Source organism: Parasteatoda tepidariorum, chromosome 8, assembly GCF_982258835.1.
Source record: "Parasteatoda tepidariorum strain Cologne lab strain chromosome 8, Ptep-v5.0, whole genome shotgun sequence".
NCBI lineage: Eukaryota > Metazoa > Arthropoda > Arachnida > Araneae > Theridiidae > Parasteatoda > Parasteatoda tepidariorum.
Genome location: NC_141762.1, coordinates 19,565,089 through 19,628,897, shown reverse-complemented (window position 1 = coordinate 19,628,897; position 63,809 = coordinate 19,565,089). Strand labels below are relative to the sequence as shown.

At 30.2% G+C, this 63,809-nt stretch overlaps 1 protein-coding gene and 1 long non-coding RNA gene across 4 annotated transcripts; one reads left to right on the top strand and one right to left on the bottom strand.

The window, feature by feature from the left end:
- Positions 1–9,762: 9,762 nt before the first annotated feature.
- LOC122271650 (uncharacterized) lies at positions 9,763–36,162 on the bottom strand. The gene is made up of 3 exons (XR_015428654.1): positions 35,959–36,162; positions 29,218–29,291; positions 9,763–10,026 (listed from the first exon to the last, which is right to left on the bottom strand). It is a non-coding gene; the product is annotated as an uncharacterized LOC122271650 (long non-coding RNA).
- Positions 18,465–55,256, top strand: LOC107457215 (uncharacterized). Of its 3 annotated transcripts, XM_087149935.1 has the most exons (5): positions 18,465–18,682; positions 21,028–21,077; positions 21,429–21,487; positions 23,959–24,062; positions 28,694–32,373. In XM_087149935.1, the coding sequence occupies exons 1-5, from the start codon at positions 18,623–18,625 to the stop codon at positions 28,739–28,741; spliced, it is 321 nt and encodes a 106-aa protein (XP_087006061.1). In that variant the 5' UTR covers positions 18,465–18,622; the 3' UTR covers positions 28,742–32,373. The 3 variants fall into 3 exon arrangements, with proteins under 3 accessions (XP_087006061.1, XP_087006060.1, XP_087006059.1); XM_087149934.1 differs by lacking the exons at positions 21,028–21,077; positions 21,429–21,487; positions 23,959–24,062; positions 28,694–32,373 and adding exons at positions 38,623–38,734; positions 53,120–53,220; positions 54,924–55,256 and having other exon boundaries at positions 18,471–18,682; XM_087149933.1 differs by lacking the exons at positions 18,465–18,682; positions 21,028–21,077; positions 21,429–21,487; positions 23,959–24,062; positions 28,694–32,373 and adding exons at positions 36,299–36,497; positions 38,623–38,734; positions 53,120–53,220; positions 54,924–55,256.
- The last annotated feature ends 8,553 nt before the right edge of the window (positions 55,257–63,809 follow it).

The following is a 63,809-nucleotide window of genomic DNA, read 5'->3' as shown; positions in this document are numbered from 1 at the left end:
TTTGTAGTGGTAGATACGCTACACTCAATGCTGCAAAACATGTCACCTTATAACCAACTTCTTATTAAGGACTCAGAATGTTAATTTAATTGCTAAATTTAACGCGATTTAAATCAAGAATACAAATTTACCAAGACGGTTAACCAAACTAAATAAGTCAATTAAGGGGTTATTACTATGGCAAATGTAATGCAATGGTTTTCCTGAGATTGTTACTTCCAATTTTCTACTAAAATGTTGGAAATAGTGTAAACTTAATCTATTAGAGAGTTGACGAGCCTATGACAAGCTACTAGAGGATATATAACTGGTATTTTCATGGCATACAGAAAGTTCAAATTAAATTACTTTAAATCACTTACGTTGAATAAAAATAATCGTAACATAATTAATAGTGGAAAAATCATTATAGTTGTTTCAAAAGTATTCTCTCGTTTCTATTAACGATAACTTAAAAAATAAATAAATGCATGGTGCGGAATAAAATGCACAAATGCATCAGAAGCTTAAAACTTCTTTTAATTACTTATGATCAGAAATGGAAGAGTTATAAAAATCATGCCTTTAACCCTACAAAAGATAATGTTTAAAATAAAAATCCAAAATTGTGAGTAAAATGCATAACACATGAAAAAATTAGCCATTTTTTTCATTACGAATGATCACTAATGGAGGAATTAAAATAAGCATGATTTCAAAATTACATAATATGATATTTAAAATTAAAAAAATCACGTGATGCAAAATGGAATGAATAAGGCATCAAAAGCATGAGACACTCTATTAATTACGTATGACCAGTATTGGAAAAATTAAAATTTGCCCAATTTACATTTCATGAAAAATAACTACTTTAATTTATTAGATAAGATCAGTAATAAAAGAACTAAAATAAGCATGATTTCAAATCTGCAAATGCATAATGAATCAGAAGCGAGAGAAATTACATTTATTAGATATGATCAGTAATGAAGGAATTAAAATAAGCATGATTTCAAATCTGTAAATGCATAATGAAGAATGGAATGAATCAGAAGCATGAGACATTTTATTTATTACATATGATCAGTAATGAAAGAATTAAAATAAGCATGATTTCAAACCTGTAAATGCATAATGAAGAATGGAATGAATCAGAAGAATGAGACATTTTATTTATTAGATATGATCAGTAATGAAAGAACTAAAATAAGCAAGATTTCACATCTGTAAATGCATAATGAAGAATGGAATGAATCAGAAGCGAGAGAAATTTCATTTATTAGATATGATCAGTAATGAAAGAATTAAAATTAGCATGATTTTGAATATGAAAATGCATGATGAAGAATAGAATGAATCGGAAGCGTGAAAAAATTTATTTATTAAATATGATCAGTTATGAAAGAATTAAAATAAGCACGATTTCAAATTTATTAGAAGTAATTTTTTAAATAAAAATTTCCATGACGGAAAGTGAAATGCTTAAGGAAATTGAAGCATGAGACACTGAATTTACGGTCCTTTATTACTTATGGTCATTACTGGACTTATTACAGTTTTCAAAAATTAAGCAGACCATCCAGAATAACTTTTGATATAATTATAGGATCTTCACGTTCTAGGACTCAATATAAATGGTTCGTGGAGGTCATAATAAGAGCTAATTTTTTTTATTAAAATTAAAAGTTGAGAAATAAAAGCTGAAACCAGATTTTGATTTTTATATCTTTAACTTTTTAACTAATTTCGATTAAACTTGAGAATTTGATCCTTAAAGCATTTTTTGTCCTTGAAAATTAATTTATTTTTATCATAAAAAACGTTACATTACAACATGTGTATTTGTGTTAAACATGTTTATTTTTAGTTCTATGCAAAAATGCTTTTGATATGCAAAATTAATTTTCGAAACATGGCAAAAACGAGAAAAATATGTCTTAAGGGATTCGACTATTATATAGGTATCTGCCTAAAATATATATTCGTCATTTTTTACAATTCGTCAAGTGCATAATTTGTTGCAAGCACAGTTAATTGTAGCGACAATTCGTCGGTAGCACAGATTTTTGCAGTTGCTATGAAATACATCTAATTACGTAAACTTGCATTGTCTGCAAGAGCTAAAGAAAAAAAAAACTTTGAAGCAGGGGAATATGCTTCAAATATTTGCTACTAATTTAATTCGGTTTTTGAAAATATGTTAATCATTTACACTAATCCTCTTAACTACACTTTAATCATCATAATTATAATTTCGAAGAATAATTTAATAGCAAGAGTAAATAATTTCTAAAAATAAACTACTAACTTTCTATGTTATACTTCATTTGAAAGCTATTTTCTTATAATTTCAGAATGTTTTGTATAATTTTATTGATTTTAAAGCAGATTTTATAAATTTTTGCTTTTATTCAAAACTATCCAATAGAATTCAATTCAATTAAATTTATAGTGAGATTTAGTAGCAAACATTATGTATAGCATTAAATTTAAAACAAATATCAAAAAAATATCTCTGGTTTTACACATTTTTAGAATTTTTTTTTTCAAACTCTTAATATTGTCTTAGAATTTCAGAACTATATTTGTCATGCTCTAAATTATAACTTTATAATTTGATTTCAAATTTCTTTTTAATAGTACACTCAATCTTTCATGACGCTTACACTGAAAGATAAATACTAAATAAAAAATTAATTTCAAAGTTAATTAATTAACGTAATCAGAAAACAAGTAAAAAATAATTATTATTTTTACATCATTTTGGTAATTAGTAAAAATTTAGTAATTGAAATACATAGGAAAAGGCAATAAGGACTTGTCAAAAAGATTCTGAATGCAATATAAAGACAGAATGTTGCAGCTTCACTCTGGACCCGCGCGAGGGTTACTGCATACTTAAGCTACAACTTGGTAAACTCATTTCTTTTTCATTTAATTACTTATTACATTTGTGTGTGTATTATTATAAAGCAATCGGGCATTACTTGATTAAAAACTTCCTTCGCTCTAAAAATATAATAACTGAAAATAACAATCGACATGTCTTCAGTGCATAAAAACAGGCGCTCATTTTCAGGACTTGTCAGACGTGAATAAAAAGGAATTATCAAAGCTATTAGGGCAGAAATAGTCTGTTAGTAGGGCGTTATACCCATATCCAAGAAGTAGTAAGTTCTATCTCAGTCGGCCGAGGAAGTGTAGTAAAAGGTGACTGGTGAACGTTAAATCTATAGGGTCCCAAAGTCCTCTAAGTTCCGATAACAAATCAATGCTGAATTGGGAATGATCGTTCTCTGGTTCAGGTCAAATCATGATTGAAGAGTTAACTTAAATTGTGTTATTATGAAGAATACTTCTTAAAGTAAAAAAAAAAAAAAAAAAAAAAAAAAAAAACAGTTGAAAATGAAAATTTTAAATTTGCTGATGATGCTACTGCAGATTTTTAATTGTGCTAAAATTTACCATGTGCACAAATGCGTATTTTTTATAATTCATTTTACTTTTATGTATTGTTTAAATTACAAATTTGATTTTTTTTTCATTTTAATTGTACTTCCACCATAGGGAAGATTTTGCAAATAGATAATTTTTAAAATTTCTGGTTTGTAACTAAACATTTTCGGCGAGGGGGGATGTAACATAAAAAGCTTTTATTAATCTTTTTATGTTAGTTTCTTTGCTATAAAACAACTCCTACTTTATTCCTTCCTTCCTCCCTCACTGGCTCGACAGCCCAGGATGGGCCTTGGCCTTCTCCAGTAGTTTTTTCCAAGCTGTCCTTCTTTTGGCAATGGACTTCCAATTCTTTATTTTTAATATAGATAAATCTTTCTCCAGGGTATCTAGCCATCTGAGATTTGGCCTGCCCCTTCTACGTGTTCCTGTCGGCCGGGCATCAAAAATCTTTTTCACAATACGGTCTTCTTCCATTCTTACTAAGTGGCCTGCCCATTTTATCTTTTGGACCTTAATGAATCTTATGATGTCTGGTTCATTATATGATCGATAGAGTTCTAAATTTGATCTTCTTAACCCTCCTACTTTATTACTAATTAATTATTCAAATCGAAATACTGTCTCTCACTTTTAAAAGCTACATCCTGTTTCTAAATCTATTTTTGGCCCAACTATGCATGAATTTAAATAAAGATCTTTTTTCCCTTTTAAGCCGTGGGAATCACTCTAGCAAGTTCATTAACCAATAGTAATTTCTGAGATTTCCCTCTTTTCCCTAAATAGAGACATTTTAGGATTTTTTGCAAGATTTTCCCTACCAGTTGCATGGATCTGCAACAACGAGCCTCGTCAAATTATTCCCAAACCGTTTATTATCCGTAACTTCTTTAAAACAATTATCACAAATTTGATACTATATAAGTCAAGAAATTATTATCATTATTTAATGAAAATCTAATTTGAATAATTATGTTTGAGTAGGGGAGGTCTGTTTAACAAGAGGCTATTTAAATCCTACTTTTCTTGACCGGACGTGTCCTTGCATCGACGAGTTGGAATGTCGGGATCCAACGCCATCTGATACATCTGAGGTAAGGTTTTATGAATTTAAAACGTTTTCCGGTGATTTTATTGTCTTGGCTTATATGTTAGTTAGATACAATATATGTAATTGATGTAAGAATGGCGTAGAAATGAAGAAAACAAACTTTTTCTTGAAAAAGAAGAGCTTCAAAATTCTTTACACTATATTTTTTTTGAAATTACTCCCGAAATTCAAAATTAAAAGGAGAAATTAGGTAGACTTATAGATATACAGTGCGCAAAAAAATGGACCAACCTGAATAACTTTTGATCTAATGATCGGATCTTCACGTTCTAGAACTCAATCTTAATGGCTCAAATATGCTAAATAATAAGCGCAGACGATATTTTCAGTTACGAAACCAGTCACAAAAACGTACGTTCTTTTCTTACATGTCTTTTTTTAGACGGATTCGGATTTCTGATCCCCCAAAGTAATCTTGAAACTATGGTCCTCATGGCTTGGTCGGGAGAGCGGTTCAAAGTTTGGACCCCTTATTGCTAATTTTGCATTTTACATATTTCGTTATGTTACGAGAACATTTTGAGCGAATTGAAAAACTTTTGCACATATTTATAAAATTTGGTTGTACAACGAACATTCCATGCAAAAAATAACTTTTAGTAAATCTTTATTAGTTTTATTATTATTTTATTTATCGTGGGTCGGAAAAATTTTGAATTTTAAGGAATATAATTTTTTGCATCATTTTAAGGAATATAATTTTGCTTAGCAAAATACAAAATCTGAGAAAAAAAGGTTGATCAGTTTAAGGAAATTGAATTTCAAAAATATTAGATGTTCAAAATTTATTTTTCCAGAAACTATTCGACCGAAGACTCAAAATTTGTATTTTGCCAAGTAAACTTATAATCTTTAAAGTAATGCAAAAAATGGTATACTTCATAATTCAAAATATTTTCATTTGAATAAGTAATTAATAAGTAAAATTAAATGTAATAAATTAAATATATAATGTATAAAATATATTAAATTAAATATATAATGTATAAAATATTTTAAATTAAATATAAATAAAATATATTAAATTAAATATAAATAAAATATTTATTTTTATTTTATACATTATATATTTAATCTTTATATATATATTTCGTCTGTTCGTGTGTATGTCACTGAACTCCTCCTAAACGGCTGGACTGATTTAAATGAAATTTTCTGTGTACCTTCAGAAGGATTCGAGAATGGTTTAGATTCACAATAGAACATTCTGCCACAAACGGTTCCAGCGGTATCAGCGAAAATCGAAATGGAATTTTCTGATTGGTTAAAAGTTAGCCATTGTTTTAAATTTTGCTGTACACGAATCAGTTTTCAAATATCTTGAAGATAACAACAGTGTTATTTTCTATCTTATAGCTCTATTCTTTTAGAAAAGTAAATTACATATACTTTAATATTTAATCATAATTCGGTTCTTTATTTCAGGTGAGCACAAGCACGTAAAATCAACGAGAATAAGTTTCGTTATTATTTGTCGTATCACGGATTTAGTATTGTGAAAACTGTTTAATAAAAATCAAGGCAAAAGCAAATTTTATTCATCTTGCACGCTTTTAATAATTATTTATATTTAGTATGCAATTTTTCATTGCTGACAGTTGTCATTTGAAAACTATTAGATTGTTTATTATTACAAAGTTTGCGAATTCACATTCATTTTAATTATTTCATTTAAAAAATAGGAGTAGACTATATTTGAGGGTCCCCCTTGATTCTCACCAAGTTGTGATAGCGGTTGATCTCCAAGCTGGCCGATGTTGAATCCCAATCGTGATTCTGATTCGTTTAAATTTCAGCGTTATTTTTAAATGTTCAACGGTATATGTAATTTCAGAAGTCCGTTAGTTCTATGTTGGATACCGGCTGGTTAGGTTACTTTTGCTTCTGATCAATAGGATCGAAGGTATGTGGGCAGTCATAAAAAAAGGACTTTAGAAAAAAATGTCACCGCCATTCCGATACCACAGACGCCGTTTTCAATTCGTATTTCGCCGAATTTACGTGGCGATGGGGGAACACAGATTCTATTCATGATAAATTTAGACAGTATCTAACTGCTATTAGAGAATTCAGTGCACCTAAAACTGAGGAAATTCAAGCTTAATGAATAAGTGAGATGTTTTTTTTCTCCTTTTCTTTCTGTGCTTACTCCATTAATTTTTATTTCGATTCAAAATGCATTTTATTGGGCTTATTAATTTTGCTTACATTGGGTTCATTGCAATTTTATAAAGTTTTGGCCGATGTCTTGCTGGAATTTTCCAATGTATTATTAAAATATCATTATGTTTTGGCAGCCATTCCTGTTACCGCGGTGTTCCGCGCAAACAGCAATGGTGATAAACATAAGTTACTAATTTCGTCAAGGGGCACCCACAAGTATTTTTTTACCAAAAATAAATTTTTGTTTTAAATTTTATCATTATTATATTTCTTATTTAATTTATTTCATTTTTATTGTTTTTTTATTATTTAAAATAAATACGTGAATTTTCGAATTAGCAAATTTGCGACCACTGTCAACTTCTACATTTCTTTTTGTTTGAAAGAGAATATTTGCAAAAATATGCCGCCTAAACGAATCGCTCTTAGTCGATCAACATCTCAAGCACGCAAGAAGAGAACTAACCGTGTTTCAGAAAAATCGGAGCAACGGGAAGAAAGACTTGAAACTAATCGAGAACACAATGCTTTAGCCCGTTCCTTAGAAACGTCTGAGAAACAGGAAAGAAGACTGTTAACAAATCAACTACGCACTACTCAAGCCCGTTCGTCGGAAACATCAGAGCAACGGGATGCAAGAATAAAAATCAATCAAGAACGCACTTCGCTATTCAGACGCTGCCAATACTCTGATTCGAATCTCAGTGCATTTCACTATGATCCGACAACCAACTACAGTCTTTCACCCAAGCGTCATCATCGGAAAAATGGATCAATTATGTATGTTTTGTAGTGCTCTCAAATTTAAGAATGAAACAGCTGGAATTTGCTGTTCTGGAGGCAAAGTGTAACTACCAGATTTAACGTCGCCAGCCGAGCCATTATCAACGTTGTTATCGGGTCAAGCAAATCAATAGAAACTTTTCTTGGCGAATATAGGTCAGTACATTCGTGTTTCCAAATGACTTCATTAGGTGCTGCTACAAGTATCGGTGCGCATATGGACAGCTAGAGTTATTTATTACATTCACATGCAATCCTGCTTGAGCTAAAATTAAAGAGCTTTAGTAACTTAGGCAAACATCATCGGATCTTCATGATGCATTATCACACGTGAGTTAAAACAAATATTAAGCTCTAAACTTGGTTTTATTGCGAAAAGTCATGTTTTTAGAGAGACACGGTGTTTGATGCATTCTATTGAACGGCAGAAAAAGAGAATTGCCACATGATTTGGCTTATTGAAAAACTCACACCAGGACAAATTGGTCAGCTCATATCAGCAGAAATATTCATGACGCCATTAATTCAGAATTATTTCAGATCATCATCCAAAATATGTTTCATGGTCGGTGTGCATCACCATACATGTCTGTTTGAAAATGCACTAACGATATCCTAGAGAATTAACTGTTGAGACTATCACTGGTTTTTTCAGTATTAAATAAAATTCTCTATTCAAATCATAATCACAAATCTCATTTACACACTTAAATAAAAAATTTAAATTCAAACTGAAAGCTTTGCAACGCACGCAGGGTACAGCTAGTATAATATATTTAATGAATGTCATTTTTGCATGGAATTATTTTTGGATAATCAAATTTTATATTTGTGTGAAATTTATTTTCAATGCGCTTAGAAAGCTCTCGAGATATAATGAAATATGCAAACAGTAAAATTAGCATTAAAGGGTTCGAACGTAGGAGCTCTCTTCTGACTAACCTATTGGAACCATATTTCCCATATTGTGGCTTCTCCCTATATTTTGGGGGTCAGAAAAATGTCCATTTTTGAGGGTCCATTTTAAATAAGGTATGTTTATTCAGGGAAAGTACGTTGTTGTGACTTGAAATATCTACCTGCCCTTATTAATAGCAAATTTGAGATCACCCTTTCGAGCCATTAGGATTGAGTCCTAGAACGTGAAGATCCGGTCATTAGATCAATAATTATTCTGGGTAGTCCGTTTTTTTGCATCTTACATTGATTATTAAGTAGAGTATTTTATTATTTTTCGTTCAAAACAAAACTATACTGCTCGTTCAATTCAAAATTGCTGGTTGACATTTACACAAATAAATTTACGATATTTTAAAGTATTTTAAAGCAATAATTAAATTTCTATGGATCTCAACGCTGATCACTTACAAACATATTAATAGAAATCGGCAAGTTCCCCTGTGTTCTATTTTATTTATGTGTTATTATTTTTAAATAATTTCCAACCGTTGCGGATGTGAAAAAGAAAGAAAATGCATTTTCATTGCACTGTTGAGCATTTTTCAGTAGAAGTGGTTAAATAGTGGTTCAATTTATTTCATTGCTATTTCTCCATATTCTATAAGAACAGTCAAATAACCATAATAAAGATAATATTCAATCTGAGAAAGACATTTTTTCATTGTTTTTTTCCTTCTTAATACGGTTAAACTGCAAGAATTCTATATGCGTCAATTTGGCTTACCTCATAAAACTGTTTTTTTTCCGAGTGCATATAGTACTTGTCAATCTCATGAGCGGATGAACAGGGATTTGAATCGCAGCTGTGATACTACAATATTTATTCGATTCATTAAATACATGAAGAGTCTCCTGTGTTCTGCACTGTCCAATCGGTGATTTTGGAATATTAGACTTCCGTGTAATTTTTTTTTATGGTTTAGAAACTATGTTACTTGTAAATGGTTGCAAAACCGTAATTGTATTCAAGGTTTCTTAACCTTTCTAGCTGTAAATGGTGTCAAAAGCATAAAGGTAAAAAAAATGTTCCTAACCATAATCTTTATGGTAAATCGGATGAACAGAATGCTGTCGGTCATTTTACGGTATTTTCAGAATGGAAAACTCTAACAGTGTAGAGTAAAAGTCTGTGAATTATGAAAACCGTGTTAATTGTGTTTTTATGTTTGACAATACTGCTTAACGAAGTATTATATGAAAAATTAAATTACCTACTTAATTGTAGCTTATGTAGAAAATATTTAAATTTTCCGTTGCTGTTGTGAATTGTATGACCAATGGAATAATGACGCACATAAATATTTACGAAGCAGATTTTTTAATTAACTAATTAATGAATTATACAGTATTAATATCAAAGGGTAATAATATTAATTTTCTTTTAATTTTATTAATATTCTCTTATTTATTTTCCGTTGCTGCATTCCGTTTCCTTTTAAACTGATGTTCGCTTATAAGTTTCTTTTTTTGATTTGTCTCTTCTCCCCCTTTTTGTAGCTATTCTGCATGTTTTATGGGTTTTCTTTACTCTTTATTTGTGGAATTCGTAACTCTTCTGTGCTATTACTTTCCTGAAAAAGAAATGAATGTATAAATTGTAGAAACCTAGCATTGAAAGTCCAAATAAACATATTTAACAATACATTCATTTTGTGCTAACTTTAGTGACTAACTTAAGTAGCTAACTTTTGCGCTAACTTACGTAATAATATCAATCTTTTTTTTCTTTTCAAATTCCTTTTTTTTACTCATTTTAATTAAAAAGGGAAAAGTTATCTGCTCTTAATCTTACATTTGTTTTAAAAAACTTGAAAATACCATAAAATAACAAAATTACACATTTTTAATAAACATGTTATACATTATGTTATTAAAAGTAAATTTAGCATGATAATTGCGGATGTGACTTTTATAAATATCCCATCTGCGTGTAAACTATTATTTTAACCAATGCCTAATTTTTAAAAGATTCCTTACTGAGATACTATTTTACTTTATAGTTTACAAATTTAAAGGATAAATAAGTCAGTAATTTTTTCAGAAAAACTGGTCGTTTTTATCAGAATTGTAGTGAAGCTCACTGGACAAAATGACATGAAAAAGTTAGCTTAAAATATAATATTTAGCATCGGTTTCATAACATTAATTGCTTTTTTTAGTATATCTCTATTTACTTATTATGCGTATTTTAATTCGAATTATTCTTTTTGTTTACTTTATTTTCAGGAAAAACTTTCTCTATTTCCACTTCGTCTCCCAAAGAAGAAACCTTAATACATAAATTGCAAATGAATCTGTTGTTGACTATTCTTTTGTCAAGATGTAATAAATTTGTAACGATGTTAGCTTATAAGTAGGAAAAAAAATCATCACTTCTTGCATTTTTAAGTGAAAAATATTACTTAAAGTTATTCATGTCCGGGAAAATTGCATAATTGTTATTTCGATTATGTTTTTAAAAGTTGTTCTTTATTGCTTGATGAAAGAAACTTAGTTGTAAATGTTAAACAAAATAGCATTTGATTTTATCTAGTAATGTAAAATCTAAATGATAATAAATAATGTGCTGCTCTAATAAAACGTGGATATATTATATAAAAATCAGAATGGCGTTAATACAGCTTTATTTTTAAAATTGAAACCTTCAATCACCAAATAAATAAATAAATAAGCCACACTGTGCTTCTAAGCTTGCCTGCATGTCTAATGATGAGGAAACAAACTTTTCACAACTCCGGAAATGGAGCAGAAGTAACTTAGAAACTAAAACTGGGAAGGCTTGGCTTGGTTCAATGTAATGTTTATTTACTGTTCCATAAACGTTATCCGTAAAGCGTAACTGCAAACTGTATATTAACTGAATAATCCCAAAAAACTGTAACTGTAAGATATTACTTGATTAAAAACTGACAAATATATTTGATATTACTAATAGATATTACTTGATTATTACTTTCGCATCAAAACCATACAAATGAAAAAGGTTTGTTTCTACCTTTTATTTTACAATTTTACATTAGCAACTTCACGTTTTATAGATTTTAAATCATTTCTGTTTCTTCTCATCCATGTTTGGGAAATCTTGAAAATAGGCATCTGTTTTTGAGCGCTTGAAAGCGCTCTAAACAGATGAATGTTTTTGAATGCTTGTTATTTCCCATTTGTACAAACTGTATAATTTATTAGACGCACGTGGCGAAAGATGGATAACCACTTACTGTGCGAAACAGTGTGTTCCTCATTTCGATAAATATGTTTCCGGAAACCTTTATTCTCACTCATGGTTTTTGTTTGTTTTTTTGAAACATCTGGCTGACCTTGTTTTATTAAATTCTAGAGGAATATCAGTTCTTTGAGTGCTGAACAACACTACGAAATCCTGTACGAAACAGATATCAACACATTAAAGCTAAAATAATTTCATTATTTTTTTTAGATTTTATAATTATATTTTACGTATTTTTACGTTATTAGATTAACAAACCATGTTTTATGTATCTTTTTTCACTAAAATTAAGATTAATTGTATTCAGAACCATTTGTCATGATGCTGTTGCTCGAGGTCATCTGATGATAGTCAAATTTTATCTCAATAACGTGATTTAAATCGGTGCTTATCTCTTCACACTATGGTAAAATATATTTTTTCATAGTACCTGTATTAAAGCCTTCCATTATTGATACATTTTTAATATATATCAAATATAGCTGATATACCTATATTTGAACAGTTGGTACGTGTTGAAACTGCACCTATTATCATCTTACTAGGAGTGACTAGAACTAAATTTAATTAAGCATCAATAATAATATGGTAGTTTTCTTCAGTATTTTTCGTTCAGCCGTGCAAGGAAATTTAATTATTTTTAATTTTTTAACATTTTATCTATTATTATATTTTATTTTAATTTTAAGCATTAAAAAATAAATAACATTTTTAAAAAAAATCAAAAGTTGGTACGTTTTTGGTTGGTTGGTTGTATTTTTTATTTTTCCTAAACGAGTAAATGCTACTTTAATATTGTTTTGCTGTTTAGTTCTTAGAATACGTAGCTTATTTCTGTTTTAATTTCAGTTCGTAGGTGTAATAATAGAAGTTCGAGGTAGTAGTAATAAATGTTAAAGATTATTAACATAATTGAAAGTTAAAAAATAAAAGGTAAAACTTTGATTTAAATATTTCATTTCTAGAGAACTTTAATCATACTTAAGAATTTGCCATTAAAGCATATCATGGTCTTGAAAGTAAAATTATTTTAATCAAAACAAAAGTTAATTTAGAACTTGAAATTATATTTGGGTTACAAAAGTTTTTTTTTTAATTTAGCGAAAGAACGCTTTTGATACGCAAAAGTAATTTTCAAAAACAGCGAAAACGAGAAAAGTTAACATTAAGGAATCTAATTTTCTTCCAGGTTACTGCTTAAAATATAAATTCGTTGCAGGCACATTTCGTCGTGTACACAATTCCTCGCAATCACAGCTAGTCGTAGGTATGTTTACTCAGAGAAGGAATGTATTTTTGTGCCTGATTTCGTCTTCACTAATTAATTAGCATATTTGAGGTCATCCCTTCAAACCTTTATGATTGAGATCTAGAACGTGAGGATTTGATCATTAGATCAAAAGCTATTCAGGGTGGTCCGTTTCGTATTTTGCTCACTGTACTTATCATTTTTTTGTCATACATCTATCAGTTATTTATAGACATAACATAAAACATGACACCGTCAAAACCGCTATTGATTAATTAGCATTATTTATTAATATTTTTATTACAATTATTCTTTTACCTGTTTCCTATGGTTTGTATTTAAAAAATGCAGAGGTATTTTTAAAAAAAAAACATCTTCATTGAAGCAATTTAAAAAAGTTATCAAAATATAAAGTTAAAGTTATGGAATAAAAATTATTAAATTAAAGTTATCAATGTTAGTAATATATTAACCATCAGCTATTTAAATTAGTAACTTTGAGCAACTTATTTTCAGTTAACAATAAATTTATTTTTATTATATTCAAAATGTTTTTTTATTCATATTTTAACTTTTAATGAGAGAATTCTTTAAGAGAATTTTTTAAATTTTTTTTTGTCAAAGGATTGTAATTAGAAATTTAATCATAAAGAAGAAGGGGTTAGCGCGAAATCAAAAAATAAACACTTTGAATAATTTTTTATTAAGTGATCGGATTTTCACGTACTAGGACTTAAGCTTATTGGATTTTAAGCTTATTTTAATTTTGCTAATTAGTTTTAAGTATGTAATAAATTACGAAATCAGACACAAAAAAGTATTTTCTATGAATCAACAAACCTGACCCTCAAAATATAGATGCAAGCCGCAATACTGAAAATATTGTAGTAATAGTTTAGCCTAAAAATTGGACCCCTTAATGTTAATTTCACTTTTGTGAGCAGTTCACTTAATCTCGAGAAATTTTTAAACGAATCAAAATATTTTTTATCGGCAAATATAAAATTCATTATTCCTCTAAGATAAATCCATTCAAATTCCACTATATTTTATTTTATTTAATAATAATCGAAACTTTTTTAAATTGTGTAGTGTACACGAATTTTTGAACCATTTTAGAGTACCGTAAACCGGGGCGAGTCAACCCATTTTTTCAGCTTGTCAACTTTCAAGTGGTCAAACTTTTGTAAATATTAAAGTAAAAAGGCTTTTAATAGGTGTTTCGGAATCGCTATTTATCCCTCTTTAAAGCTGTGAAATCGATTTTAGAAAATATTAACAGTTACGCTGTTACTGTATATTTTTATAGAACTGCTGACAAATCTCGTATGGGGCGAGTCTACCCATTCTACTAAAATGAATGTTAACATTGTAAATAATCAAATTTTACTATTAAATTGTTATTTTAGTTACTATATAGGATATTTATGAAGTAAAATTCATAACTTTATTATATATTCCATTTTTTTATTCATAAAATAGCACAAATTGAGTATTTGATCGATTATCACATTTTGATCACAGTTTTGCTTTTATAATCATTAACATTATAAAATAACATTTTTTTCTGATTATTGTTGATAAAAATAAATTAAAATTAATATAAATTTACAATTAAATAATTAATAAATAATAATAATTAAAGATTATTAACAAAATCGAAATTCAAACATTGGGAATCATAAAAAATCCTTTTCCCATTCTTTTGGGAGGTAAAAATAATTTATAAATAATAATTTATTTAACTTGCATTAAATAAAAAAAGTTAATTTTGTAATATAAAAATTGAAAAAATAGTTAAAATAAACATATTTTATATTTACATTTATATTTAACCTATAAATTTTCTTATTAATTATAAATTTGTCAATGCAGAATTAAAATAATATACTCAAATTCATTTAAAATGACTTAATTTTAATATAAACGAAGTTCTAAATTATATTATTATGCTTTATTAAAACTAAATTCGAATGGGTAGACTCGCCCCGCGAATTCTGGCTTTTTGTTTACAACAGCAAAACTTACGTTCTGTTTTTTTTCTTCATATAAAATTAATGTAATCTTAGTCTTAGATAAGTTTATCACTTAACCAAAGTGAAAATAGTAATAATAATAATATACTTACGGAGCACCAACTAAAAGTTTTCTGATTTTCAATACAAATCTCTCAAAAGACGTTTGAACAGGTCGGTTAAAAAGACACCAAATAAATAAAAACGGATCACACTATTACAGCGCCATCTTCCTTAGAGTCTGAACTAAGTCCTCTGTCGGTAAAATTTTTTTTATTTGCAATTTAAAATAGTGAAAATTAATAAAACTAAAATGGGTAGACTCGCCCTTGGATGGGTAGACTCGCCCCGGTTTATGGTACGCAATTTAAAATTACAAAATACAAAATTTGAACGAAATCGGCCTAATAGTTTCTGAGTTAACAAATTTTAAAAAGTCGTATATTGGGAACTTAATTTCTTTAGAACTATTCCACCAATTTCGTTAAAATTTTGCATTTTGCCATTTGAAATTACATACTTTAAAATGTACTACCTTAAAATACAAATTATCTTTGACTATTATTAGATAAAATAGTAAACAATAATAATCATTATTTTACATGGAAATATACCCGTTTAAATGAATTTTATAATTGAGTGTGAAATTTCTTTTTACTTGTTAATAAAGTTCTCGAAATATAGCGAAATACGCAAAAAGTGAAATTAGCACGTAGGGGTACAAACTGTCAGACGCTTTTCAATTTAAAGTATTGGGACCATATTTTCCAGATTGCAGCAATCCTCCCCCCCCCCGTCACCCCCCATATTTCCAGGTTAAAAATTCTTAATCTGTCGGGGGGGGGGGAAATATATGCTTATTATGAGAAATTACTTTTTGTGCCTAATTTTATAACTTAAAATATCATAAAACTTAATTGATTAGCATTTTAAGGTTAAGTCTACGAAATATTAAGATTAATTACGTGAAATTCCGATCATTAAGTCAGATCAAAAGTAATTTTAGTTATTTACTTTTTATTTTGCACATCGTATATGGCCACTCTAGCTCATAAGATATTCATTTCTTTAAAATAAAATTAAACTCAAATTACATTATGAAATATTTTGACTTTTCACCTTAATTTCGAAAGTATAAATTGCTTGCATTGGAAAGTACAAGTAATTTGCATTTAAAGTACTCTATTTAGAATAAAATACTCAATTAATTAAAGTGACTTACGCTATGATGATTAAGAGTCCCATAATATTATAACAACATTTTCAATAATCTATAAATAGGAAGGGGAATACCCTTAAGAAAAATGAATTATTGCATTAGCTGCAATGTCTACAAAGAATCTATGAATTCCTATTTCAAGCCATTATTGATAAATATGAATCCTTTTAAAATCATACTCGATCAGGAATTTAAGAAAAATAAAAAAAATTAAAAAAATAAAAATACGCACACGCACCAAGTCAAGTCACACTCAGAAATGTATTTAAGTTCTAAATCTCAAATCTTCAAATGTTCGCCGATGATGTGTAGGTTTTCATTATGTAATTAGCTTAAAAAAATATAGAGGAGACTCATTTTATAAGCCCTCCCACTTTTCGGTAACAAAAGCCACCACCAAGAAAACTGTTAAAAATTTCTCTGAAAAAATGGTTAAATAACAAATTATTTAATTGTTATTTTACCACATTCAAACAAAACAGTCAGATAACCATAAATAAGATGATATTCAAACTGTTAATTATGAGAAAAACCATTTATTAACAGCTTTCACCCAATACGGTTAAGCAACCATAATTTTATCATACCAACTAGCTTCATCGAATGAAGTCATATTTCCTTCAATCCGGGTACTTATTATGGCAGAGAGGGCTAACCTGTCAATCTCATGATCGGCAGAACAGGGGTTCGAGTCCCAACGTTGTCACTGCATCCTCCATTTATTCCTCAACACAGGAAAGGTTACAAGTGTTCTGCGCTCCCCAATTTGTGACCTTGGACTATTAGAATACGATACTCTTATTTACACATCGATGACAGCACCATGTCCGGTTAAATTTCTTTTTTACAGGTTTGAAACCCTGCTAGTCGTAAATGGTTAAAAAAACGTATAGTTTGGAATTCATGGTTTTTTAATCATACTAGTTGTAAAACAGTTTCAAAATCGTTCAGATAAAAATGTTCTTTACTGTAAATTTTACAGTTTGTTGGAAGGACAGACTGGCGCCGAATTGAAAATTCTAGCAGTAAAGGGCCATTTTAAAAGTTTCAAGTTTAGGGGAGCAATGAGTGGTCCCCAAGATGTCTCAGAGATGAAAATGATGCTTTGATACGTCAGTGTCTTAAATCAAGTTATTACAATTGTTTATATAAAGCTTCTGATCTAGTTTTGTATTTGAGAACTCAGCTATCCAACGATATTTCTTATATACTATTGACAAGGTTGGTGGTCCCTTAAGAAAAAGCATTGGTCATTACGTGATGGAATAAAAACAATGCAAAACTTTCTTTCGTTTTTTTTGCCAGGTGCAAAAATAAATCAATAGCAATTTAGTTTGGACCAGCGGTTCTCGATTTTTTTTTTGTCTACGGATTCCTAAACGGCCGAGCTTCTTTTCTTAATTTTTTTATTTTTTATTTTTTGACGGAATCTCGACTGTTTGAATCGGATTTTTTTTGAGGGAAAAAAAGTAGATTAGCAGCTGCGTATATGCTAGAAAAAAAGAAAAAATAATAATTGGGAAATATTTATAGTGAGGTTTGAAATTTATTAATTGCTTCATCAATACAGTCTTAAAATTAAGTTTGATATTAGGCAGTTGAATTCATAGGTTTGCAGCGGTTCTTCGTCCAGTAGATTTTGGCGCATGTGCAACCCAAATAGAATAAAATAAGCAGAATTATGGTTCTTAAAAAAGATTTCTTTTTAACTGTATGAATAGTTATCGGGGAAAAAATAATTCCTTATTCTTGTATTTGGCTATTTTATTGTGAACTTTAACTTTCGATGAGAAATACTTTTACATGAATAAGATGAGAAATAATTAGGGAACTTTTTATTTTAAATTTTGTCATTTCTTTCTTCATAAAATAATTTCATAAAAGTAAGCAAAATGTTAAGCAAATTGGTTTGGTCTATTTGGTCTATTAAAGGTTTCAAAAATAATTGTTGGTTAAAATATTTTAAAAAAAAGCCGAATTCACCAAACCCTCGGGTTCGGAGGAACATCTTTCAGGGATCGCTGGTTTAGACCACGATCTTGAGTAAGAGTTTATAAAAAATGAAAGTGTGTCACGAAGTTTTTTTCCCAGGAATCATTTCTTTCTATAAAAATGTCCCACAACAAATTGTGTTCGATGAATTTGCGCAATACCGTATTTTAGATAGGTTACGAATCTTTTATTAAATCTACAATATCGTGAGCTTTGCATAATCTACGATATCGTGAGACTAGAAGATTGCTCTGCCAGGTGAACATACAAACTTCGCCAGAAAGAAAAGTATTTGTCAAAACCTGAAGGAAATAATATGATGATTTAATTGAAGCGATGAAAACAGAAAGAATACTAGCTGTGCAAAAATGAATTTTTAAAGTAAGCAACTTTCTGATTGAGAGAATATAAATATAAAATTCGGCTCATGATCTATAGGACCTAGATTTAACTTAAATCTTCAATTATGAACAAGTGTGCTTTTCTTTTGTTTCTGATTTTTGCAACCTTGGTGACAAGTGTATCGGTAAGTACTTTGTAACGATTTTGCACTATTTTTTTACGTTCACTTGGAGAACCCAACGATATTATATAACAAAAGAAAATTCATAATAGTCATAAACTTCATTGATAAGTAACATCCACATGTAACTTACACATAATTTTAACCGTACAAATTTAAAATTCTACCTTAGAAAGCTTAACAGCCTCAGTTTGAAGTTGTTCGGACGGCAGACAATTAGATTGCAATCTATGGTAAGTTTCGATTTTACGACTTTAAAGGTAAGTTGCTCTTCTTTTTATCTAAACCGTTATCATTTTTTCGTCACGAATTCTAATTTCATCACCAGAATCACTGATCACTGCAAACAGACTGTTGTTAAAAAAAGTAAACGTAAACCATTCGATGTCTGGTTCTACTTTGTTAGCTTTATCTTTTGTAATATCGATTGGATGCTTCTTCAGATGTTTTTACCCTTTAATTATAGAATCACTATTATTGTCGATTACCTTATACTTGTAAATACTTGCTATTCAAAACTTTTGAAATTATTTAGATGTTGTAAAAATTTCAAATATCTAAATTAAGAAGCGCTTTGGCAATCATCAATTTACTAAAAGAACGACATTTTTAAATAACTTTCATCAAACAGCTAATTTAGTTACTAAATTGAACGCAATTTGAATCAAGAATACAAGTCTACCAAATTGGAAAACCCAGCTAAATCCATCAATCAAGAGGTTACTACAATGGTAAGGGTAATGCAATGGTTTTTTTAGTCATGTTATTCCTAATTTTCTCCAAATTTATTCCTTATTTCTAATCTAGATGGCATACAACTTGTATTTTCATGACAAGCAAAATTAAATTGAAATACTTTAAATCATTAACATTGCATAAAAATAACCGTAATATAATTAATAATAGGAAAATTAAAATAATTTTTCAAAAGTTTTCTCTCGTTTCTATTAACAATAATGATTGAAATAAACAAAAATGCATGATGTAGAATAAAATACACAATGCATCAGAAGCTTAAAACATTCTATTACATACTTATGATCAGTCAAGGAAGAATTAAAACGAGCATGACCTTAACTCTATAAAAAATAATTTTTAAAATAAAAAGAAATTCTAAAGTTAGGAATGAAATGCATAACACCTCAAAAGTATAACATACTATTCGTTACTAATGAGAAATTAAGATAAGAACGATTTCAATTCTACAAAGTATATTATTTTTTTTAAAAAATCTTTTGATGTAGAATGAAATGAATAAGGCATCATAAGCTTAAGATTCTCCATTTATTACTTATGACCAGCATTGGAAAAAATAAAATTTGTAGAATTTTAATTTAATGAAAAGTAACTGTAAATGCACAATGCAAATCAATGAATGATGAAGAATGAAATGAATTAGAAGCATGAGGATGATATGAATCGAAAGAATTAAAATGAGCATGATTTCAAATCTATAGAAAGATAAAATAAAATGTGTAAAATGAAATAGATAAGGCGTTAAAAGCATAAAACTCACTATTTATAACTTATGTATTAAAAAAACTGAAACACAAATTGTTTCAACTCTAAGAAAATTAATTTTCAAAATTAAAAAAAAAAGCATGATGAAGAATGAAATGAATTTGAGAAAATCAGGAGCATGAGACACTATCTCTTATTATCTGTTATGAATTGATTACTTATGGAAGAAATAAGATAATTATTATTTCAACTCCATAAAAAAACAGTTTTTAAAATAAAAAATGTGTCATGTAAAGAATAAAATGCACAAGGTATTAGAAGATTTGTTCTCAAATGGTATGTCGATTTTTCAAAATTTTGCTGTAATTTAAAACTGTCTAATAGAATTTAATTTAAATTGAATTTACAGTCAGATTTGATGGCCAAAATTATTTATTTCATTAAAGTTTTTTTGAGAAAAATTATTTTTAAAAAATGTTACTTGTTTTATAAATTTCTTAAAAATATTTTTTCCAAAACTCCCTAATTCAAAACTGTTCAAACATTTTTTACGCAATTAAATTCAAAAAAAATTTTTTTTAAAAATAATATTACTTCCTTCATACATTTTTTAAAAATATTTTTTTACAAAACTCTCTATATTAAATTTGAATTCGAAAACTATATTTGTTGTAGTCTAAATTAGTTTGAACTTTGTAATTGGATTTAAAAATTTTTTATTCACAAGACACTGGCTTTTCTGTGACTTAACACTGGCCTAAAAAATAAACAATTAAAAAATAACTTAAAAACTAATTAAATGCATAAAAGTGAAAATTAATAAAAATTAATTATTATTTTTACTTTATTTTCGTAATTAGTGAAAATTTAATATTTGATATACATAGGTACAGACATCATCAAGGTTTTGTAAACAACAATCAGATTGTAATATTAACCCCTTGGGGACGGTTGATTCTGAAAAGCATTCGTACAAAATCAGAATCAAGTTGTAATTAAATAAAAAACGGTAACTTAAATGTAGTCGTTTCTTATTTGACAGACTTACTTTGCTTTTACTTTAATTATTGTTAGATTGATCATATATATAATCAATGTTAATTCAAAGTATAACTAAATAGTTTTATTTTGAACAAAGTAATGGTGAATTAAATAAATCAAACAATTATAACTCCGCCCACAAATAAACGGGTAAAGAATTACTTTGATTACCAGTTTTATCTTTTTACCCTGATTGATACAGTTTTATGGTGGCACATATTTGTGACAGTCGGCCCGAAAGGGTTAAGGAGGAATGTTGCGCTTTAAGTAAAAATGGAATTTACTGCCAGAAAAGGCAAAAACTTGGTAAGCTCATTTCATTTTTATTTAATTATATACTACAAGTTTTTCTTTGCACTCATGCTGTGCCACCTAACTCCTATTTAGGTAGCTTTACTATATCGCTAACTTATTCATATACTGATTTACTGTAAGAACCTTCCTTAATATATATAATTAGAATCCTTATAAAAACGAAGACAAATACGCACATTCGGAAATGCAAATAAATATTTAAACGAGCGAAACAAAATCTTGATAATCGCGATCATTGTGGAAGGTGCATGTGCGAAACACCGAAATCTGTTTAAATGCGAGAAGAATAAGAGAGGAGTTGAAAAAAAAAAGATTAAAAAAAATCGAAATTCAAAAAATCGAAAATTGCCAAATCAAAAATCTAATTCCTACAACACTATCTACCAACAAGTATTCAGACACGTGTGATTGAAAAGAAAAACAAACTTTATTCATAATCTATAGTTGGTAGAGCCTCCACTAGAGGCAATTACAGCGTGAACCCTTTGGGGCATACTTTCCACAAGTTCTTGTGTGACTGCTAGTGGTATTTTCTTCCTCTCGGCTTGGAAAAGACATGTAAGTTCCTTTACCGATTTTGGTCGGGTAGTACACCCCTTAATTCGGCAATCCAACTCTTCCCAGAGGTTCTCGATAGGGTTCAGGTCTGGGCTCTGGGCAGGCCAGTCCACTCGATTAACTCCATTGGCACCACACCAAACCTTCGTGACCCTCGCAACATGACAGCTGGCATTGTCGTCTTAGAAGTAACAGGGGTCTGCCCCGTAAAAGTGCCACAACGTAGGAAGGACATTGTCATCCAAAATAGTGCAGTAGGCATCGGCGTTGAGCTTACCATGAAATGTTCCCAATCCATATCAGGAGAAACATCCCCAGGACCATAATTCCACTTCCGCCGAACTTAACTGTTGGCACAATGCTATCTGCCAGGAGACGTTCTCCAGGCATACGCCAGGCCCAGACCCTGCCATCAGAATGGTAGAGGGTGAACCTTGATTCGTCGCTTCAAAGAAACGCTTTCCACTGATCTACGATCCAATTTTGATGTGCTTTGCTCCACATTAACCGAGCAGTGCCATTGGATTTCGTGATCAAAGGCATATGAGCAGCAGTACGACCGTGAAAACCAAGCAGATGTGCTTCCTTACGGATGGTATTAATTGAAACAACACTCCCGGATTCCTGGTGAAACTCCTGGAGTATGGGTGGTCATCAGCTGGGTGCGGTTCTTCAGAATTTCTCTGGACCAGTGGTCGGCAACCTGTGGCTCGTGATAGTAAGCAAAGCAAGCATTTACTACAAAATATATTTTCTCACGTTTAATAAGAAATTTGTTGTTAAATTAGATCTTCGATTTAAATAAAAAAATTTGAGTTAGATAAAGTGATGGGAAAAATATTTTGTATTCCGTTTCAACGAGTCCGGTAGTTGTAATTACATTTATACCTGACAGTAATAGTTTCTTTCAAGACTTTATGACGCTTTGCAGTTATTACATAAATATATTTTTTGAAATAGATTTAATTGTTTGGTTGCAAAATCAACCTTAATTTAGCGTTTCTCAAATTCTTATTACACTGTAAAAAATTTATAGGTCAAAGTGGTTAGATAATAATGTATTTAAATGTTTAAATTATTTAATTATTTTATTTTAGTTAATGTAATAACCATATTCAAGCAAAACATTTAGAATCCATAAATAAGATGGTATTCAAACTGTTAACTGTGAGAAAAACCGTTTATTAACTGCTTTAAACGAATACGGTTAAACAACCAGAATTTTATCGCATCAACTAATCCCATCTAATGAAGCCACTTAGTTCCCTGTAGCATATTAAAGAGGATAGGGCTAATCTGTCAATTTCTTGACCGACAGTACGGAAGTCCCAGCGAGCGTCGACACCGTAATATTTCCTTCATTCCGTGCAACGCAAGAAGTGTTTACAGTATCCCACTCTCCCCAATTTGTGACCATGAACTATTCGAATACAGTACTCTCATTAACACATAGATGGTAGAACCATAAAGCTATTCAAAGTACAGCATTTTCCACTTCAGGTGAAATAACCAAATTAACTAGTTGAACCACATTCCACGTTTCATTTCATAATGAAACAACTCAACCACACCCTGTATCCAATGTCCATTACCTAACAAAAGGTCTAACTCCATTGTCAATTTAAATTCATTTCCTATGATTTTCAAGCTGGTTTAAAATGGTTGAAAACAGCATAGTTTTGTAGTCATGGTTTTTTAACCATATTTGTTATAAACGGTTTAAAAAACTTAAAAGTAGAATATGATCTTAAACGTAGACTGCTTACGGTTCTTTTATATTAATTTAAAAAAGAAAATTCTGACAGTGTCGCTTTAACTTTTTTTTAAAACAATTATCTCAAATTTGTCAATTATATAAATTAAGACAGGATTAGTATTCTTTTATGAATATGTGATTTGTGTAGGAGAATCTTGTACAGAGGACCTATATCCACTTAATGATATAATATATGTGAAAGTATGCCCTTGCATCGATGGATTGGAATGTCCGAAAGGAAATTCATCTATGGTAAGGCATGTTTTATCAATTTAAAACCTTTTAGTGTTATTTTATTTACTTTGATTTGCATTTTAGTCAGATACAATGTGTGTAGTTTGAGCTACAATGTGTGTAGGTAGTCAGATACAACATATTAATTGAGCAGAAAATTAAAAAGGAAACTGTTTCCTTCATCCAAAAGTATACTAATATACTCTCTTAAAATGAACGAGTGAAAATAACTCAACTTGAGTGCTATTTAACTCTTTCATCTAGATAAAACCGGCCTTGAGTTAAAATCACTCAAGTGAAAGAGTTATATGGAAATAGCTCAATTTGAGTGAAAAAAATTTCACTCAAACTTGAGTTATTTTCACTCGAGTTTGAGTGATTTTCAGTATTACCTGAGTGAATCGTTTTCACTCAAACTTGAGTGAATTTAACTCGTGTTTGAGCGATTTTCAGTATTTCAGTTTGTAAATTGCAGTCAAAATTTTTACTGTTAATATTCGAAATTTTTGTATTTAGTGGTGCCATCTATCGTAAGCGATAGAAAATACTATAGTTTTCGTTTCAAAAAAATTCCTTTTGATAGAGAAAGCCTTAGATAGGATTTTTTTTTATCATAACGTTTGATGAATTTAAATATCGAATTAGATAATATAGTACTTGTGAAAGTTTTCGCTGTGAGCATATCGACACTGTGTATCCTGGGATTCGAACCGGCTTCCCGTCTGTCGTGAGATTGACCGATTAACCATCTCGGCTACAGTCCTGTGTCAAGACGGCTACAAAGAACTAATTAGTTTCATGAGCTGGGTCTTGTTGGCGAGGATAAAGTTTTTATTTGTTAAATCAAATAAGGTGAAAACACAGTTAAATTTTTTTTCAGAGTTAACTGTTTGAATAGCAGCATTTTGTGGTTATCCAATTATTTTGATTGTATACGGTAAAGCAACAATTAAATGAATTATTACTTCAGAGGTTTTTTTTATGAAAAATTCCTAACCACTGTAGATTTGAGTTTTTTTTTCTTTCCCCTAAGTTAAGTCATTTTTCTTTGAAGTTTAATTTTTAAAAGTAAGGAGCTCTAAACGAATTTTTAAAGTAAGCAGTTTAATAAATATTATGCTCATTTAGGTTCAATTGAAAATACTATGAGTCATTTTTTTTTCGAACAAATTTATTCGTTTAATTTATAAAGCTTTATTTTCAAGCAATAAAAAAGGTATATTGTTTTAAATTGCCTAAATTTTTTTAAGACAAATTTCTGAAACTGAGTAAGAATAATAAATTTTTGAAGAAGACGTTAGAAGTTAAAAAATCTGGATTAAATACCCTTTTTCCAACTCAATTTTGCAAACTCTTTTGATATAAATTTGTTTAAAATCCAAACTATATATTTGTTTTGATTAGAAAAAAATAAGTATAATAAAATTACTAAAATACAGAAATATTTAAATACCTAATTTTAGGCATATTTTAAATTAATTAAATTGTATCGCTTCAATTACAATTAAACCAAGTATGTACACTGGTTATCATAAATTAAGGAAAATTCACAAAAATCGCGATAACTCAAGAAATTACACATGGAATTTTATGAAACTTACCCACAATATACAACACATAGTAAGGTATTAAACAACATAAAAAGAAATTATCAGACATTAATAGTAGTATAGAAATTAGCACATGTATAAAATAAACAAATTGGAAGTATCGGTTTGCAATAGAAAAAGTACCTTTAATATGGAATATGATTGCCTCTAGAAGCAATACAGCACAAACAGCGATGTGTGATGCTTTCAATTATGCGGTCTATCAGTTCAATAGGAAGTGAGAGCCATTGCTCTTGTAAAGCAGTTGCAAGCGTGGCAAGGGTCTGAGGGGGCGGATTGATGGCAGATACACGCCTCCCTAGAGCATCCCAAACGTGCTCGATAGGATTCAAGTCCGGGGATCGAGCTGGCCACTCCATGCGAGTAATTGTTTCCTGTTGAAGATAATCATCAACAATGCGAGCTCTGTGTGGTCTTGCATTATCGTCCTGTAACAGGAAGCAATCACCAATTGCCCGGGCATATGGGCGCACATAAGCATCAAGGATGTTGTCTCGATAAACCTGAGCATTCACGGTTCCCCTTGGAAAGACATGGAGGTATGTGCGCCCTCCTAAGGATATGCCTCCCCAAACACAGACACTGCCTCTTCCGTATGCATCTCTTTCACGGATGTTTGATGGATGATAACGGGTCCCAGGTTCTCTCCATATCAAATAACGTCTACTGTCACTTTCTAGACTAAACCTGGACTCATCCGTAAAGAGAACAGGCCTCCATTGATCTGACGTCCAGTGGACATGTTGTCGGGCCCACTGCAAACGGTCTCTCCTATGGCGTGATGTGAGCGGCACGCAAATGGCTGGTCGTCTCGCATACAGACCACCTTCGTGGAGCCTTCTGCGCACAGTTGACGTTGACACCAACCTTCCGGTGGCTGCAGCAAGAGAGGATCTAAGATGTGTCGGAGTAGCGGTTCTATTCCTGCGTGCACTTAATGTCAAATATCGGTCATCGGCACTGGTCGTAACAGTTGGCCGTCCTTGACTGAACCTCCTAGATGCCGAATCTGTGGTTTGAAATTGCCTCCAAAGTCTATGAACCACAGATGGACTCACATTTAGCCATCTGGCCACTTCTGATTGACTCTGCCCTGCCTCTAGTCTCCCGATGGCTCTCCATCGTAGTTCTTCAGGCAAATGATGCCTAGAGGTCATTATTACGAATTGGCTATCTCAGATTTTCAATGTCGCAATCACAGTAAAATTTGTGTGCTTTCTCTCAAACTTGGACTTTTATGCTCCAGGCAGATGACGTAAGCCGAGTGCAGCGCCACTAATTTGCATATTGCAATTTTACTCAGCTACTCTTAGTGGACAACATATGCAAATTTTGCACGGTTTGGCTTACTTTTGAAAGAGTTATCGCTATTTTTGTGATTTTTCCTTAATTTATGATAACCAGTGTATTTTATGAATTTCAACTATTATGAATATAGATAGTGTACGCTATTTCCGTCATCAATATATATGTTTAGAATTTTTACCTAATTGTAAGAAATTAATATAGAATCAAAAAGAAAAAAACATTATAAAAATTTAATATACCAGCCAGGAAAGCAAGATTGAAGACATCAAACTCTTTCAATTTTACCACACGGCGTGGCATAGACCGATAAAGCTCCCGGATGGTCTCTTGCTGTATTTCCTGCCAAATTCGATACAATTGTCGAACGAGGTCATCAAAATTCCGTGCCAGATGCAATCGCCTTCCCATCATATCCTAGACATGCTCGATGGGAGAGAGATCTGGTGATCTGGCAGGCCAAGGAAGAGTTTGACAAGCTTGCAGACAGTTCATAGCAACACGTGCTGTATGTGGTCTGGCATTGTCCTGCTGAAAAACCAGCCCAGGGCGCTGCAAAAGGAACGGTAGTAAAACAGGTCTTAGGATGTCGTCGACGTACCGCTGTGCAGTAAGTGTACCTCTAATGACGACCAAAGGGGTCCGGCTGTCAAAGGAAATGGCACCCCAGACCATAATGCCTTGTTGAGGGCCGGTGTGGAGTGCAATAGTGAAGGCAGGATCCCCCCTCTGCCTTGTGCGTCTCCAAACACGTCTTCGATGATCGTCAGGACACAGTTGGAAGCGGGATTCGTCGCTAAAGACTATTCATCCCCAGTCGGCATCATTCCAGCCTGATCGAGCGTCGAATTTGCGCGTCTTAGTGCGTTCTTGGTGCGTCGATTTTTTTTTTGTTATAGAGTGTATTTTGAGGGTCAGAAATCCAGAAGCAAAAAACAAAACAGAAAATAGACATGTTTATTCAGAGAAAGTTCGTTTTTGTGTCTGCTTTCATAACTTAAAATATAGCCTGCTCCAATTAATTAGCTAAATTAGCATATTTGAGGTCACCCCCGCGAACCATTAAGATGGAGACCTAGAACATGAAGATCTGGTCATTGGAACAAGTGTTATTACGAGTGATTCTTTTTTTCCTTGCACTGTATCTTAATCAATGCCAAGTTTCTGAAAGACTCACTAAAGACAATGTTTGATTTTATTGTTTACAAGTTGTTTTCAAGATAACTTTTTTGGAACTAATTGATTGATTTTGATAATTCGAATTATTCTTTTTTTTTTTTTTTTTTTTTTTTTTTTTAGAAACAACAGAAAGTTATTTATTTTTTATTAAATGATTCAGAAAATTTACTGCACAAGTTGACATGATAAAAACATAAGATAAAAACAAGCGATATAATATTGCGATCGAAGATAAAAACATAGCATATTGTATCGATTTTATAATATTGGCTTAATTAGTTTTTATTAGTATGTCTTTTTTTCTTATTATGCGATTAATTCGAATTCTTCTTCTTTTTTTTAACTTTATTGCAGAAACCACAGAATGTTAATTATACTTTCATTAAATTATTTAGGAAAATTGCAGCACAAATTGCTATGAAAAAAATTATAGGATTAAAACATAATATTCGATTCATAATTAGTTTAAGCTTAATTAGTTTTTCTTTGAATGTTTCTTTTTTCTTAATATGCAATTTTTAATTCGAATTACTTTTTTTGTTTACTTTATTTCAGACAGGAAATTTGCCGAGATGCTCCAATAGAAGGAACCTTAATAATTAATAAAACTGTAACTGCTAACTGTAACTTTGACAAATTAAATTGTTGACTATTCTATTGCCAAGATTTTTATTTTAAATTGCATGTAATGAATTTGTAACGATGTAAGCTAGAATTTTAAGTAGAAATGTTTTGCATTTTTAAAAGAGAAGTATTATTTAAGGTTATTCATGTAAGGGAAAAATTGCATAATTGTTGTTTAGATTATGCCTTTAAAAGTTGTTCATTATTGCTTGATAGAAGAAGCCTAAATTGTAGCATTAAAGAATATAGTAATGATATTATCAAGTATTGTAAAATTTAAATGTTACTAAATATTGTGTTACTCTGTTACTGCATTTTATTACTTATATTTTGGAAACACTTTGAATGCAAAAATAATCAAAAGCAAATCTATCATTTAAAAATCAAAATGGAGTTAACTTTAATTTTCAAATTGAAAACCGCAACCATCATAAAAAAAAACTTTCTTAACTTACCTGCATGTCTAATGATGAAGAAACATACTTTTCACAGCTTTGTGAATGGATCAAAGATTACCAGGAATCTACAACTGTGAAGGATTGGTTACATATAACCGGGAAGTATGACTACAAACTGTACATTAAATAAATAATCGAAAGAAGCTGAAGTGGTAAAATATTAGTTGATTAAAAGCTTATTTCGATTTAAAAATATACATATTGAAAATTAAATTCGACATGTTTCAAGTGCTCTGAAACAGGTGCCCATTTTCCAGACTTGACAGGTTGAATGAAGAGAAACAAAACTTATTTGAAATATAAAACGTAAAGCTACCAACAAAAATGGAAATGGTTCCATTTTTCATTGGAAACTTCACATTTTATAATTCGAATAACTTTTTCTTCTCGTTTATGTATATCAAATCTTGGAAATAGACATCTGTTTTTGAGTGTTTGAAACATGTCGACTGTTATTTCTAATTTGTGCAATTATATACTTTAGAACGCGTTGGGCGAAATATGGATAACCGCTTGGTATGGTAAATAGTGCTTCCCTTAATTGGAGGAATATGTTTCAGGCAATCTTTATTCGCACTCACTACTTTTGTTTGTTTTTGAAAGATGTAATTGACCTTATTTCATTGAATGATAGCTTAATACCCTTTCCTTGCAAGTGGTGGAAAAAGTAAGCAGTCAATATATGAGTACTGAACAACACAACAAAATTCTGCACGAAACTGATAGACATATATGATCACAATTAATTAAGCTAGAATAACATGCATAATTAAGTAAGCTTTTAAAAAATATATTACTATATTTCGTCCCTCTCTGTGACTTTACATTATTAGATTAAAAAAAATATACTATTGCAAATGTACTATTATATTTTCTATTATATACTATTATACCTTTATACTATTGCAAAAAAAAAACTCTTTTCTGAGTGTCTGTATAAATGCTACCCAGTTAATGCACTTTTAATAAATATCAAATGTACTGTTATAATAATGTACCCATATTCGTACATTTAGTACCTATTAAAACTACATTAATTACCATAATACCAGAAGTGACTACTACATTTATATAGCATCATCATTAAAATAAATAGGGTAATTTTTATCGGTTTGCGAAACGCAAGAAAACTTTATCGTTTTTTTTAACTTTATTTAATTTTTTTTATTTAATTTTATGTTAATGAAATTAAATTAAATTAATACTTTTCGCTTGCGTTTGGCAAAGCAGAAAATTTGTTTTTTTTTCTTTTCGTATGAATTCCATTTCTCCATTAGTTTTGTTTTTATAGTTTTTAAAGTATAAAGCTTAACATTTTCTTTTATTTCAGTTAGTACTTATAACCAAAATTAAACATCATTAACTTAAACAATAGTTTTTAATGCTTCTTTTAATAGAATTAGTATCATTTCTCCATGAATATTGCTTTTTAACATAGCCTTTTTTAAATTTCAATTAGTATTTTTTATCAAAATTAATTAAGCATCAATAATTAATAATATTACAATTTTTTATGTTTTTCCAAAATGATTTAATACATTTTGTTTATTAATTTTGCTTTAGAGTATATATTTCCTTTATTTTATTTAATACTTATTAGGAAAATTAAACATCATTGCCATCTATGATAGTTTGATTTTTTACGTTTCTCTTACGATTTCTTCATTAATTTTTCCTTTTAGTACCTAGCTTATTATCTAGCTTTTCCATTTCTCCGGGGCAGTTGATAACGTCGTTTATGAAAATTTACTCAGTGCAATTTAACTGTTTCGTTCTTTCTTTCTTTCTTTTTTTTCTTTTTTTTTTTTTTTTTAAATTTTAAATAACGTTTTTTTTTTTTTTTTTTTAAAAAAAGTCGAAAATACTTGAGATTAAAAATAAAATAGTGCAAGTGACGTAGTGGGGGTCACATGATCCTGATTAGTTGTTAAAACGTGGCTTATGTTTGCGTTAGCAACTGTTCCATCCATTCTATTTCGAATAAGGCAAGCCCTTCAAGTATCAATTCTCTTAAATTACACGTTCTATATTCTTACACAAAGATTTTTACACAAAGATTTCAATTCTTTCACTATATATTTCTTACTTAACACAAAGACAGGCATGAAACCATGCAGAACATAAACAAACTAATTGTGCATCGAAGTTGCCAGGTACATAAAACAAAAATAAATCACGGTTGCAATAAAATGCGTAAACAAAAAACAAATTTAAGTTAAGTAAAAAACGTAGACGAGAAAGAATTTCATTCCAATAAATTCGATGTTAACCTAACTTAACGTTAACTTAAATACAGCTAACCTAACCGAAGGTTATTAGGTAATTAGGTTAATAACCTCACGTTAACTTTAGTTAATTAACATTCTAACTTATGTGGTGAAACTTCGCTCAATTTTAACATGATATTTTGTTTATAAACGATCAGCTGGAGCTGAAATCATAGATCACAAGTGTGGGTATCCATGATCTTCTTCTTCTTGAATGGCAAGTAGCCAGTTACTAGCATTTCTACACAGTGAGCAAAAATATAAGCAGACCATCCAGAATAACTTTTGATGAAGTGATATGATCTTTACGTTCTATGACTCAATTTTAAACCGTTCGATGGATGATAATAATTGTTAGAAATTATTAATAAAATTTCAAGGTTAGAAATAAAAGTTGAAACTTTGATTTCAATTTTTTTTTTGTATAATAGAGAACTTTTCGACCAATTTCGATAAAATTTAAGAATTTGACATTAAAACATTTTCAGTCCTTGCGAATTAAGTTATTTCAATTCGGAAAAAAATTACATTAGAACTTGAAACTCTATTTGGGTCAAGTAAGTTTTTCTTTTAATAACGTGCAAGAATGCTTTTGATGTGCACAAATAATTTTCAAAAATTTTCCAAAACCTGGAAAGTAAACAATAAGGGTTTATTTTTTCAGGTTATAGCTTAAAATATAAATTCGTTGCAGGTACTATTTGTCGTGAGCACGATTCCACGCAATCACAGTTATTTTGCTCAATTTGCCGTGATATCAGTTTTTGCAGTTTCGATGAAATACACCTAATTACGAAGACAAAACTCTTGTATTGTCTGAAAGACGGAGAGAGAGAGAGAGCTAACTAAATCTATCTAATTTTCGACTATTCAGATTGAAATTGTACATTGATTGTAATTGTACATTGATTGTAATTGTACATTGATTGTAATTGTACATTGATTGTAATTGTACAATGGTTGTAATTATATATTGATTGATTGTACATAAATTGAATGATTGTTAATATACATTGATTTTTAATTAGCATTTAGCTTGCCGAAGCAAAATATTTGCATTAGTCTCTCAGCTAATTAAACTCTATAGGTGACATAAATTATGAAATCACACTTTCTCTACAGAAATAAATCTTTTTTTAACGAAGTATTTCGATTTTCGACTCCAATTAGTCGTGGTGGCTCAGAGGATAGAGCACTCGCCTTAATGAGGTGACCCGAGTTCGAATCCCACCAATGGATGGGATTCGAATTCTGCTCCCGGCTCGTACCGACCAGACGGATCATGGATTAGAGTCTCTTTGCCATCAGACTTACTGTTGGGAGGTTTTATTGGTTTTCCTCTTCACGTAACGCAAATGCTGGTTATCTCCATCAAAAAAGTACTGTCGCAATACTTGATCCAGCAGTTGCATTGTCTTCTGGATTAGGTTCAAAATTATAAGGCTGCGGAGTTGAACATTGATTGTCGTAAACTAAAAATTGGGTCGGCTGTTCAACGACTGTTATAAAATTATAAGAAGGAGCAGCAGCAGCAAATTAGAAGATATGGTCAAAACAGTTTAGATATGAAACGTTCGAGCCTTGTACTATAATAAATTTTGGTGTTTGCACAGATCAACCTTTAGAATTACATTAGCGAATCAGAAACTCTTTGCAAATATTAAAAAAAATTATTTGCAAAAAGTAATTTTTAATGGTTATTTAATTTAATTGTTTATTATATTAATTTAAAAATTTTTGACTCGTAAAGTAAAAAAAAATTTCATTGAAATTTTTATAAGGCGTTTTACATAACAAAAGAATTTCTTCATTATTTAAACTCTTTCGAAAATTCCTGAAAAGTATTTTACGAACTGCCAAAGGCGTTCGAAATTTTTTCCGCATTCAAATCAAACTTTATAAAAACTTGTGGGGAAAACTTCCTCAACTAAACTGCTTAAAACTACTATTTCAAATACTAATAACTTGCAAATCTTCAACAATTTATTATTATTTCTTTTTAATTTTGCATAGCAATTAACTATTATTAGTAAAAACTGTTTCATGATATTCATTTAATTTTCTAAGCCCATTGGCTGCAGCGTCATAGAAAATTATGAAATAGTGGTAAAAGAGCTAATGATAATTTTTGACGATTTTTAGATGAAATGTGATACTTTAACTATCATCACGACATGTTATCCAAATAAACAATCCTAATAAAAATTAACTGTTCTAATTATTTAGTTCGGTTCTGTTCTTAAGTTAAAGAGAAATCCATAGAAGGGTTGTTCAAATATTACGTTGATATTTTTTCGGCAATTTCGAACACTTTCTCTTTCTAAGCAAAATAAGAAAATTACCCCTTCCCTCTCAAAGAAAACAATACACTTTCCTTATTTTTTTTTTTTTTTTTACTTTGACGTTTTCTTTGTAATCTAATTTTAGAGAAATATTTAAACAAAAAATGCAATTTTGCCTAAAACAAAATTTAGGATTCAATTTATTTTATAAAAGTTTAAATGGAATAAGCAATTTATTTATGTTTTCTTTCGGTGGTTGAAAACATTGACTCTTAAAACTCATTTAAGAATTTTTTTTTCTCCAATCTTTCATTTTCCCAAATTTAATTATATTTAAAAATATGAAACTTTCCAAATCTGAGATTTTTCCAAATGTTTCGCTACATTTTTTTTGCAATAATAAAATTGGAAAAAATGGAAAATACCTTATGCAAGAATTTCTCCTATTATTATTCATAACAATAAAAATATCTTAAACTAATAGTGGGCTGTGCCCCCTGATCACTAACGTTCGCCAACCCCCGAAAATTGCTACGCAATCTTATATGGTGTGCTTCGTAAACCAAGCTCGCTTCGCTCGCTACTAACTTAGGTACATTGCAGATGCACAAAATTCTAAGAATTCAAAACAATCATTCAAATCCATATAATAACTTTTTTTTTTTTTAAAAAAAAGTACATCTTTTTAGTAAATACTAAGTGATTAAAATAAATTTGAATTCAAATAAATGACATGAAATTCGTTAAACCTATTAGAAATGTGCTATAGTATGAAATCTTAAAGCGTAACAGCACGACTGAGACTCATTTTTCAATGAATAACTAATAACAATAATAAAACAAATAAATTCGTGATATAAATCAAAAATCGTCTAATAAATTCATGATATATAAATTTGTGAAAAAAAGCGCTTTCGACAAAATACTAAAATAGAGATCTATCGATGAAGACTACTCACTTCTGCCTAGCTAAATAGTATAAGATTGCCGCAGCCGATAGGGTGAATTTTGGAAGAGATCACATTTGATGAGAATGCTCTCTCTGGTTATTTCCGTTTCCGTTTCTGAAAGCGCTATATGTTGAGCCACCTCAGCTAGATTTGGCATGCGACATTTTTAGCGGCAATCATTCGTCGATTTTCTAGCTTTGCCATTCGGGGAGTTGTAATGAGGCATTTTTTGTCACCGTGTAAGAGAAATATATTTATAGATTCCTCGAATTAAGTAAATTTTGAAGGAAATTGTTTCCTTAAGGAAATTTTATAATAAAAATTCTAACTGCGAAGGGCAATTTTAGGAATTTCAAGTATAAGAGAAAAATTAGGGTTCCCCAAGCTGTCTCAGAGATGAGAAAGATGCTTTAGGGGTCTGTATATTAAATCAATTTGTACGACTTGCTTACACAAGGCTTCGGTTGCAATTTTTTGCTTGAGTAATCAGCTATCCTACGACAGTTCTTATATGCTATTGACAATGTTGTTGGTCCCTTAAGAAAAAACATTGGTCATTTTTTTGATGGAATACCAACAATACACAATATTCTTTCTTTTCTGTGGAATTGAAATAAACATAAACCAATTGTAATTTAATTTAGACCAGCGGTTCTCAATTTTTTTCGTTTACGGATCTCTAAATTGCCAAGATTTTTTTTTATTTTTTAAACGGAACCTTGACTTTAAAGAAAAGTTTATTAACAGCTGTGAATATGCTAGAAAAAAAGAAAAATAAATTATTTGGAAATATTTATAGTGAAGTATGAAATTTATTAATTGCTTCATAAATACAGTCTTAAAATTAAGTTTTGTATTAGGCGTTGAATCCATAGGTTTGCAGAGGTTTTTTGGTCCAGTAGTTTTTAGCGCATGCGTAGGCCAAATTAAATAAAATAAGCAGAATTATGGTTCTTGAAAAATATTTCTTTTGAACTGTAAAAATAGTTATCGGGGAAAAAAAATAATTCTTTATTCTTGCATTTGGTTATTTTATTGTGAATTTCAACTTTCGATGAGAAATACTTTTGCATGAATAAGATGAGAAATAATTATGGAACTTTTTGCTTTAAATTTTGTCATTTCTTTTTACATAGAATAATTTCATAAAAGTAAACGAAACGTTAATCAAACTGATTTGGTCCATTAAAGGTTTCAAAAATAACTATTGGTTAAAACATAAAAAAAAGCCTAACTCACGGAACCTCCGGGATCGACGGAACATCGTTTGGGAACCGCAGGTTTGGAGCATGATCTTGTGTAAGAGTTTATAATAAAACAAAAATGCGTCAAGAAATTTTATTCCTAGGAATAATTTCTTTCTATAAAAATGAACGATGAATTGGCGCACGATGAATTTGAGCAATACCGTATTTTAGATAGGTTACGAATCTTTTATTAAATCTATAATATCGTGAGCTTAGCATAATCTACGATATCGTGAGACTAGGAGAATGCTCTGCCAGGTGAACATACAAACTTCGCCAGATAGAAAAGTATTCGTCTAAACCTGAAGGAAATAATATGATGAGTTAATTGAAGCGATGAAAAAAGAAAGAATAATAACTGCGCAAAAATGAATTTTAAAGTAAGCAACTTTCTGATTGAGAGGATATAAATATAAATTCCAGCTTAGTTACAGGAACTAGATTTAACTTAAGTTTTCAATTATGAACAAGTTTGCTTTTCTTTTGTTTCTGGTTATTGCAATATCCTTGGCAAGAGTACGCCATGCATTTGTAAGTAGTTTGAATTTGGATATGTAAGTAGTTTGAAATTTGTAAAGGTAATTTGTAAACGAAAAAAAAATTGACTGACAAGAGTACGCAGTGTGAATAAGCAATTTGTGAGTACTTCATAATTTGTGAAGGTTTTTGTAATAATTTTTATATTCACTTGTAATACAGAACGAAATTATACTATATTCGAATGTAGCCTATGGAATGTTTTTATTTTATGACTTTAATGGAAAGTTACTCGTCCTTTTATCATAATCGTTATAATTTTTTCATCCTGAAATCTTGTTTCATGGTCAGAATCGCTGCAAACAGTTAGCTGTCTGAAAATTTATCATATATTAAAGTTTGCAGATTATAAATATCTTTAACTTCGAAAAATAAAGTTTTTGTAGGAGGAAAAAAAAACATTCGATGTCTGGTTCTGGACTGTTAGGCTTATCAATAATAATATCTATTGGATGCTTGTTCAGATGTTGTTACCCTTTTAATTATAGAATTACTATTATTATCGATTACCTTACGTTTGTAAATACTTGTCATTCAAAACTTTTGAGATTATTTAGACGTTGTAAAATCTCTTATTTTTTATTTATTTATCGTTATTTTACTTATTTTTATCTATTATTTATTTACTTATTAGACGTATCTACATTAAGAAACATTTTGGGAATCATCAATTTACCAAAAACAATGTCATTCTTCAATAAATTTCTTAAAAAGAACTCAGACTGCTAATTTAGTTACCAAATTTAACGCAATTTAAATCACGAATACAAATCTACCAAGATGGAAAACCCAGCTAAATCAACCAATCAAGAGGTTACTACAATGGTAAGGGTAATGCAATGGTTTTCTTAGTCATGTTATTCCTAATTTTCTCCTTATTTATTCCTTATTTCTTATCTAGATGGCATACAACTTGTATTATCATGACAAGCAAAAAGTTAAATTAAATTACTCTAAATCACTTACATTGAACAAAAATTACTTTAATATAATTAATAATAGAAAAATCAAAATAATTTTTTCAAAAGTATTCTCTCGTTTCTGTTAACAATAATGTTTAAAATAGAAAAAGGCATGGTGTAGAATGAAATGGATCAAAAGTATGAGACACACTATTTAATACTTAAAATTAGCATGGGAAAAACTGAAACAAGTATTATTTTGACTAAAAAAAAAGTAATTTTTTTTTAAGAAAAAGTGCACGATGAAGAATGAAATGAATTTGACACTATTCATCTTTTATGATGTTTTATGTTTCGATTACTTAACACTAAAGGAAGAAATAAAATAAGCATTATTACTCTATGAAAAACAGTTTGTAAAATAAAAAAATATGCCAGATAACGAATGAAATGCACAAGGTATTAAAACAGTAGTTCCCCAATGGTGTTCCACGGAGCCTTAAGGTTTCGTGGAAGGGTCAGAGAGACTTCAAGAGTTAGGAAATTTTGTAACCAGTTGTGATTCTCGAAACCTGTAATTAAAATTATATTCAAAGAATAATACATTTTTTATTCAATATTTAAAAGATTAGAATAGATTTTGGAAATTTGCGCTAAAATTCAAGACTTTCCAATGGAATTTAATTTAAATAGAATTTATAGACAGATTTTTTTTCTCAAAAATAATTTATGCCATTAAATTTTACACAAATATTTTTTTTAGAAGAAAAACAATATTACTTCTCTTATACTTTTTCAAAAAAAATATTTTTTTCTAAAACTCTCTAATCCAAAACTGTCCAATAGAATTTAATTCAAATTGAATTTATAGTCAGATTTAAAAGCAAAAATTATTTATACCATTAAATTTTAATCAAACTTATTTTTAAAAAAATATTACTTCGTTTAGACTTTTTTATGAAAATATTTTTTATAAATCTGTCCATATTGACTTTCAGAACTATATTCGTCATGGTCTGTATTAGTTAGAACTTTGTAATTTGATTTAGACATTTTTTATTGATAAGACACTAAATTTTCTGTAACCTCTTACTACACTAAAAAATAAATAAATAAAAAATAATGAAATATCTCAATACGAAAATAAATAAAAATTAATTAATATATTTTTACTTTATCTTCGTAATTAGTGAAAGTTTAATATTTGACATATTTAGGAACGGAGCCTAAAGCGTTGTTTTGAAGCATCGGATTGCGATATTGTGGAGGAATGTTGCGCTCTCCGTATCTTTACTAATGATGCGTACTGCCTGTACAGGCGAGACGTTGGTAAGTTTATTTCATTTTGATTTAATTATGCATTTGTGAGTACTAAATCACATTTTCGCAGAGCTATATGTCATGAACAATAGAGACCCCTTTATGAACAGAACCGTATCTTGAAATAGATTCTTATTGATTTGAAACAGTAAGGAGTTTTACTTACTTAGGATCAATTATTACTATTGATAACAGAATGTCCAATGAAATAAAAATCCGACTCCATCAGGCAAATAGGGCTGTCTATGGGCTGAGAAGATTTACTAAATCTAGGTTTCTTTCTAGAAAAACAAAGTTAAATTATTGTCAAGTTTTTATTAAAAGAAAACTTAGAATTGTTGCTAGCTAGCTGAGAATTAAATTTTGTTACGAAATTAAAAATATTCTGCTGATCAAAATTATTTGATGCAAAACAATTGACTATTTTCTCTGAATGCTATTTTTTCGAAAATGAAGATAAAATTGTCATTTGCAATGATTGCCACAGCAAAAATTACAGCAGTTTTCCTTGTTTCTTAAATGAAAAAAAAGTTATGGACATACAATTTTATTTTGACGTTCAAACTTATCATCGCTCGCTAATTTTAAGAAAGTTGCCTTTAAAAAGGATAATATTGAAAAAAATTGCTTAAAAAATTGTTGATATTATTTCTCAACCTTAGCACTATTCAAAATATATTGTTATATCAGGAAAGTACTCGATGTACCTTATTTTGTTAATTAGCAAATACTAAAAGGAAATTATAAAAAAATTTCCAAAACCGTGTTGCTTCTAGAACCAGCATCTCAAAATATCGTTCTTTTTCTAACTTTAGCATTTCCTTAATGCTAAAATAAGATATATATGGATTTATAGATATGTTTGACAAATAAATTTAATATACTTTTTTAGAAATTATTAATAGAAATTGTTCTTTCACTTCACCGTAAAAAGACAAGAATGTTAATGTTCTCTTATACTCAATTGAAACATGACAATGGTTTAATTAACCCAACAGTTGGACGTAAAATTTAATTGCTTGAAGCAGTTGGAAACAATTAAACTTATTAAAATTATTAGAAACTAGGAGGCTTCGCCCCCTGTTCGCTGGCGCTCGCCAACCCCCGGAACTGCTTTCGCAGTTCATTTCGGATTGCTTCGCAATCCGATGCTCGCTCATTGGATACGTTCTTAACGTCTAGCTTTTGTATACTTTTTTGAACACTGAAGTTTCGAAAACTTTTCACTGTAGAAAATTCTAAGCCTGTGCATTTCAATATTAATTTCAAATTGAAAAAAGTTCGCATATTTTTCTTAATCACACTATTCTAAATTTCAGTTGTTGAGAAAAGTAACTGTTGTAAGTTTTGTTTTAAAGTCTTTCCCACAAAAAGGCTAAAGCCATGTGTTGTAAAACAATATGAAATAGTAGTCTGCCACTGAACGCCGGATGTAAAGCATCGGCTTCGCTAAAGATAATTTTGTATTTTTAATTCTCTGAATGGCGCCACCCTAATCCGTACGTAGGTTATTAAGATTCATGAAATTTAACTTAAAATAAATATGAAATATTAAAGGTGTATTCAACTCATAACTAATAATATAACAAAACGTGGAATAGTAAAGCGCTCAATTCAAAATAAAATAGCAATAGCATAACACTTCTCATTTCTGCCAATGAAAAGGAACTATTTCAGTACTCATAACCAACCAACCGTTTTTTTCTCGGTGACAATCGGAGATAGATAGACATATGATGCTCACTACTTGCTCTTGCGCGCCGAAGCCTATCAATTAAAACGTATTAGCGTTTTATATAACATGGATTAGCCATATGATGCTCACTACGTGCTCTTGCGCGCCGAATCCAATCAATTAAAAATGAAAGCTGTTGCCAGCGCGAGAAAAGAAATATCATCGGTTTTATTGATACATACGTACGTGTTAGCGTTTTATATAATAAGATAGAAATTAAATCCTTTTTGTTATTTTGGTAAGAATGGCAGGAAAAATGAGGAAAAGTAATGAAAAGCTTCGTCTACCATCATACTTACTATTCATACATTTTATCATATCACTTGTGTTAGTTAAGAAAAAAAATAAAGAGTAAAATATAAATTCTACTGAAATATGCCCTTAAGTGTACGCTAAAACATATCTAGAATTGATTTTGAATCGATAAATAAGAAATATATTTTTCCAAAATTTAGAATAGGGGGGAGACGTTAACTTGTTCGAAATAATTGACCTGTAACTACTTAACTTTGATTCCAGGGGAGAGGAGTCTTTCGATTGTTTTATTCGACTTATGAAATTTCACTTGCAGACGGAAATGTTTAACATCCTATAAAATCATTTTCAGAGCAGTAATAAAAAAAATAATAAAATAAAATAAATTAATGAATAAAAATGTACTGCTTTGAATATTTTAGAAAGTTTGATGAATTATGCATTATTATGTTTTCTTTCAATCTAAGAGCCATAACTATTATCTTATGTAAAACTAATTTTAATATACGTGAATAACTAATTTTAATATAAAATCACTTTCGTTTTATGCTCTTTTGATTTTATTAAGCGGCTGATTTTATTAAGAGGCGATTCAGCATTTGAAGAAAAAAAATCACATTTTTACGATATATTCTAAATGCGCACACTTTAAAAACTGAAATAATGACAACATTAATGCTTTATTTTAACTAATTTAATTATTTTAATAAAGTAAAACCCTGCATAAGATTAAATTTACAAAATGTTTGCAAAAAACCGATCAATGGTCGCCTGAGTTGCAGTATTTAAAATTAACTTTTTAACTTCATTTGAGAGTTTATAGAAGTTTTTATAGTTTCCGATATATCCTTCTCTTTGTTCTAAAGCTTGCCGCAATACATTTAGTGCTTTTCTGACTTCCATTGCAGATGGCACTGATGAATTTATTTCATCTTCTGCGTCTAATTCTTCCATTTCTTGATTGGAAATAACTTTGCAATTTTTGATGTCTGTAACAATTTCAGAATCAGATTTTTCTCCTGATGTTTGCAGGTTATCGTCAATAGCTACGTAGCGTGAAAAATTCTCGTCCATTTAATTTTCTTCATTGCTGAGCATTTCTGTCGATGGAGTTATCAGCTCCATCGACAGTGCTTAATCCACACTTTTTAAAGCAATTTGATATTGTTTGGGTTGAAACAATGTCCCATGAGTTACGAATCAAATACATTGATTCCAAAACAGTAAGGGATTTCGATAGTTTGTTTGCAGTTAAGAGTTCCGAAGAGCAGTCATAATCTATGTCACTAATGATTTTTTGAACAACCATTTTTCTGTAATGAAACTTGAATGATCTTATGATTCCCTGATCAAGGGGTTGAATAATAGCTGTAGTGTTGGGTGGCAAAAACACTAATTTAATGTTTTTCAAACACAAGTCCTCATCAGCAGGGTGCTCAGAACAATTGTCTAAAAGTAAGACGGCCTTTTCATTTTTCAGCTCCTTATCCCATTCAAGAAGAAATTTTGTGAAGATGCTGGATGTCATCCATGCATTAGAGCTGTTGGCATAACTGGTGGGCAGATGTTTTACTCCTTTAAAACATCGAGGTTTTAAACTCTTTCCTATCACTAAAGGCTTTTTTTCTTCACAGTTCCTGTCATGTTGCATGTTAGCAGCACGGTTAGTCTTTCATTTATTTTTTTACATCCACACGTCGATTAATTTTTAAACAGCAGTGTGTGTTCAGGAAGTGCTCGAAAAAATAATCCTGTTTTATCTGTGTTGAAAATTTGCTCTGGTTTGTGGTCTTTGATGAGTGTTGGCCACACGTCGTTTACCCAATCGGCGGCAGAGCTAAAATCAGCATCTTGCTTTACACCATGCAATTTACGATAGACAATGTTGTTCCGATCTTTCCATCGGGTTAGCCACCCATCTGTAGCTTAAAAATCAGAATCACCAAATAAGTTAGCAAAGTCCTGTACTTTGTGAAATAAAATTCCACTGGAAATTGGAATTCTTCGTTCGCGTGCATTTTTGAACCATTCTAACAGAGCCATTTCAATTTCCTCCGATTTTCCTTCACGCTTACGCTTTTTTGACAGATTTCCATTCTTTTTTATTTCCTCGGAAATATTTATCCTTTGTTTCAGAATGTTGAAAAGAGCAGCTTTGGAAATCCCTAATTTAATTGAAGCTTCACGTTGACTACATTTGTACGCAACAGAGTTACAGGATAAAAAATGATCAGCAGACATTTTTTAGAACACTCATTTTTTATTATTATTTTTTGATCTGTTGCCATTCGCAACTCTCATAAAAGTAATATGAATAGTCATGTGACATATGATGTTCCTACAATACTCCCTCACCAGTAACTAAGTTACGATGCTTGGCAAGTATGTCAAATTTGTCATATAATGATAATATAACAGCATATATACAGTTCAAAAATTATACTACATAATGACTCATCATAATACGAAAACATATATACAAGATATTAATATAACATATATACAAATTATACTATTCTAGTTTCAATGCAATAAAATATATATATATAAAATAAATGTATATGTATCTAATTAATACAGTTTTGTTCTAAAAAGCGAACAGGCTTTTTTATTTTTCTGCCAAATCTAGACATTTTAACATTTTGCTCGGAATTGGCTGCATTTTCTTGCAATTTATTTGATGTTAAACATTCGTTAGGTTTTGCAGCTTTTAGGTTTTCATCGTAATCTGGATTCTCATTTTCAGAATTCAGTAGATAAGCTGGTTTAAGCCTGTCTATTGAAATGCTTACGTTTTTTCCTTTATAACTAATTACAAAATACTTTTCTGACTTATCCATCACTTTATAGGGTCCTTGATAAGGAGACTCTAATGGCTTCTTGACTCTATCAATCCGCATAAAAACATGTGAACATGAACTTAAATCTTTGTGCACAAATACTTTGTTCCTTTTGAAATATTTTGACTCTAAAGGTTTTAATGTTTCCATTTGATTTTGAAGATTGCTAATAAAGTTTTCCGTGGATGTTGTCACTTTTGAGTTATCAAAAAATTCACCAGGAAGTTTAATGCATTTACCATAAACCATCTGAGATATTGAATAGTTGGTGTCATCGCGTAGAGCAGCTCTGAGACCAAGTAAGATAGTAGGAAGGGTTTCAGACCATTTAATAGAGTTGTGTGCCTTTATTGCAGTTTTCAATGTGCGATGTTGACGCTCAATTTTGCCATTGCACTGAGGATGATATGCAGTTGTTCTGTTGATTTTTACTCCACATAAGTTGGTAAGAGATTTAAACGTTTCAGAATCAAACTGTGATCCTCTATCGGTAATTACTCTGTATGGCACTCCAAATCTAACTATCCAATTTTCATAGAAACATCTGGCGACTGTTTCAGCTTTGATATCAGGTATAGGAACTACTTCTATCCAGCTTGTAAAACGGTCAATACAAGTCAAACAGTATCTGTTTCCATTGGATGGGGGTAACGGTCCAATTAGGTCAATATGTATCTCGTTAAATCTTTCATCGGGTTGTTGATATTCTCCAAACTGGGATTTAGTATGTTTTGAAATTTTGTTTTTTTGGCAATCAATACAGGATTGTGCCCAAATTCGAACATCTTTTCGAATTCCAGGCCAAATAAATCTTGACACTATCTGTTTGATAGTTGATCTGATTCCTGGATGAGATAAACCATGTATCAGTTTGAAAACAATCATTCTTGAATTTTTAGGTATATATGGTCTAATTTTATTAGCAGAGATATCACACCATAGAAATTTACCAGACTGTAGTGGTTGTTGTTTAAATTTTAAGGTTGTGTCTGATTGCATTAGTTGTTTTAATTCTTCATCACTACTTTGATCATCAGCAATTTTCTCATAATCTACACTAGTTACTTCTTGAATTCGAGATAACGCATCTGCGACGATATTATTTTTGCCAATAATGTGTTGAAGGTTAGTCGAAAACTGGGATATGTACTGGAGATGTCTATTTTGTCTTGGAGATGCTTTTTCATTTTTTTGTTTGAAGGCAAAAACCAGTGGCTTATGGTCTGTAAATATAGTAAATTCTCGACCTTCTAATAGATGTTTGAAATGCTTTACAGAAAGATATATCCCTAATAATTCTCTGTCGTAGGTACTATATGATTTCTGTGCATCATTCAATTTTTTTGAATAGAAAGCTATCGGTTTCCAAGCACCATTTTCGTATTGTTCCAATACAGATCCGATTGCGAAATCTGAAGCATCTGAGCAAAGGCATAGAGGTAATTCAAACTTCGGATATGTTAGCAAGGCTACATTGGATAAGTCTTGTTTGCATTTTTCAAACATGTTAATAGCTTGTTCAGTCCACATTATTTTTCTTTTGTCATTTTTATGAGCTCCTTTCAAATATTCGTGGAGAATTGCTTGTGTTTTAGCAGCGTCTTTGATGTATCGTCTATAATAGTTTATTAGACCAAGAAAGGTTCTCAGTTCACGTATGGTTTCTGGCAACTTGTAATTATGGATTGCTTCTACTTTTTGGGAAAGGGGCTTGGATCCTTCCGAACTGATTTCATATCCCAAAAACTCCAATTTCTCCACAGCAATGACTGACTTGGAGATATTGATTCTGAGGCCATATTTATCTAATTTATCAAAAAGTTGTTTTAAATGAGATTGATGCTCTTCTTTGTTTCGAGATGCCACTAATATATCGTCTAGATAAGGAAAAACGAAATCAAGTCCACACAGAACTTCATTTATGAAGCGTTGAAACGTTGAAGGTGCATTTCTGAGGCCGAAACTCATAACGTTGAATTCAAAGAGTCCGAAAGGGGTAATTATTGCGGTTTTTTGTTTGTCCTCTTCATTTATAGGAAGTTGATAATAAGCTTTAAATAAATCGAATTTAGAAAATACTTTGGTGTCTTTTAAAATATGATGGAAATCTTCGATTCTTGGTATTGGATATCGGTCTGGTATTGTTTGGTCGTTTAGTCTTCTATAATCTCCACATGGTCTGTAAGACCCATCCTTCTTTTTAACCATATGTAAGGGACTTGCCCAGGGCGATTTTGAAGGTCTAATAATCCCGTTGTCTAGCATGAATTGAAATTCTTCTTTGGCTATTTTCAATTTTTTTGGATCTAATTGTCGTGCCTTAGAAAACACAGGTTTTCCCGTTGTGGCGATAAAATGTCGAATTTCATGTTTAGCATCACTAATTAATAAGTTTGGCTTAGTTAAATTTGGATATGAAGAGAATAATTCAGAAAACTTAGAATTTTTATCCATAGTGGAAATTCTTTCCGTCATGCATATTGGAGAAATTTCTCCTTTAACTATTAAATTGGTTACTCCATCAATTAATCTTTTTTCTTTAATGTCAATTAATAAATTAAACTTATTAAGGAAATCGGCCCCTATTATTCCTTTATTAATTTTGGCGATAATAAATGGGAAATTAAATGAGCGGCGAAGTCCTAAATCAACAGTTAATATTTTGATTCCATAGGTTGTAATCTCGGATCCATTTGCTGCATATAGTTTAAAATCTTCTATTGTTTTATTTCGAGTGAGAGTTGCAGGTATGAGACTAACATCAGCTCCTGAATCAATTAAAAATCGTAAACCTGACTTCTTATCCTTTACAAATAATCGGAACTGGCGGCTTTCATTAACATCAGCAACAGTTGTAGCCGCTAATCCTGTTGCATCATGGAGTTTTCCGACTTTTCTCGCCAAGCACATGGTGAATAACATTTCTCAGGTCGGCAACGATTACCAAATTTAAAATGATAGTAACAATATTTACCTTTCCTATTGAATGCTTTTATTGAATGACTGCGACTTCGAGATGTATTTCGGTAATTATTTCTAAATTTAGATCTACTACGGTCATTTATTTGCAGTGAATCAATCTTCTGTTCTAATGCTGCTATTCGTGCAATTAAAGCATCATTGTTGGTAACATTTGGTGAAACAGCACATATTTCTTCCCCAGTTTTCATTTCGTGAATTTTATCCGCCATCGTAGACAGTTTATCTAAACTTTCTTCACTGACAAGCAGAATATTTCGTATAAAATTCGGCATTTTATCAAGCCATAAAGATTTTAACACTTTTTCTGAAAAATCGTCTGCTCCTAAATTTTTCATTTTTTGCAAAAGTTGGCTTGGCTTGTAATCTCCAAGTTCTAATCCTGTAACTAAGCGCTGAATTCTCTTGTTTTCGCTTTCATTAAACGTATTTAAAAGTCTTTCTTTCGCCAAGGTATATTTGTTAGGCTTAGTGTCTTTAATAATGTCCCAAATATTTTCTACATACTTCGGTTCCAGTTGGGATATCAAATAATTAAATTTGGTTTCTTCAGTTGTGATCTTATTTATTTGAAACTGTTCTACTTGGTAAAACCAAATGTCGGGTTTCTCTCTCCAAAAAGGTGGAATTTTAATGCTTACTTTATTAGCTTCGGCGTCCATGGCGATCGTTGCTTCGATCTTTTCACTGTTTTTTGTAGCCATGTCAAAAATCCGGGTCACCAGTTAGGAAGCTTATCATAGTTTTGCAGCACTTCGAGTTTTATCTTTAAGACTCAAATCCTTCCTTTTCGACAGGCTGATAAAATTTAACACCAAATGATCTTAAAAATGATATGTGCTCTAACTCTATCTATAATTTACTCAAACGGCTTTATGGAACATGGGCACAGACAGTTTTTGGGAATCTATTCATGTTTTCTGTCACGATAGATAACAAAAGAAACTTCTCTCCCTTCTATGGTTCAGTCAATAAAAAGTAAGATAAGAATTCGACCCCCTTTTGAGTGAGATAGGTTTCTGCAAACTATGTATATCACAGGAAAGTGTTAACCACACCTGTTTCACAAGTTTGTGAGTAACTGCTGCTTCTTCTAAAAATTCTTTAAACTTCGAAAAAGTAGAATTTTATAAATAAGAACAAAAAAAGCTGAAATATTGCACTTTTGATTTATTATCTAGTCAAAATTTTGATTTTAAAAAACGGCGGCATTGATTTTATTAAATGATGTTTTTAACATGTATTAATATTGTAACGATTCGGTTCCTGCCAATTCGATTTTATAAAGCGGCTGATTTTATTATCCAGTGATTTTATTAGCGGCGGGCACTTATATTTTAATTTAATATACTGTGTAATTAAATGAATAATCCCCAGAAACTGAGGCGGGAAGATAAAAATTTAATGGCCGTGGCACCAATACATTATCTTCAAAAAATATGAAAATGTAAATAAAAGTCGACATGTTTTGAGCACTTAAAAATTCACGTCAAGGGTCATTAACGTCTAGCTAGCCTTGAGAATGGCAACGTTTGAAGCAAATGCTAAGCGTGATCAAAAGACTAAAGGACTCATTTAGACTAAAGAAACACGGTGGATAAGTCCATTTTGAAGAATACGATAAATCTATTGCTACACATTCTTTGCATCATGGGAATAAATTTAATCTCAATAATGCAAAAAAATTTGACCACCCCTACCAAATCAGCTCATCTTGATATGCAGTAATTTTGTTTTGTTCATATGAATGACGATTCTCTTGATAACGATATTAGTTTCGCACCATCTCTCCATTGAACGGGGAAATGCATTTTGCCCTGATTTGTCTTTCCCGGCTATTGCGGTTTTCTAGTTTTGTTTTATTTTTCTTTATTATCTTATTTTCTATTTCACTCTTGGTGTACTGGGGTTTTTCCAGCTTTATTTTCCACTTTTTCGTATGTTTTCTCGTAGCAGCTTCACATTTCTGTTTTATATCACTTTTTTTTCTTCATTTACGTCTTAAGAATAAGTATCTAGTTTCTTCCTAAATTTTTGAAGCCAATGAGGTTTTTACCATCGAGAATGATGGATTTTACTTGATCATTATTTTGATCAGAATCTTACGCTGAAAGAAGCAAAAATCTGCAAATTATTATTTAAACAAAGTACATACGGTTCTTAAAAAATTTAAAAAAAACCGTGTCACCTATGTTGAAATACAGAAGTTATTTTTAACTTTAAAATCAAAATTTAAAATTTTCTTACCAGATATTGATATATATTGAAAATGATTATTTAATATGTGGTGAATATAACCGTAATAAAATACATTTATCTTCTTAGTTTTGCTGCCACTATTACAGTTTCTTAAGGACCTTACGAATTCTGTTTAAAAAGAGGCTATCGTATGAGATACATGTATGTAATGGTGGTAAGAATCCTAAAAATACGTTTGTAATAAACGGAATTAAGCAACGAAATTATAGTAACAATATTTGGTGATCGTAACTATTGTTGTTGTTGTTAATTCCCATCTGGTCTGACGGGGTCAGACCAGATCAATAAATCCATTTAGAGAGTCCGAAAGCAAAAGGGGAGAGGAATGAATATCGTTCCAGTCCAGACCTAAACAGATCAAGATGTGCTCAGGTGATGCCTGGTTTTGTTGGCATTTAGGGCAAAGCGGAAAGATCTTTCGATTAGCAGAAAATGTGAGACTTTTCAGGTGTCCACTGGCCAATCGGGATAAGCAAGTTTGGTCTGCCTGTCACCAGGAAGAGATAGAGAGAGTCCTGGTCTTTTTGCTTTATACCAGTAGTGAGTAGGTGGAAGCAGCCACTTTTGTTTGTTCTGGGCCTTTTGCCTTGCGAAAAGTTCAAGTTATGTAAGCTCTGAGGTGGAGGGGACTGGATGGTCTAGTCTCTTCTTTGCGAGAGTGTCAGCCAACTCGTTTCCGTGGATATCGACGTGGGACGGTATCCTTTGAAAGTGGATCTCATGCTGCTAGGAAATTAGCTTTACTTTCTGTAAGATCGAAAAACTGGTTTTATCTCCAATGAGGGCCCAATTTTTGAGGTGTTGAATTGAACTACGGTTGTCAGATAGTATCCAAGTAATTCCATCAGGAACTGTTGAACATGTTGAGTGACATTTTATGGTGTATTTACGAAACCCCGTTTCAGAATGTATAAAAACATCAGGATGCTATTCGCAAATTATTTTTCTCTAATAAAAGCTTCATAACTCACATAGTATTTAGAAGAATGAAATGATTTTTTAAAAGATGACTCGTACAATATTCTTAAACATACATCTTTCAATATTTTCAAAATATCACGTAACATTCACTAATTTTTTTAATTATTAAAAAAACAAAAATGTCGAAGTAAAGAAATAAAAGAAATATCGAAAAAAAGATAATTTGGTTTTAGCGTAAAATCTTTATATTTAACGAAGTTAGAAACAACTTCAATACAAGTAATGCCTTATAAAAAATTCATGTGTTCAAACACTAAAATCTTGGAAAATTATAAATAATTCTAAATCGATTTAAATTTTATATTTAAAGGAGATGAAAAAACGAAAGTAATCTTTGCTTTTGGGTAGTAATCATCTAAAAATAAATCTGTTGCCAAGATATTTTTCTATTACTATTAAAAAATAGCCTTTTCGGCCAGTACTAATACAAAAACGAAGAATAACTTCAGATTTTATTTTATTCCTTTTTATTCTTTCATCTTGGTTGCTTAGCAACGGAGTATTGAACAAGTTTTGAACATTGAACAAGTTTTTATAGTAACCAAAATTTACATAAAATTAGAGCCCTACAGACATAGGTGGGTTAAGAAATATAGAGAACCATTTTCTGGACAATAAACATTGGTGGGTAAAGAGAGAAAAAGAGGATCGAATTCGGATTCAAGTGGTAAGTTAAGAGCATTGTAAGATTCTGGAGGTGATTTTAAAGCAATAAAGCATTGAAGCTCACGTCTGCAATAAAATTATGGATATAAAATTGTAATGTATTATTGGAAATTATACTTGGCACTCTCTGATTAAAACATTGAACAAGTTTTTATAGTAACCAAAATTTACATAAAATTAGAGCCCTACAGACATAGGTGGGTTAAGAAATATAGAGAACCATTTTCTGGACAATAAACATTGGTGGGTAAAGAGAGAAAAAGAGGATCGAATTCGGATTCAAGTGGTAAGTTAACAGCATTGTAAGATTCTGGAGGTGATTTTACAGCAATAAAGTATTAAAGTTCACGTCTGCAATAAAATTATGGATATAAAATTGTAATGTATTATTGGAAATTATACTTGGCACTCTCTGATTAAAACATTGAAAAAGTTTTTATAGTAACCAAAATTTACATAAAATTAGAGCCCTACACACATAGGTGGGTTAAGAAATATAGAGAACCATTTTCTGGACAATAAACATTGGTGGGTAAAGAGAGAAAAAGAGGATCGAATTCGGATTCAAGTGGTAAGTTAACAGCATTGTAAGATTCTGGAGGTGATTTTACAGCAATAAAGCATTAAAGTTCACGTCTGCAATAAAATTATGGATATAAAATTGTAATGTATTATTGGAAATTATACTTGGCACTCTCTGATTAAAACATTGAACAAGTTTTTATAGTAACCAAAATTTACATAAAATTAGAGCCCTACACACATAGGTGGGTTAAGAAATATAGAGAACCATTTTCTGGACAATAAACATTGGTGGGTAAAGAGAGAAAAAGAGGATCGAATTCGGATTCAAGTGGTAAGTTAACAGCATTGTAAGATTCTGGAGGTGATTTTACAGCAATAAAGCATTAAAGTTCACGTCTGCAATAAAATTATGGATATAAAATTGTAATGTATTATTGGAAATTATACTTGGCACTCTCTGATTAAAACATTGAACAAGTTTTTATAGTAACCAAAATTTACATAAAATTAGAGCCCTACACACATAGGTGGGTTAAGAAATATAGAGAACCATTTTCTGGACAATAAACATTGGTGGGTAAAGAGAGAAAAAGAGGATCGAATTCGGATTCAAGTGGTAAGTTAACAGCATTGTAAGATTCTGGAGGTGATTTTACAGCAATAAAGCATTAAAGTTCACGTCTGCAATAAAATTATGGATATAAAATTGTAATGTATTATTGGAAATTATACTTGGCACTCTCTGATTAAAACATTGAACAAGTTTTTATAGTAACCAAAATTTACATAAAATTAGAGCCCTACAGACATAGGTGGGTTAAGAAATATAGAGAACCATTTTCTGGACAATAAACATTGGTGGGTAAAGAGAGAAAAAGAGGATCGAATTCGGATTCAAGTGGTAAGTTAACAGCATTGTAAGATTCTGAAGGTGATTTTACAGCAATAAAGCATTAAAGTTCACGTCTGCAATAAAATTATGGATATAAAATTGTAATGTATTATTGGAAATTATACTTGGCACTCTCTGATTAAAACATTGAACAATTTTATATAGTAACCAAAATTTACATAAAATTAGAGCCCTACACACATAGGTGGGTTAAGAAATATAGAGAACCATTTTCTGGACAATAAACATTGGTGGGTAAAGAGAGAAAAAGAGGATCGAATTCGGATTCAAGTGGTAAGTTAACAGCATTGTAAGATTCTGGAGGTGATTTTACAGCAATAAAGCATTAAAGTTCACGTCTGCAATAAAATTATGGATATAAAATTGTAATGTATTATTGGAAATTATACTTGGCACTCTCTGATTAAAACATTGAACAAGTTTTTATAGTAACCAAAATTTACATAAAATTAGAGCCCTACACACATAGGTGGGTTAAGAAATATAGAGAACCATTTTCTGGACAATAAACATTGGTGGGTAAAGAGAGAAAAAGAGGATCGAATTCGGATTCAAGTGGTAAGTTAACAGCATTGTAAGATTCTGGAGGTGATTTTACAGCAATAAAGCATTAAAGTTCACGTCTGCAATAAAATTATGGATATAAAATTGTAATGTATTATTGGAAATTATACTTGGCACTCTCTGATTAAAACATTGAACAAGTTTTTATAGTAACCAAAATTTACATAAAATTAGAGCCCTACACACATAGGTGGGTTAAGAAATATAGAGAACCATTTTCTGGACAATAAACATTGGTGGGTTAAGAGAGAAAAAGAGGATTGAATTCGGATTTAGGAGGTGAATTTACATTTAAAAAGAAAAAAAAAACTCAAATGAACTCGTTCAAATCGTGAGAGTTTGAGTATTTTTCTCTCGTGCGGTATCCGTATCAGAATTTGTTTTTAATTATATCTTCAACTTAGAGTAAAATGATTGGAAAAATCTTTTGTATTCGAGTTCAGTAAATGTTATTACAATTGTACTTGATACTGATAGTTTCTTTGAATACTTTATAAGTAATGTAATTATTACATAAATATATTTTTGAAATACAATTTGGTTTCAAAATCTTTCTAAATTTGGCTTTCCTCAAACTCTTATCAGCTATAATTTCTTTAAAACAAGTATCACAACTTTGATAATCATATAAATTAAGACTGGATTATTGTTCTTTTATGAATATGTGATTTTTGTAGGGGAACTTTGTTTAGAAGCCCAAACTCCATATAATGGTGTTTATGATATGCTATGCCCTTGTATGGATGGATTGGAATGCAGGAAACCAACTATATCTGAGGTAAGGCATGATTTATTTGCTTTTTTTCGTAACCGTCATTGAACAGCTGACCCAATTTTGGATTTACGACTACTAATGTTCAAATCCGAACCCAATCCAGAATACAAGGGAACTCCTAGATCAAATTTTGGGGGAAATGTGCCTTCATGGAGGACTTCTTGATGGAACAAATCTGCATTTGCGTTACATAGAGAGGAAAACCTCCCATGGCTAGCCTGACTGTAAGGGGACGCTAACCCATGATCCATCTACCACTGAGGATAACCTTTTTGTTTGATTTTATTTATCTTGATTTAAATTTTAGTCCGATACAATTTGTGTAGTATGGATGTGATGTTTGAATTGCGCAGAAAATGGAAAAGAAAACTGTTTCTTTAAAAAAAAAATAATAGCTAAATATTTTTTCCACTATACTACTTTTAAAATTACTTTCTTCATTCAAAATTTGAAGCAAAAATAGGTAGATGTATTAAAGGCGTATTGATTATAGTTGAATATTTGATTATTTTCATTAACGTTTAAATTCATTTAAAACATTACCGTGTGCTTTGAGTTTTAGTTGGGAACTGCGATGTTGTTTATTATTCGATCTTTCTACTACTTTTATTATACCCTTACTTACTTAAACACTTTTACTTTGTCAAGTTTCTTTATAATTCCCAATGCTTATTTCTCTATGCAAACTGTAAGCTAATTCTATCATCTTGATATCTTCCGGTTTTATGCGCTGAATAAGCATTCAGCACATAAAACCGGAATGTTGGAGATGACAACAAACAGAAATATCAGTTAGAAAAAGTTTCTAGTTAATTCTCTCTAGAAATTTCTTACGTTTGTTTATAAATAGAAAAGTTATTTGTTTTTAGATTTGAGAAATGATTAAAAACATAGATTTTAGCATAGATATTGTTATGTAATGTAAATCATCCTTATCATACGACTAAAAACATACATGCATTTTATAACAGTTTAGTATCTACGTGTTTTATTTATTTATTGTTAAAAAATGACTTGCAAGTTTTAATTCTGTTTGATATCTTGGCGATAGTAGTTGGCGCGATAGATCACGATACGGAAATATCCCCTAAATCACAACAAAATTGGAAACTAAAACAACCCTCAAAGGAACACGGAAAGCTCTGCAGAAAAAAATATTACGATTTCTTTTATTTAAATTTAAATTGAAAGATATATACTTTTAAGCCACTGAATATTATTAGCTGAAATTCATATAAACTTTTCCATATCATACTTTTTACAAACCATTACTTAAAACAATGACCCAAAGCTTTTAAAAGATTACCTACTGAGACAATATTTGATTTTATAGTTTACAAATTTTCAGGATATTTTAAGTTTGCAATTTTCATAATAATATTGGTTTGTAGAAATTATTGAGTAATGCAAGTAATAACTGAATCTAGCATCTTAAAATTAAATTAGCTTTTTATTTAGTATACTATAAAAATAAACAAATTAGAACGATGATCATATATAAAAAAAGTAATAAAGAGAACGGGCTTCATAAGTAAAAGTTGAAGTAGTACAGATCTTTTGCCAGATTTCATAAATATGTAAATACCAATCATTTTTCTTATTAACGCATACATCAATATGATTTAATTACTTTTTCATAGTATGTTTCATTTTATTATTATGGGGTTTTAATTCAAATTATTCTTTTTTTAAAAACTTTATTTCAGGAAGCACAGAAGGTTCTCCCGCGTCAGGAAGCTCGTTTTTCTAGAGTGCCAACGGTTGTCTCAAGATCGCCTCAGAAACATATTCCTGCGACTTGCCATCTTAAAGAAAAACCTGAATAATACATAAACTGTTAATGACTATTCTATATTCAACGTGTTTATTCTATATGTTTTAAATTACAAGCAAAGAATTTGTAACGATGCTAGCTAGTCTTGAAAGTGAAAAAAAAAACACACTTCTTGTGTTTTTAACTGAAAAAGATTATTTAAAGTTACTGGGAAATCTTTATGGATATATATCTTTACATATAATAAAATTTAAAAAAAATTGTATGTGTATGTTTGTGCGTCTGTATACCAGATTGCGGATAAACAGTAGCCTCGAGAATACGAAACTCAACATGATGCTGTATGAGTACAATCGCAAACTTTTTGCGAAACCCGATTTTCCCTTTTTAATCAGGTTTTAATCAGGGGACATTTAAGAAATGGAATTTTCTCATTGGCTAAGAGAAAGTCATTGTTTAAAAAAAAAGCCACAGACGATTCAATTTCGTCAAATATTTTAACGATAACACCAGCAGTGCTAGTTAGCTTATAGCTCTAATCAAAAAAGCTGTTTATTATTATATAATAATAATAATTTGTTTATTATAATATTATTGATAATGTAATATGCAATTTACATTATTAATTTTAATGTAGTAATAGTTGTTGTAGTTAATTTACGTCGCACTAGAGCTGCACAATGGGCTATTGGCGACGGTCTGGGAAACATCCCCGAGGATGATCCGAAGACAAGCCATCACAATTTTGATCCTCTGCAGAGGGGATGGCACCCCTGCTTCGGTAGCCCAACGACCTGCACGTGAAGTCGAGCACTTTACGGTAGAACAGTTTAACGAGGACCAATACCGCACACGCTCGGTCCCTACGGAGACTGATCCAAGTGGTCACCCACCCACACACTGACCGCAGCCAGTGATGCTTGACTTCGGTGATCTGCTGGGAACCGTGTCTTAACGATCAGTCCACTGCAGGACAATGTAGTAATAGGAAAACTACATCTATGAAAAGTGATAACATATTTCTATTTAGTTTAAGTTGACGTGTTCTATTTTTTTCCATTTAAAATATAAAAAAATACTTTCTGGTAATTTCAGATTTAAATATTATTCTTTAATTTATATATAAATATATATATATATATATATATATATATATATATATATATATATATATATATATATATATATATATATATATATATATATATATATATATATATATATATATATATATATATATATATATATATATATATATATATATATATATATATATATATATATATATATATATATATATATATATATATATATGATATTCGATGAGAAGGAATGCTTTAACACCTTTATATATAAACAGTGAAATAATACTAAAAATAAAAAATATTAAAAAGTGGGGAAGAGAATGGTATTTTTGAAAGAGTATTGGTAGTTGAACAGTTAATACACTTTTTTATTCAAGTAAAAACATGGATGGATATATGGTTAAACGAGAAATCTATAGACTTTTTATTTCTGTTTTAAAGTATAAAACTAATCCATAATACTAATTATAGAAAGATGCAATTGCAAGAAAAGGATGACTTTTTATATTATTTAATTGAAAACAAGCAAAATATTCACTTTATTCGCATTTATAAATGACTTATTCTCATACTTTCTAACACTCTAATGCATGATTTTTTTTGTTGATGTTATAAGCCTAAATTACTCAAATGTTTTCATGATTAAGCTTTAATTTATCTGGTTCGTAATATTTTCTTAGTTTAGAAACATGTACAATTTCAAATTTTTCCTTAGTATGACTATTCTTTTTATTTATTTCGTAATTTACATCAGACATCTTTTGAATGATGCTATAAGGACCACTAAAAGTTGGAGAGAGTTTTCTAGTGTTAGGATATTTAAACTCTTCATACATGACTGTGTCACCTGGTGAAAAGCTTATATCTACAAATCTAGAATCGTAATGAACTTTATTTTTCTCATGGTATCTTTTTGTGTTTTCGATAGCTATTTTCCTAGCTTCTTCAAGTGGAGGATAAATATCCTCTTTTAAAGGATTTTCATATGAAACTATGCCATTTAATAAATATGCCGGGGGGGATTCCGTAACTGAGTGAGGAGTTAAATTATATTCCTGAACCACTTCTTTTAATAATTTAGGCCACGGTATCCTGGAAGAATTTTCATTAATTTTGCATTTCAACCGCGTGATGATTGTTTGTCCTAATCTCTCTACTTTGCCATTAGTTTCAGGCCTATGCGTTGTAGTTAAAAGTTGTTTAACTTTATGATGCTTAAGAAATTTTTTAAATACGAAGATGTAAAAGCTGCATTTCTATCACTTAAGAGATTTGTAGGTATTTTATTTTGAAAGATTTGATGAAGAAAAGTGGTATAAGTTTCTGTTGTAACAGATTTTGAAGCGAATGCCCATATATATCGCGTCATATAATCAATAATTAAGGTCAAATATTTTTTTGTTGAATTATAATGATTAAGACCACCAACACTATCAATTGCAAGTAAATCAAATGGTTTATCAACAGGAGGCATTGATTGCAAAAGCCCAAATCTTTTTTGTCGGGGCTTCTTATTTAATTGACATGTGTGACAATGCTTAATAAATTTAGTGATATCAGAAATAATGTTTTGCCAATAATATACCGGAGTTAATAAATTAATCGTTTTTTGAATACCAGGATGTCCAAATTCTTCATGAGCAATTTTGAGTAATTTTAACCGTAATGAAAAAGATACTTCAATTTTAGTAAATCCTTTTTTACGAAGGCATAGTACATCATTAATTTCTACAAATTTTCCAGTTAAATTGTCAAATTTTTGAGCCTCTATAATTTCATTTAATTGCAAACGATGTGATACTTGACTTCCATGATTGTTTACATTTACATTTGAATCTGGTGTTTCTCTCGAAAGCATATCTGCTTCTATATTTGTGTTACCTTTTGTATATTTTACAACGTAATCATGCATACTAAGGTGTATAGACCAGCGAAATAACCTCCCTTTAAGATTTTTAACACTTTTAAGCCAAAGGAGGGCTGCATGGTCCGTATGTATAGTAAATTTCTTTCCAAAAAAGTAATGATGAAATTTATTTAATGTGTCCACAATAGCGAGACATTCCAGATCAGTGATAAAATAGTTCTTTTCATAATCTTTTAATGAGCTGGAGTGGAACGCTACGGGATACAGAACACCAGATTCATCACATTGTTTAAGTACAGCTCCAATACCATTTGTACTGGCATCAACAAAAATATGACAATCATGAGAAGGATTAAATATTTTTAATATTGGTTTACTAGTTAAAGCTGAGTTAAGAGATTCAAAAGATTTCTGACATTCATCTGTCCATATCCATTTAGTATCCTTTTTTAACATATTATTTAGTGGAGTTCTAATAGATGCATATTTATCTATAAATTTATTATAAACATTAATGGATCCCAGAAATCTTTGCAAGGATTTTACATTTGTAGGAGGTTTTAATTTTTTAATAGCTTCAATATTACTATTATTTGGTGTAACAGCGCCGTTTGTTATCTCATACCCCAAAAAATCAAATTTTCGTTTTAGAAAGGAACATTTAGAAAGTTTTAATTTAATATTTTCTTGTCTACATATATCAAAAATTTGTTTCATATGATCTAAATGTTCAGAATAGCTGTTTGAAAAAATAATTATATCGTCAAAATAGTTTGCAGCGAATTTAATTTTATGTTTAGTAAGGATTCTACGAATAATTCTTTGAAAAATGCTTGGGGCATTTTTCCAACCAAAAGGTAAACGTAACCATTCATATAACCCATTGTGTGTTGCAAATGCTAATTTTTCTGTGTCTTCTGGGTGGATTTGTAAATGCCAATAACCACTAATGAGGTCTATAGAAGAATAATAAGAACTTTGAGCTAATTTACCAATTAGAGATTACATGAGAGGTAACGGTTCAGCATCCGACTTCGTCACCTGATTTAATTTTCTAAAATCTACACATAAAAGCGTTTTTTTATTTCCCTCCTTTTTAAATACTAATGTTACTGGCGCAGAATACGGAGAAGAACTTTCTTTTATTATATTATGTTTTAATAACACCTGAATTTGGTCATCGATTTCTTCCTGTTGTTTTGGAGATGCTTTGTATGGCCTTAAAGAGATCGGTAAATCCGAAGTCAACCACACCCGTTGTGGTTCTATTCTAACTTTGCCTACATCATATTTATTCTTCGCAAATATGTCCTCATATTCCCTTAGAATTCTTAGTAAATCAGAATTTTTCACACTTTCTATCGATTCCGTTTTTTCGTGGATGACGTTCTGATAAATTTCGTTTCCATTACCAGAATTTATCTCAGAAACATTCGAAATCTTTAGATCTTTTTTAACTTTTTCTTTTCTTTTTTCCGTACAACGATTATTTTCGTTTACGTTATTTGTCATATTTATTTCTGAAATTGTTTAATGTTCCCTTTCTCAATTTCATCCTCTTTATGTTTACTGTTACTAACACTTATTTGCATTGGATTTTCAGTTATCATTTGTAAAGTCAAGTCGCGATTTTCCAGAGGTGAGAAAGTGATCAGTTTTCTGTTTCTCTGGGTAACAATTTGCTTTACACAATTTATAACGATGTGAAAATCACATAAAGATTGTACCCCTAATATGGCATAGTTTAGATCGTTGTTTAGTACTAGAAACTCAGTCGACCTAACCATATTACCAATTTTTAAATTAAGAGTACACTTTTTTGCAAGTGTTAATTTTCCTTTTGTTTCGATAACATTTATCCCTTTACAACTTCTAACAGGAACATTCAATTTCAATACAATATGCTCGGGTATCAAATTTATCGTTGATCCCGTATCCAAGTTTAGCAATAATTTTTGCATGCAACTCGAGTTATCTTTCTTTTTTATTTCATCCTTTTGTACGGATTGTTCACTTTCTATGTATCCTGACACAAGTAATTGATACTTATTAGTCTTTGATGTTCCAGCTTTATTTTTAGTTATAGCCGGATTATTTGAACAGAATTGCTCCCAGTGATATGCTTTTCGTATGCCTATTTCTTCGCAAAATTTACACGGTCTGGGCGGCAAATCTCGCATCTCATGTGTCGCCTGATTTTCATCATCTTTATAATCACTTAAATGCAGTTTAACCGCCTTTTGCTTTTGTAATTTAGGAGTATTGTAACGTTCGTCATTATTATGTACTTTATTTTTTTCTCTATCTGTGCTCATTTGGTCATAAATCCTTAGTTTATTTTTAAAATCATTTAAATTAGTTGACCCACATGTAATATAACTTTATTATCTACGGTATCGGGTATGCCATTAATACAATATTTCATTAAAGATTGTTCAACAATTTTATTTTGAATTGCAATTTCTTTTAATTTTAAAAAATATTCTTGCACTGATTCATGAGTACGCTTTTTCCTATTTCTTAAAATTTCATGAATTTCGTCTGAGTTATAAGTAACAAGAAGTTCATCGATTAATAATTCTTTCAATTGAGCAAACGAATTAATATTAGGATGGCTACGAAGAAGTATTAACGCATTTTCGCGTAAACACCATTTTGCATATACAAACTTATGTAAAGGAGATAAATTAAAAAATTTAGCCTGATCTTCAAATACTTCAAACCACCACTTAACATTTTCTTGTTTTTTGCCTTTAGAAGGTGGAACAACAGTTTCAAAATCTGAAAAATCTATTCTAAATTCAATTGTATTTACATTTTGCGTTACCTTTGAATTATTTTTTTCTACGTTGGCACAAATTTCAGTATTTTTAAAATTATTAGAAGTTTGTATACTTTTAGACTTAACCGAATTCGGCTCCCTATATATTCCGCAATTACTTTTAATATTTTCATGATTTTCATTGATATTACACTCATTAATTTTTTCTTCTTTCTTATTTTCATATGTAAAATTTTTCAAAAATTTTGTTAACAATAATACAAGTAATAATAATGACAAAATAAATATTGCAAACAATAAAAGAATATTAATATAATATATCTCGATATTTTGAACCATTTTAGCTCATTATGTTTCAGAATTTTCATTTCTTACAATTTATCAACATTTTTTTTCTCTTTCTATTAAAATTAACTTTAATGAAGAGCATAATTTCAAGAAATACTTATACATAATGTTCAATTAAATAATAAGAAACAATTGTACTTCTTTTTAAAACTAAATGAAAATTCTTATAGAAATTGAATATTTTTTATAAAAGTAACTTACCCATTTAGAAGAACACTGTGTATTCAAGCATTTTGGAAAATAACAATTTAAACCTTAAAAATTTAAGTTAAAAATTCTGCGTGAAGATACGCGGAATACTTTTACTACTTTTAGAGTTATTAAGAAAGTGTTCATTTCTGATTTTGAGCAGTTGGAACTTTAGACCCTCTATCCAGATGTTTTCCATGATTTCGATGCAGGTGTTCTATCAGATGTTGACACCTAGATGAAGAACGCCGCTTTACTTTGAACTGTAAAAAGATGTAATATCATGTCTTCTCTTGGGGGGTTGGGGATTCTAAGGAGTTCAAATTCTCCATATGGCTTTTGATGATTCTTTGACTGGTTCAGGTGCGGTGGTGAACTTTAGAATGAATATTTATTGTGACATAATCTTTTTCTGTGGTTGTATTTCGACTTTAGCAGACGATTAAGTTTCTTTTTTTGTTGATTTGACGATCCGCTTGAATATTTTTCCATTTACTTCTTTTGGGAAGGAACTATACGGAATTCAGCTTTTTCACTTCATGCATCGGAACTTGATATTTGTTGTTTCTTTTCATCTTCTTTTTCGGAAGGTAAAACATAATCATTCTCTAATCTTCTCGTTGAAGAGAAACGATGGATATGTTCGATGGATATTTCTGGGATCATTATTTCCAAACAAATTACTTGCCACTGCCGGCTTGTAATGTTATGTCTTTAAAGGCTAGATAATTGAAGAGACTTAGGCGACTTCTGTTAAAAAGGCATTTTATTCCGTTAAATGGAGTATTGCAAACATTATGCGTGGAATGTTTACATCAGGTCTCCCCCTTTGCAGGGATTGTTTGGATTTGGCCCAGCTTTATCTAGCCATTGAAAATATGAAAAAGACACGCAATTTTGCCTGTCCCGAGCTTTTAAAGTGAGATTCTGAGAGGGCGTGGTTGTAAGGATCTTCTTATTTAATGAAACGTCATTCAATTTATAAAATTTAAAGGTTTTGATTCGCTAAAAGTATCTCGCCACTCTGATGGTGGGAACTTTCTGCAACTATCTTCATCCACGAATTATTGCCCATTAACTTCAGAAAATAATCTTTTATCTATTCTTATCTGGTTCATCTTGACTTTTTATGGCTCTTTGTGAGAGACTGACTACTACACCTTAAACTTGATAAGAAACATATGTTTTAAGCTTATCAATTAATATAGAATGATTCGTATGAGAAATTCTATAGTACAAATAAATATATATATATATATATATATATATATATATATATATATATATATATATATATATATATATATATATATATATATATATATATATATATATATATATATATATATATATATATATATATATATATATATATATATATATATGTCAAAATTTAAACTCACAAACTTTTAATTTATAAACAAAACATAAATAGTTTATACTTTCAAACTTTGCTTGCATGTTATTAGGAAACTAGAGTGTACAACAACAATAATAAGAAAAACTAAGTTAAAATGAACTGATGCAAATTGTCGTTTTAAATTTCTCTTCCTATTAATGTTAAAGGCAAATAAAGTTAAATACTTTCAGAATTATGAGAAAAAAATACATTAAATTTAAATTTTCATGACTAGTTCTAAGGATTAGTTCTACGATTGACGCTTGAAGCTGTTTTTTCACCTCGTAACAGGCAATCTTGTTAAGTAAGTCACATCACGTTTTCACGCTAAGTTTAAATTATCTGATTCACATTTTCCAGTTCGACCTGCTCAATTTTATACAAATTTTTAAAATAATCTTTTTGTTTCCTTCAGCAGCTAATTTAAGAACTATCAGCATTATCAGAAGTTAAATTTTTTATCGATCAGTGTTGCATTTAGTTTTTAAGAGACGTCGTATACTATAATATAAGAATTTGTGATGGTTACATATCCTGTTTGAATCTGAAGACTTATTATATTTCTATCACTTCATTAAAAGTAATGATAATAAACAGATGTTAACTGTGTTATTTTTTTTTAACGAAGCGTTTTTAGTTTTGTATTCCATTTAAACCAACTACCGTTTCGTTTTCAGATCAAAATTATTCTTAAATCTGCATTCTAATTTTTAAAAAAAAATGGAACTTGATCATTTTTACCTCCTGTTTTCTAAGGTCTATATTTATATGTTTTAGATACAAAAATATAAAGTTATTGTAACTGATACTCCATTGTATGAGTATACGTTGGTAACTGATACTCCATTGTATGAGTATCCGTTTGTAACTGATACTCCATTGTATGAGTATCCGTTTGTAACTGTTGCCGAAAAAATGGTGAAATAAATTATACTACTTACCCGCTTCAAATTAAACTAGATGCAAAACATTTGCGGTTGTTGTAATTAATATTTACACTCAACAACTGAAATGGGATAAAAACGATAGTTAAAATCCCAAAGAGTTATAGTTAAAATCCCAATCCAATTAAAACTTATGCCAACAGCAATGGATAAATAGCCATTATTTAACGCAAAAAAGAGAGAAATAATTTGAACAAGTGAAAT

Excerpts from the sequence above, each read along its gene's own strand:
- LOC107457215 (XM_087149933.1), top strand. The coding sequence starts at position 36,429 with ATGAACAAGTTTGCTTTTCTTTTGTTTCTGGTTATTGCAATATCCTTG. Across the intron at positions 36,498-38,622 it reads CAAGAGTACGCCATGCATTT|GAACGGAGCCTAAAGCGTTG; the intron begins GTAAGTAGTTTG and ends TGACATATTTAG. Across the intron at positions 38,735-53,119 it reads CCTGTACAGGCGAGACGTTG|GGGAACTTTGTTTAGAAGCC; the intron begins GTAAGTTTATTT and ends TGATTTTTGTAG.